Genomic DNA, 72,089 nt, shown 5'->3' with positions numbered 1-72,089 from the left:
CAAAGACCTTTTGCTGTCTGTTTTCCCTGTGGAGAACTTTATGCATAACTTCTGTCCACATGTAACAAATATATACAGGTGCAGGTATGCTCTGTGATTACCACATCGTACCCTTTCCACTTCTGAGAAATAGCTATCCAACATGAAGTCCCTTTCATTGACAGGTAGATATTTTGAAGGCAATGTAGCTTATAAATCTGAATCTAATGATAGTCGCTGTGTATCTCCATGGAGGAATAAAACCAAGGACTTCCTAGCTATCTTTTTTAAAGGGGGTTAAGGAAATTGTGGGAAAAATAAGGGTACATGATAATGGAAGATAATTGACATTTTCTTTTAGGAGCTACTAATTAAACAAGATTAAATATTCCTCTATAGTCTTTTGTCAGTCAACAGGATAAGCCTCTAGAACTGTCACTGTGGACCCAAGGGAACCTGTAAAATTATCCCAGAGTAGCTCATTGAAGCCAGTTTGAAAGGTTTTCTATGCACTAACCAACAGCGTTCTAAGAATTCACTTCTATAAAATGCTCAACTGTTAATAACCTGCCATAGATACCAGGTAGATGCATTCACTCAACATTCTAGAGTGACTTTTGTCTTTCAGTTTTATTTATTTTTTTATTTTTAATAGGTAAAACCCTGTCTCTGGTCTATAAATATAAATATATACGAACATAATAATAAAACAAGCATCACAATATATAAGTATGTTAAATATAATTCAAAAATGATACTTAAGAAACTGCAGCATTTTACTTTAATGAAAATAATAATGACACCATACCACATACTCCATAAATATTTTAGGTAAGGGAAGGAACCTTTTGGAAAATATAATATGTAACATATCTATGTAGAGAAATTATAGTATTTATAAAATTTCCAATAAATTTCAAAGGAAAAAGTTAGCCTACACTCTACCATATTAAACTTCTGAAAAGAAAATGTTGAAGTAGAAAATGGAAGGCAGACATTTTTCAGAAAACATTGAATTATTAAAGTCTATACCCTATAAAGATCCCTCTCTTTTAAGGAAAGGTAGAAATAACATAATGATAAAAGCTAATGAGGAAAACACCACAGGGTGTTAAGAAACCCAGGGACAAGGGAACAACAAGTGATTCAAATCGGTGGTGAGGAGGCTGTAGGAGACCTGGTAGGGCATGATCAAGGTTTATGTAGCCAAGAGGAATTATTGAAACCCAAATGAAGACTGAGCATAATAGTTGAGACAAGAGGAAAGTCAAAGGAAATAGAGGAAAGAGCTAGGAGGTAAAGGGCATTTATAGAGGTCTAAATAAAGGCATGCCCATAAGCAATTATATTTATATATGAGGATGGGGAACTAGATCTATGTGTATATATTTATAGGTTTAGTATTAAGGAAGCAGAAGACATTGGGCCTCCACTCAAGTACTCCCTCAATGCGAGAATACTTGCTTCTATTAAATTGGCGTTATATGATGCTCACCTTTCCGACACAACCGCTGAGGACAAAGTGGGTGAATAAGCAAATGTGGTGAAGAAAGCTGATGGTGCCAGGCTATCAAAAGATATAGCCTCTGGGGCCTTAAAGGTTTGAAGGTAAACAAGCTGCCATCTAGCTAAGAAGCAACAAAGCCCACATGGAAGAAGCACACCAGCCTGTGCGATCATGGGGTGTCAAGGGATCAGGTATCAGGCATCATCAGAAAAAAAAAACGTATCACAGTGAATAAGGGGGGCGGGTGCGGAGTGGAGACCCAAAGCCCATTTGTGGGCTACTGGACATCCCCTTACAGAAGGATCTCAGGGAGGAGACAAGCCAGTCAGGATGCAATGCAGCAACAATGAAAAATACTTTCCTCTAGCTCTTAAATGCTTCCTCCTCCCCCACTATCACAATTCCAGTTCTAACTTACAAATCTGGCTAGACCAGAGGATGTACACTGGTACAAATAGGAACTAGAAACACAGGGAATCCAGGGTGGATGATCCATTCAGGACCAGTGGTGTGAGTGGCAACATTGAGAAGATAGAGGGAGGGTGGGTTGGAAAGGGGGAAACGATTACAAGGATCTATAGGTGACCTCTTCCCTGGGGGAGGGACAACAGAAAAGTGGGTGAAGGGTGACATTGGACAGGGCAAGATATGATAAAACAATAATTTATAAATTATCAAGGGTGCATGAGGGAATGGTGAGCGGGGAAGGAAGGGAAAAATGAGGTGCTGATGCCAGGGGCTTAGGTGGAGAGCAAATGTTTTGAGAATGATGAGGGCAATGAATGTACAAACAATTGATATGCATGGATTGTGATAAGAGTTTTATGAGCCCCTCATAAAATGATTTTTAAAAAAAGAAAGAAAAACACCACAGAAAGAATTCCAATGAAGTCATTGTACTTGATGATCCTGACATCTCACACAGAAATCTACAGGAAACGAAAGTATTGGCTCACACTAATGAAAGGGTGAGAAATAAAGAAAGGTAATAACTACATCCCAGGAAGGCCATCTTACACCTGGCATACTCACAAATCCTTGCTGACGAAGTGATACAACCCTTTAGCTTGATCAGGTGTTAAATCGGGCAGTTCTCAAATATTATTGAAATCTTTTGATAAGGAAATTCTATGCCCAGAAATTCCCTGCTCCCTTACCCCCTCAAATAAAAATGATATTGATATAAATATATAAATATAAACATATTTTCTTTAGGATAATTTTTAGTAAAATGAAGAGATGGAAGTATTTTATATATCTATCAAGAAGATATTGATTAAGCACATTTAAGCACATATAACCAACTAAAAGAGTATTTATGAAGAATAAATTACTACATGGAGAAATGCTTATGATTTAATGTTAACTCAAATACATAGTAGTGTAAAAATATGATTCATTTTGTAACAAAATATTGTGGGAGTGGGAAGGTTCTTCGAATGGTAGTATTCTGTATCAACCACCAAGTGCCTCATGGTCCTAATGAATCAAAACTCCAAACTCATTGCCATCAAACCCCATTCCGATTCATAACCACCCCATAGGACAGGGTAGAGCTGTCCCTGTGGATTTCTGTGGAGGATACAACTTCAAGGTAGTAGAATGTCTGTCTTTCTCCCTCAGCGTAGCCGGTGGTTTCCAACTGCTGACCTTGCGATTTTCAGACCAACCCATAACCGCCAGTGTTCTTTCATGACACCATAATGGGAGTCAAATGATGGAAGGCACGTAGACTTCAGAGTCACAGAGACTAGTGCTGCCTCTTCTTGTCAGTGACTGGCTGTGTACACCAATGAAAAGCAACCTCTCAGAAACGATTTCCTTACTTGTAAATGGAGAGTGAAAACGTCTTAACATAGCAATAAAACCATATCTGGTTTTTACTTGCCATCCTGCCTGCCTAAGCTGTGACTCATGGCATCCCCACGTACACCAGAAGGATGCATGAGTGGGTCCTGTACTCCATTTAAGATCACTGGTATGCTCCAGTTCACTGTTGATGCCACTGAGCTCAAAGAGCTCATCTTCCAACACCGTATAGCAAACAGTATTCTGTTCTGAGCCATGGGTTTTGCATTGATTAATCTTTGGGTGTAGATTGTTGGGATTGCCTTTCTAGTTTATCTTAGACTGGAAGCTCTGGGTGACCTGGCTGTTATTCGTCACACACTCGCATAGCTTCTAAAATCTTAACCACACACACGCCGCAGCACTATGACACACTGAGAGACTGCTGACTGATTGCTCGTGCTGGTTGCCAACTAGTCAAGTCTTACCCATAATGGCCTAAGAACATGACTCCTTAGAGTTTGGCTGTTTGTTGTTGTGGTGGTGGTGGGTGATTTTTGAGGGGCCGGGCTGTATTATTCATGGAATCAGGTTAACCTGGGTGACTTTGTACAGTCCACCTTTAGATGAGAAGCTTAGTGTGTAAATGAGACATAGTCTAGGATCTGGCACATCCCTCATCCTCCTCTCGCTGCCTTTGAGTAGATGCTGACACATCGCGACCCTACAGGACAGGGTAGAAGTGCCCCTGTGAGTTTCTGCGACGGTAATTCTGTATGGGAATTGAAAGTTAGTGGTTTTGAGCTGCTCACCTTATGCTTAGCAGCCCCACTCACAACCACTAGGGGGCCCAGGCTCCTCTCTGACCCGTGGTAGTTGTTAAAGAGAAGAGGAAGCTGTGGCTCTTGAGTGGATTCCAACTTATTGTGACTTGTGACCTTAGAAGTCAGAATCGGACTACTCGAGAGGGCATCTAAACCTATCAATCTTTACAGAAGTGGACTAGCTCATCTTTTTTTCTTGGACTGTTTAGTGAGTTTGAGCTAATGTCCTTGTAGTTAGTAACCCACTGCTTAACCCACTGCACCAGCAGGTCTCTTTCTAATGTAGAGAATGGCAAAGGGAATTCGTCTGAGCTGTTTAAAGAGCTGTGTCTTTATCCCTTAGCACTAAACTCACAGGAAGCCCCTGTCAAGTAGATCCTGGCTGCTCATGACCTTGTCTGACAGAGGAGAACTGAGTCCTTTGGGCTTCCAAGACTCCTCTTCTATCGAATAACTGGTGGATTTGAACTGCTAACCTTGCAGTTCACAGCCCAATGGCACCAGGGCTCCATGTAACTAGTTACGGTCTTAATAAATGCTCCACAAATGAGTGCGCTCAATTTTGTTAATGTTTAACTGAAAACTAGAAAGACAAGTGAACGCATGCATCTGTTTCCCACATATTTATGAAGACCCTCACTTTTTATGAGCCTAATGCTTGGGCATAGAAGAATAACTCTGAACAGTATAAACAAACAACGTGTCTATTTTTCTACATTATAATGCCTTCCTTACATTTCATCTAGCATAAGGTAAGGTGGTAAAACTTACAAAGCATTTTTGAGATCAAAGCAGGAAGCACATAGTTATGCACAACTTTACTAGCATCGATAAAAAAATTGTGCTCAAACTGGGATAGCACTAATAGCTCAATGACAACTACTGGATAATGAGGCAAATCATTTATTGAGACTGTGAATGTCAACATAGGCATAATCTCCTGATGAGTTAATTGTTGATGGACATTTGCTGGTTCAGATAAATTCACCTGGTCACCTATGCAAATGTCATTTGTTTTAGCTTGCAAATTTCCATATAGGCGTAGGTTATTTCTAAACCAGACTACACAGCCTAATTAATAAATATTCATGGCCATAAGATTGCTGCCAATTATGACAAATGCTGTACATTACTAAGAATATTCCAAAGGCCATAAGCATTTTAATTTTATAAAGCAAGGACATCCTAACAGAGATCTGTAAATACCATTATACATATATATACTTTAAATAAAGTTAGGAAAATGAATATTATCCTTTCATTAAAAATCCCAATGAATTGTTAAAAATTCACTTGCATAAATGTATTATGTTTCCATATTTATATATATGGTGAAATTCAGCAAAAAAGATGACAACAAACACTGAATAAGATGTATTGACACTGTGCTACCACTCATGGGCTTAAATAGAGAATATTTGTGCTGATGGTGCAGATCCTAGCAGTGTTTTGTTCTTTTGCACACAGAGTTGCTGTGGCATCTCTCTAGTCTCTCTCTCTCTCTCTCTCTCTCTCACACACACACACACACACACACACGAGAACATAAAAACATCCGTGGAAAAAATAGAATGAAAGGATAGCAAGATATTTCTAAAATCTTTTTGAAGTTTCCTCTGTGCATGCATGTGTATGCATGACATGTACATATATATAACATGCACTTATGTACGCATATGTGTATAAGTTTCAAACAATAGATGAAAAATCCAATTATCTTTCAATTCCACTTGTCTACAAAATTTAGCAGCCTCTTACAACAGTGGATGTGAGCTGAAGTCAATCCAACTGTTCTCTCTCTCTCTCTCTCTCTCTCTCTCTCTCTCTCTCTCTCTCTCTTTCTCTTTCCCTCTCTCTCTTTCCCCCTCTCTCTCTCTCAATTATTATTTCCATTGAAAGCTTTTTTACTTGTCTTCAGCTGTAGTGGGCACTGGAGTTTTGGTTTCCACTGAGCAGAAAGTTTTCTCAACTTAATTTTTAAAACTCAGAACTATGCAAGCTGAACCAATTTGGTTGTTCTTTTTTTGTAATCATTTTATTGGGGGCTCGTATAATTCTTATCACAATCCATCCATCCATCCATTGTGTCATGAGCACATGTACATTTGTTGTCATCATCATTCTCAAAACATTTGCCTTCTACTTGAGCCTTTAATATCTGCTGCTCATTTTCCCCCTCCCTCCCCACTCCCCCCACCTCATGAGCCCTTCATCATTCATATGTTATTATTATTATTTTGTCATATATCACACTGTCTGACGTCTCCCTCCTCCCTCTTCTCTGCTGTCCCTCCCCCAGGGAGGAGGCTATATGTAGATTACTGTAATCAGTTCCTTCTTTCTACCCTACATTCTCTCCACCCTCTAGGCTTCGCCACTCTCATCACTGGTCCTGGAGGAGTCATCTCTCCTGGCTTTCCTGTGTTTCCAGTTGCTATCTGTAATTTAGCTGTTCTTTTCTGATATTAATAGTCAAACCTCATCACTTAGGACATGGAAAAGATAAATTTGTCTTTTGGAGATGAATGTGGATGGTCTGCCACTCTGGACTTCATGTTCAACATCATCGTGTCCCTTCTTAAAATGAATGATCCATTTGAAAACTTCTGATTTCTCAGGTGTGGTTTCCCCTTAAATTTTCATGAGGGATCCCTTATGCTACCATTCTTCTACCTAAATTTCACCATAAATTGTGTATTTGTTCTCGCTTCCATTTTAGGAGGATTCATATTTCTTTGATAGGGGATCTTTTCAAACTGTTATCTTTCTTAGTACCTCAAATTGGACCCTGCTTAGACATCTTATGAAAAGTTAGCACAAGTTTTTTTGGTGTAATTCATTTGAAATTTCTACCTTTTTAGTAAATTACATTTCAAAGAATGTTTTGAGGATACAGACACACACACGCAGGTTTCAAATTTTTTGTGGGCAAAAAGATACTCTTTTTCATTCCATTTTCCATGAATATATAATATATATATATCACAAACACCCATAAAAACCTACAGGAAAATTAGTCAAATGGGGTTTCAATTCATTCTTGCCTTTTCTTTCCTAATGAAATATGATTCATGGAGTCCTGTACTCAGTGGACGACTCAGGCAGCATCCTTCAGTACAAAACTTTTCCCTTTCTTAATAAGGTGCCTTCAAAAAATGCCCCTGGAGAGTGTGATTTCTGAAAGGATCTGTTAAATTCAAGGCAGAGAGGTCAGTTCAGATGAATATGATCAGAAGCTATACGATTATCACAGGCACTTATTACGAAGAATTTAAATAAAATAAAAAACTCCACTGGTGAGGAAAATGCCTAAACAGATTATGTCAGAAAATGTTCTCTCCGTCAGAACCGTATCCCTGGTCCTTCAGGTTTACCTGGTCAGACTCTTTTTGTTCTCAAAGCTCAAAGAATGTTGAAGAGGAAAATGATTTTAATTCCCTAGAGAATGCCAAAATTGGCACTTTGACATAGTGTAAATTGAAGAGCACAAGATAATTTGGGGAAGGGTTAGAACAATCGAAGTTCTGCCTGGAGAGTTATGGAGACCTAGATGTAGAATATATGTAGAGGGGAAATAGCTTTGATATATTTATTTAACAGAGAGTTCTGATTTGGTTTGTAGAAATATGTTTTGACTTACTATATTATATACATGTATTAGGGACTTTATAAAGTTCATGGGATAAAAAGAAATTAAATAATAAAGGATTTTCCCCTAAACTCTTTGAAGGCCACATATATATAATACTTGCCATATGAAATATTTAAAATATTTATTTTACAGTCCTTGAACCAGAAACAATTCTAGTATTATCCCTAGTGAATATTTGCTTTATTTTATATGTTAATTAGCTATCTACAAACCATATATATCAATAAATAAGATCAATAGATTCTGTTTAAGCACATGCAGCTGCTAATTATTTTACAGAATGATTAGATTCAATCTGAATTATATTCTACTTTAGACTGTGTGAAAGATTCTTTTAGAGTATTCTCATACCAAGTTGGATTTATCCAATTCAAAAGTATTGTATGCAAATTTTGTGATTATTAACGTGTTTGTGACATATAGGTGATGGAAAAATTGAAGAATTCTATGAATTCTTTAATCAGAAACTCATCAAAGAATCAATTAAGATGGATTGATATTTATTGGTGAAACGACTGGTTAATTTGAAGACAAAGAAGATGGAACAATAGTTAGAAAATATAGCCTTGGTGATGGAAAGGAAGTTGCAGATCACATGATCGAATTTCATAAATACGTATTTTCCACAACCTGAATGGTGATTACACATGTGGAATTTTCTACATGGAATACAGAAGCATCTAATTGACTATATCTCTGGGCAAGAAATAATTGAGAAGCTTGATCTCATCTGCCCAAATGTGGCAGGGCTGACTGTAACACTATCCACAAGTAAATTCAGGTCAAAACTGAATAAAATTAAAAGAATCTAGGAAGTCCAAAATGCAATTTTGGTCTATCACACCTGAAATTAGAGACTATCTTAAGGAGCGATGTGATGCACTGATCACTAACTTGTGCAGACCTGATGATCTACAGTGTGACATTAAGACTATCACACCCAGAGAAAGCCAGAGGTCATTCGAAAGGCAGGGAAAAAGATCAGACTAGACACAAGAAGAGATGGAAAATTCATCTTGAACACAGATTAGTTGAAGCAGATAGAAGAATGATGAAGTGAAAGAACTAAACAAAATTGCAAAGGGCAATTCAAGAAGACAAAGTAGAATACTATCATGAAATGTGTTAAGACCCGATGTTAGAAAGCTAAAAAGAAAAGGAAAAAAAAACATGCTCAGAGTACCCGCAGCATAAAAAACAGAAGGAAAATGCACGTCTTGCGTTGCACTACTGAAGATTCCGGGGGACGTATTTAATGATGCAGGGAGTGTGCAAACTGCAGGAAAGGCAAAACCCACACACTGCTTGTACCACGAGGAATTGGTTGCTACACAAACATTCCGAAAAAGAAGATATGCTCAAGGACCAAGTGCAGGCTGCACTGACGACATCTGTAAAACACTGGACTTCAGGATTGAAGGAACCTTAATGGAAGTGTTTCCACAAGAAGATGAAGCACCCGAAGCGCTCATTCATTGATGCCAGGAAATTTGGAAGACAACAACGGGTGCTGATTGGAGGGGATACATGTTTGTACATATGACAAAGAAAAATAACCCAACAGAATATGGAAATCAGGGTATAATATCATTAATATCACATGTAAGCAACATTTTCCTAAAGATAATCCAAAACTGTTGCAGCAGTTGCAGGGAGCAACTGTTGCAGGGAGCTGCTTGAAATTAAATCCAGATTCAGAAGAGGGATATCATTGCTGACATAAGATTGATCTTGACTAAAAGCAGAAAGTAACAGAAAGATATGTACTTGTAAATTATTGACAGTGCAAAATCATTTGACTGTATGGATCATAATAAACTAGGCTAACATTGAGAGGAGTGGGAATTCCAGAACATTTCTTTGTGTTAAAGCAGAACCTGTATATAAATCAAAAGGCAGAAGTTTGAGCAGAATAAGGGGATATTCTAAACACTAAACTCACTGTCGTGGAATCAATTATGACCCATGGCAACCCTACAGGGCAGGGTAGAACTGTCCCAGTGGGTTTCAGAAACTATAATGTGTTTCAGGAATAGAAAGCCTCATCCTCCACTGAGAGATAAGTGGTTTTGAACTGCTAACTTGCAGTCAGAAGCAATGCTTAACCACGACATCACCAGGGTTCCTAAGGGAACATGGTTAAAAATAAATAATGGGGTGCATCCTCTCCTCATAGTTTTTCATTGTGTGTGCTGAACAAGTGATGTGAAAAGAAGACATATGAAGAGGAACAAGCATCACGATTGGAGGAAGGCGAATTAATAGCTTGTAATATGTAGATGACAAAACCTTGCTTGCAGAAAATAACAATGAGGCGTTGAAGCCCTTACTGAGGAAAATCAAATTGCAGTCTGCAGTATAGATTGCAACTCACAGGGAAAAAAAGCAAAAATCCTTACAACTGGACCAGAAGAAAACATCACAATAAGTGGAGAAAAGACCAAAGCCCTCAAGAAGAACGCTTTGTCTGTATCCGTAATCAGTGACCGTGCAAGCAGCTGCCATAACCATCAAAAGCCATGTTGTGTTGAGTGAGCCAGCATCACAGGTCTCCTTAAAGGGCTGACGAACAAGGATGTTCCTTTGAGGACTAAGACGTGCCTGACCCAGCCATGATCTTGACCACTGCCTGATATGCACTACACATTTGGACTATGAGTAAGAAAGACTCCAGGGGAAATGATGCTGGTTCGGGCAAAGAATAGCAAAAGGACCATGGCCTGATGAAAGAACAAACAAATCTACCTTGGAAATCCAGTCAGAATGCTTCTTAGAAGCAAATACGGTGAGCTTTTTGGCTTGTATTTTGGACATGTTTATCGAGAGAGATCAGTTCCTGGAAAAGGTACCACATTTATCGAGAGAGATCAGTTCCTGGAAAAGGTACCATGTTTATCGAGAGAGATCAGTTCCTGGAAAAGGTACCATGCTTCCTAACGCAGAGGGTCAACAAAAGAGAACCAGCGATTCAGCGAGAGGGGATGACACAGTGGCTGCAGCAATTGAGAGGAGGGGCAGGGCTGAGCAGTATTTTGTTTTGTTGTCAGTAAGGTTGCTAGGCGTCCACACAGATTTGATGGCACCTAACAATAGAGGAGCCCTGGTGGTATAGTGAGTTATGAGTTTGTCTGCTACCTACAAGGTTAGCAGTTCAAATCCACTAGCCACTCCATGGAAGAAGCACAAGGTTTTCTCCTCGCCTAAACAGAAGTTCTACCCTGTTCTATAGCATCCCTGATAGTCCGAATTGACGTGATGCATGGAAACAGAAGACCCCCTCACAAATAATCAACCTTTAATTTGGGGAAAGTCCTTATCACAAATCTTATCGAAGTGTTTGAAAGGATGGACTGTGAAGATGCTAATTTTTGCAATGAGGTTTGTAATTATGCATACTATTCCTCATGAAGGTAAGGAGAAAGGGCAAGTTAAAGGAAGGGTGTCTGAGTTACTTGAGTGACAAGACATAACACAGCAAACCCACGACTATTGAGTTGATGGATAGGCCTACTTATTGCAGCTCCAGAATACAAATCAAACTTTTTTTGTTTAATAGTTTTATTGGCATCTCATTCACACATCATGCAACTCAATAGCTCTCACTTACACTAGGAAGCATTGTACAATCATCACCACAATCAATTTCAGAACATCTCTTCTTCCTGTTCTCCCTCGACCCAGAGTTATTAGTGCTCCATTATTCCCCAGTCTCTTGCCTTGCCCCCAGACAATCATCAATCCCATTACAATTTCTATAGATACACCCATCCTGAATTCCATTACAGAAAAGAATACAAAACAAAAAACCCAACAACAATGACAAACAAGTCATCAAAAATCTGTAAGGGAACAAACAGTCTCATCTTGCTGGGAGAACTTGGTGAATCTGAACCAGGCATGTTTCAGTGAACAGTTCAAGGATAAACTCTCTGACCCATCAGAGCTCTTTAGTGGCCCAGAGCAATGGCCCATTGATGTCCGGTTGATTTCAATGCATAGCAATCCTATCAGACAGAGGAGAATTGCCCCTGTGGATTTCTGAGACTAGCTCTTTATGGGAGCAGAAAGCCTCATCTTTCTCCACAGTGGCTAGTGCTTTTTAGTTTCTGACCTTGAGGTCAGTAGCCCAAGTCAAAGCCCACGACACGATACCATCCAAACTCCTTGGTGAGCCTATCAACCTCAAACCCAAACTCACTGCCATCGAGTCCATGCTAAATAGGATCAAATGAAGTTGCTCCCCGGGTTTTTGGAGACTAAATCTTTATCAAAGCAGACAGCCTCATCTTTCTCTAGTGAAATGACAGATGGGTTACCACCTTTGACCACCTGGTTAGCAGCCCAATGCATAACCCACTGCACAAGCAAGACTCTTGGTGAATAACAAGGAATTCTTGATGCAGGCATTGGGTAGTGCCTCAGAAAGTACTGGTCTGCTGGGGACATTTGTCCTTACTACTTGCTTGGGTCAAGATGGGAATGCCAGTGCTGACAGGGTGCAAGAGACGGCAGAGAGAGATGCATGGGCTCTCTGAGACCCAGGCGTCAGGGTGGTAATGGATGTGAAAGCCAAGGCAGTTTCTGTGCCTGCCTTATTACAGCAGAGCTGAAAGACATGGAGGGCATTTTTCTAAAAGACTGGTGCAATCAACCGCTTTCCAAATAGTCGTGGAATAATTTAGAAAGAGACTGAAGGGTTACAGGCTGTGTTTATATCAATTTTGTTTGTTTCACAGAATTCTTGGGCTCATTTAAAGACAGGAGATATGTTAAGGCCCTTGATTATGTGAGCTCTCATTAGATTCGCAAATAAATCAGTACTCTCGCCAGCCCAAGCGGTCTGATGCTTGTTAAGATATACTTACCCCTGGAATACTAGGTACAGAACAACAGCGCTCATTGTTTATAAGCCCAAAACAATGTGCATCGTTTTTTAAAGAGAGACAGTGTTTTAATTAAGTGTATTTAATAAATTTTAGAGTATATGCGTTCCACTCTGTTACCAACAATAAAACAAACTGCGACCTGCTTATTTTGTTAAAATAGATGTTATGGTGGGTAAAGGCTTTTTGAGACCCCTGCTGACAGGAAAGGAGAATTGCACCCCAGTGTCCTCGCTTTGTAGGAACTAGTAACGCTTAACTTTCCAAACATTAGCCTGCTACCCTTAAACATAGGCCATTTCTGAAAGGTGGAAGATATGGCACTACACAAATTATGAGTTCTTGAAAGAAGACTATTTGCTATAAAGAGAGACGTTTATTATGACTAAAGTTTATAGGTCTCTTACATGTTTTGCATACTTTAAAATGACTGCTTTCACAATTTTTTAAATCATGCAAACGTTCAGATGTCTTTATAAACATGTGTGTGTTGGAAGAACAGTGACATTTATAATTTTCAAAGAGAATGCGAGATAATAGTGATTGACATTGTAAATTTCACCTATTTTTTTAAAAGCCAAGCATTCATTTATCTTAATAATTTTAGTGACACCGCCATTTTGTGCTGTGCTATATACTATCCTTGATCCTAAAAGTAAGTTTGTTCCTTGATTTCAAAAATGCACACGCTACTGAGGGAAAAAGTCAAATCACTATGTAAGATAGCTTCCGATTGCCAAAAGCAAGAACTCCTTCTCTGGAGAGGTAACATTTGAACTGAGACCAGGAGCATGATGGGAAACATTGCCGTGCAAACATTTAAGGTAGAAAAGGTAGCAAGAAAATGCTTCAGAAAGTATGGGCCATGTGTAATGATATAAATCTAAAGAGAGTACACAATGAGAACCAGACTTAGAGAAGCCATCAATTGCCACACACATTGGGTCTTCGTGTTCTCCTCTCTTATAGGCATTGCAGTGTTGTAGAAACAGAATTGTTGTAAATAAAAGAGAAACAAAAGTTTGGAAAAGTACCAAAGAGAAACATCTGGCAAGTTTCTGATCCTCTCACCTGCATCTTTCTCACCTGGAAAATTCAGAAAAATGATACCTTCTCAAAGGGTGAGAAGCAACAAAGTCCACTTGGGAGAAGCCAACCAGCCAGTGTGATCATGAGGTGTCAGTAGGATCAGGTAACAGGCAGCAAAGAACAACAACAAAAAATCCTATCATGGTGAATGAAGGGGAGCGCAGAGTAGAGACCCAAAGCCCATCTGTAGGCAATAGAAAGGTGGAGGGGAGGAGACGAGCCAGGCTGGGTGCAGTATAGTAATTATGAAACACACAACTTCGCTCTAGTTACTAAATGCTTCCTTCCCCCTCCCCCACCCTATCATGATCCCAATTCTACCTCACAAATCTGCCTAGACCAGACAATGTACACTGGTACAGATCAGAACTGGAAACACAAGGAACCCAGCACAGATAAACCCCTCAGGACCAATAATGAGAATAACCGTGCCAGGAGGGGAAAGGGAAGATGGGGGAGAAAGGGGAAACCGATCACAGGATCTACATATAACCCCCTCCCTGGTGGATGGACAATAGATAAGTGGGTGAAGGGAAACATTGGACACTGTAAGACATGACAAAATAACAATAATTTATAACTTATCAAGAGTTCACCAAGGAGGGAAGGTGCAGGAGGGAGGGGGGGAAGGGGGGCTGATACCAAGGGCTCAAGTAGAAAGCAAATGTTTTGAAAAAGATGATGGCAACAAATGTACAAATGTCTTGACACAATGGATGTATATATGGATTGCTATAAGAGTTGTAGGAAGCCCCAATGCAATGATTTTTAAAAAATAAAATAAATAGCAAGATACCTTGCAAAAAGCTCAAGTATGGTAAGTACTTAGCCATTTTCCCTTATGTGTTTCTCTGCTTCAAAGGTTCCCTGGGTCTTACTTCACTTAATAAGCCTCATGTGAGCTGTGGGAGACAATTGGACGCAGTCAGTAATGATGACCCAGCAGCTGGGTATAAAGTTTGCTAGTGAATTCCACAGGGCAAAGATGGTCTGGCAGACACGGATTTATTGGCGGGATAACCAAATCAAGTCCCTTGTGATTTCTAGTGACCCTAGAAGACCTTATAGAATCTCTGAGGCTGGAAAGCTTTACAGAAGGCAAACTACCTCATCTTTCTCCCACAGAGTGGCTGATGAGCTCAAACCAGCGATCTTTTGGTTCGCATTCAAGGATGCTAACACTCCGCCACTCATTATGTCCTTTGCACAGGAAAGTTAAATAGATAGGGTACTTGGAAATGAATGGCTTAAGGTAATCTACATAGGAGATAATGTAGCCCTAAAATAATGTGAAGACTAGACTTGGTCATCTCCACAGTGCCTAAAGGGTCTAATGATCTTTTGAATGACGACATCCCTGTTTTGAGTTGTAGAGATAATGACATGACTGGGTCACGTACAGCACCAAATCCTGAAGAAATGACTTTTGCTAAGCATGTGAGCATTGTACACTAGGGATTTCGGCATATTGTTGTCCAATGGAAACCCCACTGAAAACTTTTCAGCATTATGGGAACTGGCAAGACTCCACCTACAGATGACTGGTCACTGTGGCTAAGGTGCATTGGCTGGGATCCCAACCAGGTGCCTTGCATGGAAGGGGAGAATTCCACTGCTGAATGCTGAAGGACCCCAGGACCCTTTATGATGAGCCTTCAAAAAGTGTGTGAAAAATGGATCTGAAAGATAGTGGGTTTTTCCCCCCATGAATTATTTGAAGTCTCCTTGTACAGCAGTGATTCTCAACCTGTGGGTTGTGACCCCTTGGGAGGGGGGTGGTAAACGATCCTTTCACAGGGATCACCTGATTCATAGCAGTAGCAAAATGACAGTGATGCAGTAGGAATGAAAATAATGTTATGGTTGGGGGCGGGGGGGCGGTGGTCACCACAGCATGAGGAACTGGATGAAAGTTTAGAACCCCTGCTATCTAGGTTTATGAGCTCAGCATTTCCCAAATGCTGGACCATGATGAAAATGGAGAATAATCTTAAAATGTATTCATGAAGGTAATAATTTTTTAAATGTACTGGGGAATGGACAGAAGGAGAGGCTTGTTGTTTCAAATCCATACATCCTGCCTATGTCTCAGACTGAGACTCTCAAGGTCAAAGTGGGGTAAGAAGAAAGAGCCCCAAGTGATCAGAGTAGAGAAAACGTGGACATACTGTCGCGAGAAGCCAGCCCCTGGGGAAGGTCAAGCTTCGTAAAGTGGAAGGGCGGTGACCAAAAGGAAGGTCCTCACTGAGATGAACTGACACAGTGCCAACCATGTCTCGGCGCAGGATTTCTCAGTTTGGGGGTCCTCTGAAGTTTCGTGTCCAAACTAAAACGACAGCGGCGCGTTTTCCAAATTCCAGAACTATCACCTGCTTCTTACGGCAAATTGACGAGGTAAATGGTAGCTCTTTAAGCCTCCTCTTCCCTCCTTAATTCTTTTCAATTACTTGCTGCACGTGTCTCCCATATAGACGTTGTCAGCAAGCACGTATCCGCCCTCATCAGATAAACTATTCCGCGTCCTGTCTGCACGCGTGTAATCAGATCGCACTGCAATAATTTTTACTCGCTGACATTGCTAAGTATTCTTAAACCGTCTTGAGGACGGTCTATTCAGTGTTGCTGTACATGCCCCAGGCGCACTGGCAGTGTAGTAGTTAAGCATTAGAGGCTAAATGCAAGCTCGGTGGTTCAAACCCACTGTCAGCTTTGCAGGAGGATGACGTGGCAGTTGATTCTGTAAGGATTTGAGCCTTTATCTTACAGGGTTGCAAAGAGTTGGAATCAATTCCACGGTGGTCCTTTGTGTGTGTGTGTGTGTGCGCGCGCGCGCGCGCACGCCAAATGCATATTGTAACAAGATGAACAGGACAGTTTGTTTTATTGTTGCTAACAGAGCGGAACACATACACTCTAAAATTTACGAAACACACTTAATTAAAACGCCGCCTCTCTTTAAAAAACGATGCACATTGTTTTGGGCTTATAAGCAATGAGCGCGGTTGTTCTGTACCTCGCATTCCAGGGGCAAGTTTATCTTAACAAGCATCAGAACACTTGGGCTGGCGATAGCACTGATTTATTTGTGAATCTAATGAGAGTTCACATAATTAAAGTTCTTATCATAGTTCCTGTCTTTAAACGAGTCCAAGAATTCTGGGAGCTCGTATGGGGCAGTGGTTTCACATTGTGCTGCGATCTACAAGGTTAGCTGTTCACAACCAACAGCCGCACCATGGAAGAAAGATGAGGCTTTCGACTCCCTTAAAGAGTTACAGTCTTAGAAAGCCTCAGGAGAAGTTCTCTCCTGTCTGATAGGCTCACCATGAGTTGGAATCAACTTGATGGCAGTTTGTTTGTTTTATTATAGTTTATTATTTCAAATATTGACGAGACGGGGTTTAGTAAGAGATCAGTAAGCATTACCCGTCATTGTTGGTGGGGATGTGGTTAAAGTGTAGAGCAATATTTCCCTAAGTGATGTTGCCTCCTGCCTGGGGATGGGGGTGGGGTGGGGGTGCTGGAGAGTTCCAGAGGGGCGTCTAAAGCAAATACCTCAATTGATTTTGGTTTCGCCACTACACTACCCATCTTCTTCTGGTCCTGCGGCCACTGAATTTTTTTTTTTCTGGAAAGAGTGCAGGAGGTCAATTTTGTTTGGGAGCCTGCAGTGTAGACACTGAAATGATATTTCCATTTCTGTATGGACATTACTTGACTTCTCTGCACCTTCTTTGAGCCACAGTCTCCATGTGTTAAGTGCTCAGAGAACGGCAGTGAATTGTGGATCTTTTCTTAAACTTTTTAAGGCTCTGCGTAATGGAGTCCAGTTATTTTTATATCACAAATCAATCTCGATTTACTCTTCTTTCCCTTTCTCTTCCCCTGTTGCTATTTCATTTTCTTTTTACTCCCTTCCTCCCCTTTTCCTCCTCCTTTTTCTTATTTTTGTTTTGTAATTTGAAATCAATGTTCAATTCCAAGACAAGGAAGTTCTTTCTCAAGAGAATAGAAGTGAAAAAATAAATGAATTTCAAAAAACTAGAACCCTGTGGCACTTTCTGGAAAAGATCAACATCTGCAGCTGTTTGGCTGGGCCTTCCTAGATTCTATCAATTAGAAAAAAATAGATATTAATAACTAAATATCTTCAGCTGAGATGGAGCAGTGTATCTGCTTTCTGCCCATGGGGAAATACTAGAATGTGCCTTTGCAGTGGTAGACTAGACTAAGTGAGCTATAAATGTGCTTAGTGGTTTATCTCAAGTAAAATTTCTATTATTTATTTTTCAATTTTATTCATTTGTTTTAATTATTAAAAGATCCTTTTATTGGGGATGCTTACAACTCTTGTAACAATCCGTCCATGGATGGTATCAGGCACGTTTTTACATATGTTGCCTTCATTCTTTTCCAGACATTTACTTAAAACTCCTATGATTGTAAGAGCTGCCATTTTGAGAATCAGTGGGCTGTCTGCTCCCATAAAGGTTTATACTTTCAGGAAGCATATGTGAGATTGCTTTGATTCCACCTTCGATTGGAATTGAATCAATGGTGGTGTGAGCTTAATATTTCAAACACTAATGCAATAAACACTTTGATGAATGTGAAATACATCACTGTAAGAAACACAATATCCTAAAAGAGCAAGCTGGGAGGCCGATGTGTGGGTGGGTGGGGTGGTGAGGAAGTGGTGGAAGGACAGGATCAGGGCAAAGCATGGGGAGCAGTTGAGGAGTTGTTTACATTGATCAATTCAAACATGATAACCTGATCTGTAAACTGCCATCCACTTCAGGACCAAGGAAGATAATGGTGATCTCATAGAGAGGAAGAATGCCCAAGGGTGGAAACTATAAAGGGGAGAATCACCCAGTTGCTATCACATCAGTTTTAATTCCTGGGAACTCCACCGGATCAAAGTCGAACGATGCTCCAATGGCAAAGTAGGTCTCCAGGTCTTTCTTCCCAGGTCCTTCTGCAGCCCAACCAGCCTCCTTTTTGGTCAGTTGCCACCCAGAATGCCACACACAAAAGAGGCACAGGTCTGAAGAAGGAGTCATCTTCTAATGGACTCATCAAAAAGAGAATGGAGTCTGTCTTGGGAATCAGGGAGGTGTTCAAACACGGGCTGGCTGATGACTAGGTCAAGAAGCCACCCATTGGCTTCACCAACACACATTTGAGTTTAAGAGACCTTGAGGTTTTCCTGAGTCTAAGTCTCTATTAGCTCAGATGCACTTGTGGAGTCAAATCATTCCGAATAAACCACGGAGCAAACAATATTCAACCAATGGAAGCAATGTTGAACTGTGGATTTTTTTTACCCTTAAGAAATCGGAGTCATTCTTTTATTTTTCATCCTTCCCTTTATACATATGGCCCGGCGCTGATATGCAAAAGTAGTTTACAATTCCAGCTTACTTAATGTGAAATTCTACAAGTCCAAGAGAGTAACCAAATTATGAAAACACTTGATTAATTGTGAAAGCCAGCGGTTAAACATTATAGTTTAAAATCTCAAGTCAAAAATATTTCTTTTCCCTTCAGGAAGAAATATGAATGTTAAAAATGCAGTGCCTCGCAGAAGCAGAGTTCTATAATTAATCTATAGAGCCATCTCTACTGTCAGCAGCAGAAAGGCCCCAAAGGAACTACTTTTCCTATAGAAAGATAACTGCATGCATGCTGACCGTGAGGATCGGAAAGATCCTGAACCATGTGTGAGAATATTTTTGAGAATCCTGCTTGAGGCCTAAATATAATAACTAATATTTTAGCACATCTTCAGAGAGTATTCTGAGGGATTTCCACAATTAGTAGCTTCAATATTCACAGTAGCCATGTAGTAAACATTGCTATATGGCCTCCTTAGTAGCTTGCCCCGGTGACGTGGTCGATCAGTAGAGAAATACATACGTGCTCACATTGACCCCCAACTATTTCTTCCTGTGTCCTAAATTGAAGGCAGAAGACACATTCTCATGTGGAAAGTAGTCATGATCCCTCTTCTGTTTTACACTCACTCATTCACTGCATTAATTAGCGTTGTCTTGGTCAAATGACATCTGAAAACACCTGGTTTAATTCTGAATGCAATCCTGAAAGAGACAGACACACTGGAAGATGTCCTGCACATTTTAGAAGTGAGTAGTCAATAAACCACTCTGATGATGAAGCGCCCCACATTGCAGTCACTTCAAATACAAGGGGGAAGTAATCGCATAAGTGTTCACACACAGTTTTGTGAGTCTCTGTGGAGGGGGCATCTTGCAAAAAAAATAAGTTGAATATATTTTGATCACTATATTCTGGAGAATAAATTAATTCCCTGTGGAATCCCTCTTTCATAGTGCTACTTCATAAACCCAAGAGCATCGGAGAATCCCCCTCTCTTCCTCCCACTTCTGAGGTCCACATATTCTCTGTGTACATCAATTCTTCCTGTGGGTACAACCATGATTCTCTCTATGCTTTTCCCACCTCTAATGTAAGAAAGGAAATCATAACGACCATACAAATGACCAATACATGTATTGCTGTTATTGGCGGACATTCAGTCAGTTTCCAGCTCACGGCAACTCCAGGCACATGAGGATCAGGCTGTTGTGCACTACAGGAGTTTCCTTGACTGCTGCTCAGAAGTCTACTGCTAGACCACTCTCCTCACTCATCTTAGTCTAGAAGCTCCACTGAAACCTGTTCAGTGTCATAACTATAAACAAGCCTTGACTGTTACTGGGTTTGATATTCATTGGCCAGGAATCAAAGTCTGGTGCTTCCCATGGCACATGAGAATGCTACCACCAAACTACCCTTGTCCCTGAGTGTATGCATGGCGGTTGTGTTTCTGTTATTGTGTACCTTTGGAAGACGACAAGGCATAGCAATCCTATAAGAAAAGGATAGAATTGCCACTACCATTTCATAAGCTATAATGTTTATGAGCAGTTACCTGGTTTTCCAGTGTGTTGTGCATTAAGCTGTTAACTGCAAGGTCAGCAGTTCAAACCTATCTGTCGCTCCATGGATGGTGGTGGGGGGAGATGAAGCTATGGCTGCCGATAAGATTTAGTGTCAGAAACTCAAAAGGGGTAGGTCCATTCTGCTCTACAGGACCACTGTGAGTCTGAATGGACTCAAAGAGAGTAGACTTTCATCTTTATGGAACACATTTCCTGGTCTTTGCTCATTAAGCTTTGAAACACCAACTTTCCTGTTCTTTCTGATTGCCTTTAGAATACATGTATACTGCTATAGAATTTTAAAAAGCAATTTTATATTTAATTATCAGTTGAAGGTTTTGTTTTGTTTTCAATCTTCGAACTATGAAACATGTACATTTATTTCACTGCCTATTTCCCTCTACCACCACTGTCGCCTTGCCTTACAAAAGCCAATTGAATTGAAAAACAATATAAGTCCAGGTTAGAACTGTCAATGCAATGTGTGCCAAGACACCTGCCAGCTCATCACGCATTCTCCTGAAAACAATCAATACAGGTAGCCCGAGGCAGACAATCTCATCATGCATGTACTTTCTGAAAGCAGATCATTATTACAAGAAACCTCATGCCTTACTTAAAAGGAGGTAAAGTACGACAGAAAGCATAGACAGGGTGGGCCCTAGGGAAAATCGTGCAGTACACTACATGCCTCCCACCTAATTATACTGTCTTCTCTCTTCTCCCTTGTGGTATATCAGCCCCTACTGCCCAAATTTCTCAAGACATTTAGGGCCCTCCTGATCTCATTCCCTATGAGGAAAATGCACTCTAAAAGTGATACTATAAACTAATTCCAATCCATGTGCTCAGGATGATCACCGGGTTTTAGGAGCATCCTTGTCTTGTGCTCAAAGCACGCAGTTTTAAGGGGACAGTCAATAACTGAAGAGCAATATAGTGAATGAAGCATAGGTAGCAAATCCATAGTCGCTATCTCAAAGTTCTCCCCTAACACATATGATCAAAAGAAAGGAGATTTGGAGGTTTTAGCAATCCTTTTCTTTGAGACTTAACATGGATATGGTGTTTTTAAGGTTTCCCTTGCTACTTAGCCCTTCGGGAATGCCATGCAACCAAGAGCAGCCGAATTGAACCCCGGAGATGCTAGAGATATACCCAAGCTATAGCTGCAGCTTTGCACAGCCTGGAATGACAGCCTTTGTAGATTGGAATGCGTGGCGCCACACTATTGTCCACTGAATGCTTGCCCTGCATAACTGAATGGCCAGCAAACACACAACCCAATGCCCATCTCTTCCAGCACATGGATCTAGGTTCTGTGTCAAAGCAGGTCTGTTAAAGAGACCCTGTGCCAAGCTGGCAACACACAACAGTAAACCGAGCTGGAAAGTTTTACATGAGACATGACTGAAATGTGCCACACCTTATCAGCCACCAGAGTAGTCAGTGGCAGGCCCTACAGGAGTTGTAGGCAATGCGTGATTGGATGGATACAGATATGGAGCTGAGAGATCTGGCTCTTCCCTTCTCTGGCTGTACCATGAAGTCTTGTGGCATATATTTTCTGAGGGCTAATTTTTTTCCAGCTGTAAAATGGCACCCATAAAGAGGTACTGCCTTTCAGTGGTTATTATGGGAGTTAAGTGATGCAATGTATGCATATCACCTGGGATGCAAAACTTCGTAGTGATAATGACAGTGATAATGATGATGTTAATGATAAAACAATATATACCACCAAGCAAGTGATGCAAAAGGTGAAGAAATTGCAAATTCTCTGTTCTCAGAAAGAAAGAAATGAACGTGAACCACTATTACAGTTACTCAATCCTGTATCCAATAGCTGTTTAGAGCACAAGTTGGGAAATCACATATTTGGGGAAATTACTTAAACTCCCTCTATGACTCAGCTTCCCATATAAACAACAAGATCAATAAAAGTACTTACTGCATACATTTTTATTGAGAATTAAATCACGTAACACATATAAAATAGATCAATTAGCACTAACAGAACAAGGACTAGATAAATGTTAGATATGATTATTATTTTTCCCTTCCTGCACCATGGCAAACAAACAAGAAAACAAAACTAGATGGATCGTTTTGAGAATGTACCAGTTTTATTTGTTTGTTTGTTTTAAGGGTGAGGAGTAGATGTTGGGAGAACATCTTCATTTTCATGTGGGACACATCTTTTCTCCATTTCTTGGTTCTATGCTCAAGTGAGAGCGACGGAAACCCATCTGATATCCCAGGCACCATAGCCTAGAAGTTTCTGCAGTAGGAAAAAGTCAACCTAACCATCTATGACTCACACGGGAATCTTTTACACTGAGCGTCCATGACTAACAATATAAGTTCTACTGAGTCTCAAGTATGTGTTTGTAAACGATACCGAGAGTCTGATAATGAACATTTTCTCTTAGTTACTTTTTCACCTTCAAGTATGTGTTTGTAAACGATACCGAGAGTCTGATAATGAACATTTTCTCTTAGGTACTTTTTCACCTTCATGTGGAAATGGTAAAGACAAAACCAAAACAATGCCGAGAAGACGTGAGAGCATTAATGTCACCAGATTCAAAGCCTCAACATCATCTTCTTCATCATCATCATCATCATCATCATCATCATCATCATCATCGCAATATCCGCTCATGTTCTCAACATTTTACACGTAGATTTGGTCCACCACATGCTGAATATAACTTCAGAAAGTAGTTATCCTTATTTACATTTTACATGTGAAAACAAACCTCAGTGAGAAGAGACTAGTGTTCTGCTCTCTCTCACAGCTCGCAAAAGGAGGAAGCTGAATTGATGATCTGCATCCCTGGATTCCTTCTCTCCCCCGCCCTCCCCCGCTATGCTGAACAAATATTGTTTATGCTAAAATCAGTGGCGCTTTAGCTGATCATTTTCCCCAAGTTTTTAGTGACCTTCTCCAACTACCTCTATAATAATCGATCTTTGTTCTTCTTCTTGTTGCTGTTTTATTTTTACCCTTCAGACAGGAGGACTTTGGCCCTTTCCATTTATGAAATGAAAAACTACACAATACACAGCAGTACATCCATCCTACATTTTCCATATATGGCACAATAGTAAATCATTAAGTGAGGCACTCAATTAACAATGAAACAAAAGAAAATGTTTAGCTTATAATCATGGATCACAGAGGGCCAATTCCAAAAGCCATTCAGGGGAAGAAGTAAGTCTTTTCTTGCAAGACCATGCCATTGTGCTTTGCAATTATTAATTTCACACATGGATATCAATGACAGGATTCAAACAGGGAGTCAGCAGCACCTTAAGAATTCTCTCCCCATCAGGTGAGCAGAGGGGCTGGCTTGATGAGCTCCATCAGCTAGGATAATTATTAGGAATAAGGAGGTGTGTCACCCCATGTTGAGGGCAGGGGTGCTGGGACCAAATTATCCACCACCTCCAGGCAAGTTGATTCTTTGGAACACTGGAGATGCCCACATTAAATGCAAATCACCAAATATGGCTGTTGCTATCTATCTAGAAAATGAAAACTAAATTTCAGAAATGGGGTGAGAAACTGAAGACCTGCTCAAGAGAAATACCAAAAGAATGGCCAAGCCCGCCCGGGCCAAAGGCCAAGAGTCAATGCCAACTTTCTAGGACCAGTCACTGTTCAAATATTTAGTAACTCCCAAGGATTCGTTTCATGATTTATCTCCCATCTTGCCAATAAAATCCACCTCCAAGCTACAAGAACTCATTATCTTCAAATCTGAAACTCTGACCTCCCATATTTGCATATTTGGATAATGCAATGGGAAAGAAGGCATGCATGTTAATATTCTAATGCCAGAATCCTCCTCAAACCGTGACCACGCTATACAGCCAGTCTATGTTTTAAGGAAGAAAGGAACAAAACAGAAATGCCTTCGGTAGAGAGAGACACAACTCAAGTGAAAAAAAAGACACATTTGAAAATGGCCAAAATTATTTTCAAATGTGCCAAGTGGGGAACAATCTCCTAGAGAAGCATGCTTTTTTCATGGAAACTGGTCTGTGGCACCGCTGGGCGGCGGCAGCAGCAACTTCCTTCCGTGGTTCTTTGAGCACAAATCCGAATTTAAATAGACTAACTCACCTTTTCAAAAAATGTTATTTTCACCATAACACAGAAGTTGCAACTAGAACTCATATAGACATATAGATATGACAGCTTGCACATCTTTGAACAGTGTTTTATTAATTGGTTACTTCTGGGTAAGGACTCACGGATCCATCAGAAGTGCGGAAAGATGTTACTTTGTGTCATATTCAGTGGGGACAGCCACCGGCTCTGTTGCACAGATCGGTCTCACTTACCTAAGGAGGGAAAAAAGAAGAAAAGATACAAGTTTAAGTATTTCATATAAAAAACCCCTCATGTTTCACCGTTACTCCTCATTTTCTACTTCTGTGTTTTGGTGTTTCTCTTCATTTCTCAGGGAAAACCCTTCTGTGTTGGAATTGCTGTCGCAGATTGCGCAAAGGCAGGGCCAGAGAGGCTCTCCGTTCCTTGCAAAGCATAACAAGGCCACCCCCTTTATAAATCCTGCTCAGGGAGGAGAAGGGAGAGAATGCCTGAGCTATTGCAGAAAGAAAAGTCCTGGGGCGCTCTTATTCTAGTTAAAGTGGTACGTACTCACTGGGAGATTACGTCTGCTTTTGCTTTTCCTTGCTTCCGAGTCTTTGTGCACGATGTCTTTCCTTCAGATCCACTCGTCCCATCTTACTGCTTGACCATTTCATTCTGGGGTATCCTTTTGGCTACCTGATATTTAGATATGTCTTTAGAAATAACCTATTAGATATTTCTGATATCTAAAGAACCTGATATTTAGAAATGTCTTTAGAAATAACCTCCTTTAGAAATGTGTTTATGCACTCTCAAACCCAAATGATATTCTTTCTATATGCCTATAAGTCCCGGGTACCATTGAGCCCAGTCTGGTTCCTCGTTAGCTCACATGCACAAAGTTGACATTTCCAATAGTGGCTTCCTGGCTGTGAACTTTACTAGGCTTTCCTTCTGAATAGCCTCTGGGTGGTTAGAACCATGAACCTTATAATTAGTTCTAGAGCACGTAAACATTGGCACAAATCCCAGGGCCTGTGTGATTACAACAACTCAACAAGCACACATCAACAAAGAATACCTTATCATTCAATCAATTCTGGTATATATCAACCCAATAGGGAAGACCGGTCTGTCTCCTTGATAAAACAGTAGGTGGTGCACTGTCCTACACTTAAGTATTCCTTTGTGGACCGTGCCACAAGAATACAGCGTCCTGCAAGCGGAATCTGCTTCTTATTCCTCTGTCTGTCCTTGGAGTTTCCAGGACATGATCTGGGATATTTCGATAAATATTCACAAATGAACAAATGAAAGGAAAACTTATGCAACCCAAGTCCAAATCAGATTGTGAGGGTTAGATTTATGTCAACTTGAATTTGTATGAAAGTGTAGGGATGGGGTTCAACTGTGATAGGGGTCCAATCAGATCACAGTCTGATGACCCCTTCATCAGGGGTGGCCTTTTCTACAAGAGGGACAATAAAAGTGTCTCCTTCCTCCCTTGTTCTTCTTTTTCAGCCTTGCTGGAACTCTATGTCTGCCTCCTGTGGTGGCACAGATTGGCTGCTGACCCTGGGGGGCATCCTCTTAGCTGTCTGCATCCTGCCTTATTTCCACATGATGCTGCACCCACCAGCTTGTGATCTCCCTTCTCTCCCTTCACCTTTCTGCATCACTGGCCTGCAGCTACTTGAGTCTGAAGACTCACTGAGATGGGATGCTTTCTTGACTTTCTATTACTTTTTGATATAAAGTTCTATCGTGTATATATACATGAAGTTCACTGGATTCCTTTCTCTAGACTTCCCAGAATAACGCAGAAACTGAAGACATATCAGGATCAGACAACATAGGATGATTCTAGGGCAGCGGTTCTCAACCTGTGGGTCGCAACCCATTGGGGGTTGAACGACCCTTTCATAGGGGTTGCCTGATTAATCACAGTAGAAAAATTACAGTGATGAAGTAGCAACGAAAATAAGTTTATGGTTGAGGGAGTCACCGCATCATGAGGAAGTGTATGAAAGGGCCGTGGCATGAGGAAAGTCGAGAACCACTGGGCTAGCATGTAGACTTAAGAGAAGAGTCACAAAGGCATTGCCCCTGCTTCTCTTTCACTGATTTTCTACGGTCAGGAAAACTAACGAGAACAGAAAGCAAAGAGGAGCTGTCCTGGCGTAGAGCTTGGAGGTTATCCTGTGTGAAACATGGGTACCTGGGGGCAGACCCACGTGAAACCCCAGGAGAAAAAGATAACTCTGAGGGGCTTCCCTCCAAACGCTCAGGTCATGTGTCTCTTGATGTCTATTTGGGTGGCCCTGGGCAAATGATGTCATTCGAGGGGCCTTGAGTTCTTTACATGGAAAAGGGAATGGCCAGAGATGGTCCGACTACAGTACCACTCTTAAAACTTAAAAACATGCGAAAATAGGACTGTTACTTGGGAAGTTTCAAAATGAGTACGCAGAACTCCGTGTATTCTTCACTCAGCTTCTCTCAATGATAGTGGAATCATCTGTAACTAGGAGACAATTTGGGATAAGCTTGAGAGAAAAATAAGCTTGTCATGGGCCCTAGTGGAGTTCATATATCATGGTAAAACACAGAAACAAGAGATAATTAAAATGGTGTGTAGGAAGTCCAGTTTGAACCAAAATCACAAAGCAGGGCTATACAATTAAAACTAGTCAGACAGGGGTTTTCAAGACAAATTTAGTCAAGAATGAAATCTGAATGATTCAGTAGATGATGTGCACGGGAGGAGCCAGTGAAAATATATCCAGGTGAAAGGAAGTGTATGGGTGAAGATAAAAATAATTTTTACAACGTGAGAGCCAAATTGAATTGTGACAAGTTGTCTTATTTGTTGTTCAAACTGGTCAAGTAGCAGCAATAGTACATTGCCCAGTCTAATAATTCTGCACAACTGTCTATGAATCATGAGTATGCAAAAAAAAAAGACAGAGATGGAGACAAAAATGGGTCTGTCCGTCTGGATCCAGTCAGTCTTATAGGTCTTTTTTAAGGAGATTAGAATTTATTTGAAGAGCAATCAGAAGCCAGCAATATATTTAAATGAGATTAACAATTAAGGAACCGGACTCTGGCTGGATGTATAAAACGGTGTATGAGGGGGGAAGTGTGGAGATACAGACATGCAAAATAAAATGGCGCTGTCACCTTAAACCACCTTAAACAAGAAAATGGCTAAGGGGATGGAGAGAAGTGGGCATATTGGAGAGATGTCGGATGACAGACAGCTTTACCTTTGAGATCGTCTGTATTATAGGGGTAAAAGATGCTATGATTAACAGCTTGAGCAACACATATTGGTACAATTTTCAAGGGACGTACTATGAGTGAAGGGGATACTTTTTAAAAATATTTTTGTTAGGGGCTCATACAACTCTTATCACAATCCATACATACATCAATTATGTAAAGCAAATTTGTACATTCATTGCCCTCATCATTCTCAAAACATTTGCTCTCCACCTAAGCCCCTGGCATCAGGTTTTCATTTTTACCTTCCCTCCCCACTTTCCCCTCCCTCATGAACCCTTGATAAAATTAATTTATAAATTATTATTTTGTCATATCTTGCCCAGATCTACATGTGACCGCCTCCCTGGGGGACGAACAACAGAAAAGTGGGTGAAGGGAGATGTCAGACAGGGAAGGGGATACTTTATAGACTATAAAGTGCTCATACAATTACAGATATGTGCATTCGTGGGGAATATACATAATGTGTACCTACATCATTCTCAAATGGATTAGATAAAGGAGTGGCCTACCTTTCAACAGCAATGTCAATGCATGGGTACTACACAGCAAAGCATACTTGGCTTGTGGGGCTATTTAGTGATGCCAAGACATTTCATTGAGAGAATCAAAAACAAGCAGGTATTTGGTCTATTTATAAATGTCCTCACGTGCACATATTCACACACAGTAGTAAACCCCGGGCCAAATTAAATTTGCTGAATCACCCCAAGAATCTATTGTGAAAAACAAACAAACAAACAAACAAAAACCCCTGGAGTAGAAAAGCCATTTATTTTCTTTCAAGAATATGAACTCATTCAAAATCCAAAGGAGAAAAGAGAAAGAAGATTGATGATTCAGTCAGTCAGCAAACTTATTACTTCTCTGCATATAATTTTTAAAATAAATAACATCAACCAATACCCCCATGCATTGAGCTTATCAATCGTCAAGTCAGCAATTCACACCCACCAGCTGATCCTTAGGAGGAAGACGCTGCTGTCTGGTTCACAAGGATTTACCGTCTCAGAAACACCAGGAAGCAGTTCTTCTGCTCCATCCGGCCACTATGAGTTGGAATGATCTCAATGGCAATGGATTTGGTTTGGTTTGGTTACCATTCATTGGTGATTTAAATGAAACCAATGATGCCACAAACCTCAACGTGCCTGGGATCTAATAGACTGTTGGTTTCATTATGATGATTTGTCATATTTGCACTGCCAGTTCCTACCTACTACATTATAGGTTATTTGAAACCTGAGACCATATCTCACTTATCCTGGGAGTTCAAGTATAATGCCTTGCACTTCACAGGTAATTTACCTGCTGAATTCCAGGATATTAATTGAAATTGAAATGCACTGAGTTATACAAAATTATTTGTTTCTCACTCAATTATATCCAAAGCGATTACTTGAGAGGGGTAGGTGTGATAAGATATTTTGTGACCTCTTCAGAGAACCAAACAATTACAGCAAAAGAAACCTCCTTTTACCTTAATACAACAAAAAGAAAACTAATCAGCAGAAATAGGAATAAAAAGGAGTTAGCTTGAAAAAATTTTGAAAATCATTTTTTTGAGGTGAACGTGCATTTTATTTTACTAATTGATAAAACATATTAGCACAAAATCCTGAAAACCTTAGCACGACTGGGTGATGTTTTTGAAGTTTTTCATCTTTCTTGCCACTTATCTGTCTGTCAACCTGCAGCACATTTCGAATGCGGGGATGTCGTTTTAAGAATGCGTGGAGGAAACCAGTCAGTAGTGCCACATTGCTATCGCTAGTTTGTAATGATGTGGGTGTGGATGTCACCATTCTACTTCTCCCTGATGTCAGAGACGGGTCCTCAAGTTCACTCTGCTGGGGCCAATGTGACTCCCAAAGACCATTGAGTAAAATGTCTTCCTTTCTGTGACAAGCTAGCAGTTCAAGCGACTTTAACTTAGGAAACAACGTGGAGTTGATGCCACCTGTGGTTTGTTCCAACCTCTCTCCATAGCTCACCAGTTCTCTGAACAGGCTTTCTCAATCTGACTGCAGGGGGCAGGGGGCGGCGGGGAATAGGCGTGGGGGTAGGGGAAGCAGGGCAGGGGATTAATGCGAAGAATGATGTGACTGTCTTTAAAGGGGATACATGTGGAGACCATCTGGAGAAGCTCAAGTCTGTCCTGCAGGCTTTCTAGGAGTTCAAAAACCACTCAATGGCAACCTTTTTCTTTTTGTTTTCCTTTGCTCCATGTCCTCCGGTTTATAAACAAATTACAGCCTGTTAATGGTGCACAGTGTGGTAATTGCCACTAAACTTTTTATTCTTTTTCAAGGGAAGACCAGTCCGGTGCTCATTGTCTGTTTCTTCAGACCAAAAGTCCAGGAGCCCTGGCCCAGAAAGGCCTTTCCAATGTTGGTGGAAACATTGAGCTAGTCTTGTTAGCTAGGTTTACTGAATCTCTACACAATCTCTGCATTAAAAATTTGGCCAACAAATACAACTAAAGTGCAGAAATTGGAACCAGCGATCACTCTTACAGTTCCTGAGAATGGCTATACTCCCAAGGGTTAACTTGGCATACAGGCTTCAGTGGTGATGACAACGGAAGCAGAACTAAGAGGAGATTGCTAAAATGTCACTAGCTGGAGAAAAGGTAAGCTTAAAACAGAGAACGTTAAAAAAAAAACTATATATATATATATATATATATATATATATAAAACAATGAAAGTGGCACAGTCATAAAAATGGGAAACTCTTGTTTCTTAACATAGGATCCACCTAGTGTCCACTCCTATGGAGGCGATCTTTACATCTCTGCAACCCTTCCTCAAGGAATTCTTCACTCTTTGACTTATACCTTCTATCAGGATAGTTATTTATTTATTTGTTTGCATCCTGAAGGGACACAAATAGTATTCTTTTTTACGTGTTCTTTGACTTTAGGAGACAAACAGAAGCCTCAGGCAGTCAGCCCAGGACTGAGTGGTAGATGGGGAAATTTTCCTAAGAAAATCTTTGCTAGGTTCAAAGAAGGAACAGGGCATTTCGGTGATGGAAAAATAAACCATGGGCACAACTGTCTTAGCCCTTTCTCATCAATGCAGTCTTCCATTCTCTTATGTTTTCATAAATCCCTGCGATCATGCTGTGGCCTTTGAGAAAATCTATCATGATTATCACTTGAGATTCCTCTGCCCCAAACAATCTCCATATCCTCTGAGCTGACCTCAAATTTAACTAGCCCCTCGGATGCCCTCTCAAGCCACTCATGTGATTGGACCATTTTGGAAGGCATTCTAGGGACACTAAAAAAAGGACATCACTGAACAAACTTGTCTGAAGCCCTTCTTTATCACAGAGACATATTTAAACATGCTTTGTTTGGAATAAACCTGTTTGGAGACACGGCAACCATAGTAGTGATACTTTCTGGCTTGTCTACAGATGAACTTTTACAAAAACTTATTGCATTGAATTATTATTCTGTTGCCTGCTCATGGTGGTCGGCATTTCAGGATGAGCACAACCTTGCCAAAATGTACAAGCAACTCCTAGAATCTGTGAGACCATTGCATCACCTAATTCCCTGGTCTCCTGAGGAGGGTTATGACTCATTACGCTTAGTGATTAGGGTATTGTCCTAAGTCTAGGGACCACTGAAATCTGTGTTAGTCCAAGGTTTTTAGAGGAACTTCCATGACAAAAATAGCCCAAAGCAAGACACATTCGTCTTACCTATTTTATTTGACACTTCATTTTTTTTTTTAATTTGACTAACCAAAATAGCCAGCAAGATTTCATGGCAGAAAAGTTTAGGCTAGTTGTCGCCTTTTAAGAAGGGGGAGGAATGCAGCTGCAGTGGAATAAATTCTAGGTCATTGTTGATTTTTTTCTGATGGTAAGAAAAGAAAATGTCTTTGTTAATTTTGTGCTGAGACTTTAATAACTAGCTTAATGCTCTAGAAGACAAAAAAGTTAGTTACATTATAGGAGAAAAGCAAAAAGAAACCATCCTCACTTAATGTTAAATATCTTATTAATGACTATTGCCCCACCTGACTTATGAATAGTTTGTGATGGTAGCAACAACAAAAAAATCAACTGATCCAAAGAAGTGCCTTGGGGGGGGAGGCGTCAAATGACTAATTATTTCATTTTGATAAGTCAACTGAGGGGGTTCAATAAGACACTAGTCTTTTTCTTGAAAGATGCATTATATATCATCCTGAGTTCAGATGGGAACAAAAAGCTAGTGAGGTGGAAAGACCTATCCAAAGAATTCAATACTGTCAATAACTCTGTAATATATGCATTAGTGATCTAAAGCCATGGCTATGGGAGAGCCCCTAGGAGATTTTAGGAACTATGTGAATTAAACAAAAGAAAACCAAGTTTGTTCAGCCAAATAGACCTGGACTTTGGACTGGACATATACAGTCACAGAAACAGTCGCTAGACTATGTTTTTGCTGAAATGAAATACAACTTTGAGTAAACACAACTTATCATAACAAGGAGGAGCATTGGCTGTAACGCTGTGAGAGAAGTTAAGTGTACGAAAGAGTAGGAGCATGAAGCATAGGCATATCAAAGATGTCTTTGTTTCAGACACAAAGGGATCACAAATGCAGTTCAAATATGAATATACTGTAAACTAGCCCCATTTGATTGTCATCATAAAGAATTTCAGCAGATTGATTTAAGGTTGATGATGGATATGGGATCGTCAAACTTCCTGTTTATCATTAAGTTCTACCAACAGAACCCCCAAACCAAACTCATGGCTCAAAGTCAATTCTGACTCATAGCATCCCAATATAAGGTTTCTGATTCTATAAATCTTTACAGGAGGAGATAGCCTCATATTTCTCCCACGGCATAGCTCACCTTGCCATTAGCAGCGGCCCAACCCTTACCCAGCATCCCCTCGGGGGCTCCTTGCATGGAAAAACTCCTCCACATTAGCTTTTCCTTTCTAGCTCTTTACAAGCTGCATTTTGGAAACAACTACCAGCCAACACGTGATTTTCTAATTGTATGATTGGCTGAATTAATAATTTAATGAAAAGGAGAGTTTAATGGACATACAAAGCCATTTGGAAATGAGATAAAACTTCACAGGCACTGCCTGCTTGGATATAGAGCTAAGGCTCTTTGTCAGCTGGATTATTGACATGAATGTGCTCTAGGTGACTCCCAATTTGTACAGTGAATATCCCCTAAGTACATAGCATGTCTTTCAAGGTTATCTGCTCTTCATTGCAATTTTTAAAGAACCTCAAGAATATTTCTTTACTTCTGGTTAATTCTGCACATGAATTATTATTTCAGCAGCATCTCTCATGAGTGCTTCATAAATATCTTGCTTCCTGAGTACTCTCCACCTTTTTATTTTGCACTTAAATCGAAAAGGAACCTGAAATGTGTTTTTTCCCCCAACAAATATGTTCTTTACAGAGGCTGGTCAAGTCATATTCTATTGACACTGTAATTCTTTTGACTTCATTTCTTATTACACTTATGTCTTTATTATATATATCTCTAACTCCCCAGTTACAAACCAGTACAAGATATTTTCCCTAGCTCTTACTTCTATTTGGATCTGTCTTCCTCCATATATTTGCATGACAAAATGCCTTCATTTCTATGTCTTTGCTAAAATATCAACTTCTCAAAGAGATTTACCCTAACCTCCCTGTTTAATACTGCTAGCTGACCCCGCTACCACCTTTGAATTTTCAGTGTCTTCATAATCCCTACTAGTGTTACCCATACACTTTTTACCCACTAACACATCAGTTCCTTTGCTTACATATGTTGACAATTACATCTCCCCTGACAATGGTGTGTGTGTGTGTGTGTGTATGTGTATATATATATATATATATATATATATATATATATATATATAGAGAGAGAGAGAGAGAGAGAGAGAGAGTAATGAACATGTAGTAATGTAATATGTATAATGTAATGAATGTGTAATAATGTAATATATATAATGTAATGAACACACATATATGTTGCTCTTGACCATTGTCTATTCAGTTTCATCTCACAGTGACCTAATCTAGTTGTACAATCAGATGAGACACGGAAGCATCTCACCAACCTTTCTATGCTTGAGCTCATTGTGCCCCCCATGGTCTCAATCCGTATCATTTAGGCCTTTTTTTCGTCTTCACTGACTCTCTGCACGGTATCTTTCTCCACACTGGTCTCTTCAGATAACATGGCTGAGTGCCATAAGATGAAGTCCTGCCATCTTCGCCACTCAAAAGCATCTGGCTGTCCTTCTTTCAACACAAGTTTCCTTGTTCTTTAGGCAGTTCATGGTATATTCAGTATTATTTGCAAACACCGTCATTCAATAGCATGAATCATTCATTAGTTATTCTTCTGCATTGCCATGTTTTCACATATATGTGAGGTGACAAGAATACCGTGACCTGGGTCAGATGTATCACAGTCTTCAAAGAGAAGCCTCTGCTTTTTAGTCGTTTAAAGAGGTGTTGCAGTCACTCTGACTATGGGTTACCCAACCCAAACCCAAACAAAATACAAAAGAAACCAAAAGCCCACCACTATTGAACTGACTCTTAATCATATGACCCTCTATAGAGTTTCTGAGGCTTTTCAAATCATTATGCAGGAAGACAGCCTCCTCTTTCTCTTCCAAGTACCTGTTGAGCCTGAACCACTGACCTTGGGGTTGGGAGCCCCTTGCTTATCCTGCAGCACCACATTGGTTGAGCTCTTAACTCCTGCTCCCTAGCATATTGAGTGCAAATCCAAGTTAATGAAATCCTTGGCAATATCAATCTTTCCTCTGGTTATAATGATAATGCTTATTGTCACAGTTGTGGCAATTTTTTAAAATTTAATTTGAGATATAAGCTATACTGAAGGCTATAGTCTTCATGTCTTCTTTACTTTCAGCAAGCAAAGTTGTGTCCCCTATCAAAGGTTGTGAATGAGTCTTCCTCTAATTCTCATGCCATGTGCTTAAGACTTCATATAGTCCAGTTTATCGGTCTTCTTTCTATATGTGTGGATAATACCTTATTATTGACAGCAGCGAACTTCAGACTAGATGTAGAAATATTCAGATGATGCCTATATCATCAGATGACTACAAAATACATGTTCAATTTGTGTTTCCTGGCATAGAAAAGTGACCCCCACCAGACAATTTTAGTTCACTCATACCAAGCATATCAATCAATGAATGTTGTTTCATTTTTTATAACTTCAATTTTTCCTAAATTCATACATTTTGAATTCTAAGTTTCAATCACTGTGAACATTTTCAGTGATTTCTTCTCAGTTTTAGTTGCGTTACATCCGTCATTTACAGCATTACGGTCAGTTCTACTCTGAAGGAGAATTCTTCCCTGATTGTATTCTGACTGCTTTCCAACTCAAGGATTTCACTCCCCAGTGTTTTCAAAATAATGGATTCTTGGGTCCTTCTTCCTAGGCTGGTCAATTTGCTGGAACCTATGCACTGTGGGTGACCCTGTTGGAATTTGAAATATGGATGCCATGGGTTCCAGCATCTCACAACACACAAGCCACCACAATAAAAGAAACTGACCAATGAGTGGTAGACACAGACACCAATAAATACTACAGAAAGAAAGGAAATGTGGGTCCATGTATATGTGCTTATATCCCTTAGAAAGATTTGCTCATACATATGTGTCCATTCACTCACTCACTGCCATTGAGCCATTCCAACTCAGAGCCAACCTGTAGGACTGAGTAGACCTGAGCCTATGGGTATCTGAGACTGTAAATATTTATAGGAGTAGACAGCCTCATTTTTCTGACTTGGAGTGGCCAGTGATTTCCAACTACTGACCTCAATGTTAGCAGCCAACACAAGTGCTCCAAAACATGTGTTAGATGACTGAATGAAATGGTGGAACATGTGGTGAATCTATTGTTTCATGAGACTTGTTTCAACTCTTCCGTGAGACTTGCTGTTTCCTTCCTAAATAATACATATTCACCTGCCCTCTACCACTCCTAGAGATTGTTTGCCCCTTCTGGCAACCAGGTCCTGTCTTATGTTCTGACCTTGACATTTCTTGTCTCTCAGCATTGTTAGCACTGCTTTCCTTCCTTATGATTAATCAAGTCATCAAATCTCATTGTCTATGAGAATAGCAAGAGGGATGCATCACCGACAGAAAACAAGATTAAGTCTTGAATGTGTAGAATTGAAGGAAATGCAGGTACTAGCCTTTCTGATCTCATTACTCATCAACCAATCAATGGGAATCTCTTCTCACTGACCTGAAATTCTAACATACAGTGACTTGAGCTGGAAAAAACATCAAAGAGCAATCCTCCCTCATGAATGCAAACCATGTAATTTAGTAATAGCCACTCAACCACAATTGACCTGCTAATTAATCCATGGATTTTTGTTGTAGCTGTTGTGTCTTTAATCATTTCCCCTGATATCTGAATCACTGGAGAAATACTCATTCTCTGTCCAGACTCACCAACTACACGCTACTGGAGTTCCGAAGTAATAAAACACTGAAATATATTGACTCCCTGCCAACTTGTTCTCTTTCTCTTCCTCTCTTTTCTGTGTGTCAACTGCTGCGAGGATGCAGAAAGAATACAGAGAGGGGACATGCATCCAATAAATGAGCAGTCTATCCCAGAGGCGAGGGTGAAAGCGGAGGAATCACCCAGGGCCAGGGACAAGGCCTTCCTGCTCATTTTGATATAAGGTTTTTCTTTTTCCATCAAAAATGCTGAACAAACTGGAAAAGAACAGGTTAGTATTTTTTCACAGAAGACTGTTTTTTGCGGGAACATGGTTCCCTGCTTTCACCACCAGCTAACATATGTTTTCAGTGAGGACTCCAGTGACATATGACGATACACACAGTGGGAAATATTATGAATGCTGTGACCCTACATGAATTCTACCTATTAAATGTTCCGCCGAATCCACTGCCGGAGTGAAGGCTTAAGTGTTGATTTCTTTAGTTGTTTGCCACTTACTTGCTGGGTTCCCTTGCATATGTCGGTTCACCTCTGTGTACCTCAGCAGCGTGTATGGGAAGAACCTGCTACATACACATGGATGTCGCCAACTTTTAGTTCAGTCCCTTCAAGGGACAATTCACAGACACCACTGATTATGCTTTCCTCTGAAATTTCATGTAAGCCTCAATGTCTGTGTATTGGAATGTTGATGGGAAAGGACTGAGAGGTTAAATGACAGTCAACGCAGGACTCTAGTGATTGCTATCAGAACGTGTCCGTGATTCCATCAGTGTGCATTGATGTGGCATTAACAAGAGACAAGAGCAAAGGGTGTTTACTGCGTGGTGGCATGGTGGCCGCCACTCAGCTGCTAGCTGGCGAGGTAGCAGTTTGAACCCAGCGGGGCTCCGCAGAAGAAAGATGTGGCAATCTGCTGCGATAAAGATTACACGGAGGGCTTCTCTGTGGGGAGTTCTACTCCGATCTGTAGGGTCGTTGGAAATGGGGATCGAGGCTCTATCAATGGCTGTTGTTTGGTTGGTTGTGTGATCTTTGAAGAACTTGATTCCCACTCATTTATATTTCCCATCAAGTCATTGATACCACCTGATAGTGAATCCAGGACTTCTAGTCTCACGTGCAAGGAACATCTATGTGTAGGAAACTCCTGTCCACTCGGAGGTCAACTGGGAGATCTTTCCATGATGAGAAAAGAAGCTACATAAATATTAACAAAGGAACATATTGTCATATGACCAACAATCAACTTGTTGCCATTAAATCAATCCTTACCCATGGCAACCCCATGTGTGTCCGATTAGAACGGTAATCCATATTGCTGCCAGTGTTGAGAGTTCTGGAAAGTTGACTGTCCTGTCTTTCTTAGAAAGTACTTTTGAATGGACTGAAGCTACACCCTTCTATTAGCCGCTGAGAGCACCAACAGTGAATATGATTTATTTTCTAATAACAGGCAAATCGCTCAATATTTTTTATTTACGTCTATGAGATGTTCTTTTTATTTCAAATAGTATCTTTCCTGGTTTTAGAATATATTTTAGAAATGCATCTTCGAATTTCATTTTATCACCTTTGACTATATGGAAGATAAATAAACGTACACAAGATTATGAACATTATTCTGAAAATGTGAAATGTGACTGCAGAGTTAGAAGAGTCGTATGACCTCTTATACTTGGGGGCTTCAAAAAGTTCATAGAAAAATGGAATTAAAATATAATGGAAATTTGGGGTGAACTTTTTGAAGCCCTTTGGCAGTTTTCACCTCGTGAGGCCCTAAATGGTAAGGACCCAGCTTTGGCTTTGCAGCCAGGCTCCAGGTTGAAAGGTCTCTGTGGGGACTTCCTAGCTCCGCCAGCTTGAGTCAGCTACTTAGCCTCTCTGGACGTGAGATTGATGATGTTTAAAATGAAGATATAGAACCCAATTTCTAAGGTTGTGAGAACAGAAAATGATTTTATCTGAGTTAAAAATTAGACTACAATCTGAAATGAGCGACACTACGGGAGTGTGCTCCATGTTTACGTGACGAATTTTACTGCTAGATGCCTTGGTGGCATGTTGGTTATGTGGTGTTGGGCTGCTAAGCTTCAAGGTCAGCAATTCAAAACCACCAACAGCTCTGTGAGAGGAAGATGAGGCTTTCTACTCCTATAGAGAGTAATAGTCTTGGAAACCCACCGGGACAGTGTTATCCTGGTTCCACAATGTCACCAGGAATCAGAAATGACATGGTGGCAATTAGTTTGGTTTTATTCCTACTGCTATAAGTTCAAAGACCACCCCCTCCCCCAAATGCCCAATGAGCGAGGAAGGTGAAGAGACCTATGACCGGCAGTTGTTTCTGGACGTTATCCACCGTGGCCACCTTGTGTGGACTCGCATACCCAAGGACCTGGAGAAAAGCACAGGATGGAGACTGCGATGGTCACAGTGCACAAGGCATTCCGCGGGTGACACCCTGGTCTTTTCTAGAAACCACTCTGCTCCCAACAAGTGCTTCCATCTCTAAAGGAGCTTAAGGTAGCGACAGACATGCCTATGAACTTACAGTTGGGGCATTACAACTATCAGGACGCAGTGTTTTATTATTAATATGAAATGCTTTCAACAGCAGAAGTGTAACAAACAATCTCCTGCTCTTGCCTTCCAGCCTCAAACGATCTGTGAAAACAGAAGCAGGTCCCTATGTAGCAATCCCACACCTTGTGTTGAAGAGAATAAGCCCAGGTCAAGCAAATACATTATCAGATCAACATGGCCAGTCTCCACTTGATAAAAATTGGGAGTCAAAATGATGTACTTGTAATTTATCTTCCCTATGAAATTCAAGCCAATGGTCCCCAGAGTTACTTAACAATAGATGAAAATATACTAATTTAGATAGGCAAGAAGGGCGGAACTTTTCACTATTTTTAAATATTAGACTGACATCTACAACTGCCCCACATTAATATTTCTGTTTGCCATCCGCCAGTGGAAACTTTGCCACTAAGTGCTATTAGCAAACAACTGATCTACATGGTTGTTTGCCATCCTCCAAGTAGTAAGGTTAGATTCGTTTGGGCTGGATACTCAGTTTCCTTTTTTATAAAAAGAGCCTGTTTATCTTCTCACCACATCCAGCGGTTTCCTCTCCTCCTCTTCAAATGCGCTCACACATTTCTGATCAGCCTCTTCCTTTGGTTTATGCATTAGTGCACTAACCTGGTTCCCTCGGTTCAGAGATTTTTCTTTCTGTTTCTTTCAGTATCTCCCGTGGTTTTTCATCTAACAGTGACCTTTCTCTGGGATATAATCACTGACTTTCTGCACCCCTTTCCTGATTTCTCTGGAATATGATCCCTGAGTGTCTGCACCCCTTTCCTGATTTCTCTGGAAGATTTCATGAGGTTTCTTAGCTCATATTTTATCCCTAAGCAAATGACCTTCAAATCGTTCCCTTCAGCATTGACTTCTCCTCAGGCCCCTGAATGCTACTAAGTAGTTCTTCCTGGGTCATCTAACATCACTTCAATCTCATGAAACTTAAAAACCACATTCTGCACCGCAGCTACTTGCTTCCAAATGCAGCTCCGTTCGCCCTCATAAGATTCCCCTGCCTCCAGTCCACGAGCGCTGAAATTTAAGGACTAGTGCTTGTGACTTCTCCCCCTTTTCCAGTATCCACATAGTCTCTAGCTTCTTTCTTTATATTGTCTCTAATCATCTCTCCCTGGCATGATCAAATTACATGGCCTTTTACACGTGTGACCACTACAGTTGCCTATCATTTGCCTTGTAGCCACCTTACCCATGACTATATACTGGATTTCTACTTCGCATGATCCCACAGGGTTGAGCAAAGCTGTCCTATAGGTTTGTAAACACTATGATCTTTATGGAAGCGAATGGCCACCTCTTCCTTTAAAGAGATGGAGTTCAAATCACTGACCTCTTGGTGAGCGGCCCAGTGTTTCCCCCATCTTGTCACCAGGCTCCTTAGCTTTCCTAGAACTGCACGGCAGAGCCCCGGTCTGCTTTAAGGATTATGCTTTGACCTCCGAGTTGTCTTGGAAGAAACCATCTCCAGCACTTCATGTGATTCAATGCAAGGTCCTCCTTCTGGCCAGTTTAAGGCCCCCTTCGGCTTGTCAACAACAGTAGGCTTTTGCAGATCTGTGTCTCAACGCACAAAGAGAACCGTCATTTTCTCGGTCAGTTACCCATATGTCTGACTCCTCCTTGGGCATGATCTTGGCCCAGGCCGTCCCCTCCTTCCCAGAAGGCCCTTCACCCTATTCTCCACCAAACAAAACCCTTTATTGTTTTTAAGGTCCAGGGAACGGGTCACTGCCAGGAACTGGCCTCAACGCTATCAAATTCAAACAGACTTTTCTATTTCAAGAAACTCAGATCAATTTTTTTATTTAATAAATCATTTTATTGGGGCTCATACAACTCGTATCACAATCCATACATACATCATTTGAGCAAAGCACCCCTATACATTCGTTGCCCTCGTCATTCTCAAAATTTGCTTTCTACTTCAGTTCCTGGAATCAGATCATTTGCCTTTTGAAACTCAGTTCATTTTTATTAGGAGTACCTTAGGGGCTAATACTTGTAAATTTGCTTTAGTTTTATGGATCTTTTTCTTGATTTTATAGCAATTTTTCATTCGGGAATAGGGTTAAATCTTCTTGTTTTCCATTATCTACGGTACCTAACTTTGAGCCTGGTTTCTAAAGGAGAAATCCCAAGTCCACATATTATTAGATTACTACCTACACACATTTTTTAATCCAATTAGTAGGGCTTATAGTGATCTTTTCCACTTGAATACAGAGAAAGCTAGGTGATAAGTGAATGACTGATGCTTCTCAACTCTAACTCATTTATTAAGTGTGAGAGGTTTCTGTCAAATTGACTGGGCCAGGATCCTCAGCTGTAGGACACAATCTCTCACTCAGGTCACAGCAGGAAGACATTCCCTTGATATCCAGACACAGACATTACAAGGAACACTCTCCCTCTTCCTTGATTCCTGCTAGCCTGGCGCCTGGCTGCACTCTTGGGGGGTGGGCCCATAGCCCACACTACTGTGTGCTGGTGCTGCATGGTATCCCCAGCGGCCCTTGGCATCTGTTGTGATGATCTGTCTCTGCATCAACTGGACGTGTTCACCCTGCTTGTCTGCCTGCTTTGTCCTCCTGCCTCCTGGCCTCCGAGTGTGCGGCCCCAGCGGCCGTCTGCTGGAGGGTCAGGAGAAGTCTTCTGCCCTTGACCTGATAGACTTGACGAAACTATATAGACTAAATTAGACTTAAAGGAAACCAGACTTCAATACTTTTATGTTTGCCACATTTCTTGATATAAACTTCTCTCTTTATATTCATAGATAAGCACCACTGATTTGTTTGTTTTTTTAAAGAACCCAGACAAATACATCAATTGATTTTATTCTTTAGCATTTTAGAAGGGCACTACACAATTATCTCAAACAATTATGCTTTTAAACTGTGAAATGATTGTGTACAGTAACATTGCCCCTCTACCAATTGCTCTAAACATAGAATTTGCTCACTAAATTTGGACTTTTTAAATGAATGCAAGTCTTCAGATAGGGAAATTTACACCCCAAATCCTATGTAAAATTGCTTATATATCTAATCTTTATTCTCGACATTATACATAGAAAAATCATACCAATCAGAAAGAGGTAGTTAACAGAACACACTGTCAGGGAAACGGCCCAGATGTCAAGATGTTAATAGAATTGGTTTCCTGAAAACTCAAGCCCAAAACATAAATAATTTCTGACCGGGGTGTGAGGGGCGATACTGGGAGGGTAGAGCGTTAGTGGGTTGGAAAGGGAACCAATTACAAGGATCTACAGATGACCTCCTCCCTGGGGGATGGACAACAGACAAGGGGGTGAAGGGAGACGCCGGATAGGGCAAGGTATGACAAAATAATAATTTATAAATTATCAAGGGCTCATGATGAAGGGGGAGCAGGGAAGGAGGGGAAAAAGGAGGACTTCATGCCAAGGGCTTAAGTGGAGAGCAAATGCTTTGAAAATGATTAGGGAAAAGAATGTACAGATGTGCTTTATACAATTGATGTATGTATGGATTGTGATGAGTTGTATGAGTCCCTAATAAAATGTTAATAAAATAAAATGGTTAAAAAAGTAATGAATACATATTGTGCATTTGACTATTAATTAGATCAACAGTACTTTAAAAGTATTTCTGCGTGTTGATGGATACATGTATGATGGTGAATGTGAATCAGGTTATCTACTTTGATGCAATTTATTGTAAGGAACACAGCTGGAGGTGTAGGAATAAAAAGTGGCAGCAAGCCACAGACTGCAATCGGTAACTCAATAAAATCAAATCTCAGAAATAGGACTCATGTATAATATACTCGGGTGATGCCACAAATTGTCCCTTTTGCTACTGATTTCAGCAGAGGCCTTGACTGTGTCTCCTATCACATCCTGAAAAACAAGATCTTGAAAGGTGGCCTTTGGCTGCATTTTCCTGTTGCACACACAATAACCCGTCAGACTTGCAGGTGACGCGACGATGACAGCAATACTCCCTATGGCAGAAGAGCGAAGCTAGACTTAAAATGATCTTGACCAGTCTGAATACTGGGCTGAAACCATCAAGATGGACTACAAGAAAAGCAAATGAAAACTATTGAAAACTAGACAAATGCATCTTAAATAGGACACATAAAATGTTATTCTAAGTTTGAGATAATCCAAATTAGTCACTGTCTTCATTAAGAAAATGAGTGGATCTCTGTAAGAAAACGATTGGACCAAGCAGAGACAGTGAGAAATGATCCACATAACACATATTTGTTACAGTAATGGTAACCACAATGCATGAAGAACACCTATAACCAGTCTCTAAAGGGAGCCAAAGGCAGATTAAAAACAATAACAACAACAACAACATAGATCCAGGAATTAGTTTGGGGATTATACTAAATTCTATTTCCAATTTAAGAACAATTAGTTCTTATATAATGGCCCTTCTTGATACTCACCCCCAGGAAGGGAACACGGAAGATATGGGTGCTATAGAAAAATATGCTGAAAGAATTAGATGTTGCCTTGCTATCAGATAAAATAGCTTCTGGGGCCTTAAAGGCTTGTTTTCAAACAAGCAGCCCTCTAAGCAAGATGCCTACCAAGTCCTCAAGGAAGAAGCACACCATCATCGGTGACCAAAGGATTGTAAATCATATCATCTGAAGCTGAAGGAAGCATATCTGAGCCTAAATTGTGAGAGTGTGGTTTGCATAAGGCTATGGACAAAAGTGAAAGCCCAAGATACATTTGTGAGATCTACACAGGAAATAACCCTTGGTGATTCCCCTCTATCACTGGTGGAAGAATAGGGATAGACTGCTTACCAGACAGAGTGCATTGGAGAGATGAGGCTGGGAGATCAAAATCATAAACTGGAATTGAACAGTTAAACCTTGTCAGTTGATTCCCTCTCTGACTGACACTGGTCTTCATATGGGTTTCAACATTTTCTGTAAGTTTTTTTTTTCATATTGGGGTTAACTCTGATATAATTTGTCACCTGGGGTAGCCCTGGTGAATTTTTGTTATATGTTTTTCTGCTTTTCAGTGTATGAGACCCAGGATTGATGAACCTATAGAGAAGGCAAAAAGAATAAGGGGCCCTGAGGGGCCCAGTGGGGGAGGTGGGTAAAGGGTCTCGATAGCCAGGTGTTCAAGAAGGAAGAGGATGATTTGAAACTGATTGTGGCAACAATTACACAATATTTCCTGCTGTGATTGATCTATGGAGCGGCATGCTATCTGTATCAGCTCCCAATCAGATGGTTTTGAAAAAATAAATGAAACAATACCTGCACCTAAATAGCAGCATTGCAATTTACTTGGGAATTTAGCTGAATGTCGCAGAAAATGTCTAAAAATTGATACTTGCGCAGAGATAAGAACAGAAATGATAAAGCAGTTTTGGAAACAATGTTCATTATATGATCTAGGTCATTGGTATTCACTGAAGAGTTTTAACTTTTCTGTACAGTTGAAATTATATGAAACCATTTTTTAAAAAAGGCAACAATTAGGAACACTGCTCAGTAAAATATTCAAACTGTTTAATAAAATGTTAAATATATAAAAATAGCAAGTTTCAAGGTATAGGTAAATCCATTGGTGGGTATTCATGTATGTGCATCCATATGTGTGTATATCATATCATTGTAATGAGAAGCATGCAACAATAAATTAGTAGTACTTTGTTTTAGGGGGTGGGCAGGGAGAGGGTAGGAAGAGATAGAGAAAGAAGCAATTACAACATCTTTTCTTTCTTTATTTATTTTTCATAGTTGTATTGTGGGTTGCTCCAAAGTGAATAGACTTTGTATATATCAAAATAATTAGTTTGACTAGAATTCATATGTCGATTATTTTACATAAGAGACTATGGAGCGTGATAGCAGGAAGGAGGTACAGGCACATGCAAACATAAGGAATACTGTGTGACTTTGTTCGCTGGCGATGGGATACTCTGAGAGGAAGGTGTCACAAATGAGCACAAAGAATTATGGTACTGTGAGTGGAAAGGAAAATCTATGACAGAAAATGACACGGTGTTGCCAATTTTACCACTTCCATGTTCTTATCCTTGTCCAATCGCATGGCCTTCCTTTGACTTCATTGAACATAACAGACTCTGTCCGATTTAGGCCTTGGTACAGATTCTTCTTCTGGATCAAACGAAGCATGCTCCCCTCCTCCACTGTTTTTACATCCAAATCACACTTTAGGAATCCCTTTACCACAGACACGTTTCACAACTTTCCGAACTAATAAACTAATTTGGAGCTTCCTGTCACACTTTCTTATGGCATTTACATGTTAGTAGAATTTATAGCAATCAAGTACCGAACACCTATTTATTGTAGGATCATATGTTCATTACCAATCCTTCCTACTAGACCATAAGCTGGAAGAAGAAGTAACTGTTTTGCTCATCACTGTGGTGGGAAATAGTCTCAGGGACATTAGGAGCACTTAGCAAATCTTATGGACTAAAGATACCAACCTATTGTTGCTATTGTTTGCTGATGTCTCCCCCACTCTGACTCCACGGAGACCCTATGCTCACCGGGAGCAGACTAGGGTTACCCACAGAGTTTACATAGGCAAATTTGGGGAAGTGAATTGCCAGCATCCCTTCCTGGCTGCCTTAACCTGGAAACACCTCTGGAACTTGTTCAGTATCACAGCCACACAGGATCTCCGCTAACAGATGAGCCATGGTTCTGCCGGAGGGGCCTTGGCTGGGATTCACACTCGGGTTGCTTCCTTGGAAATTCTACCACTGAACTGTCACTGAGTTTACCCTTGAACGTGTTAGTGTGGTACAATAAGAGAAGAATTCAGAGAAGGTAATGTTCAGTCAGCATTTTAAAGCCAGCACCTAGACTTAACAGGTACAAGAAGACAAGATGTAATCTTTTTAAAATAATTTTATTGAGGGCTCTTACATCTCTTATCTCAATCCATACATTCATCCATTGTGTCAAGCACATTTGTACATATGCTGCCATCATCAATTTCAAAGCATCTTCTTTCTACTTGAGCCCTTGATATCAGCTCCTCATTTCCCCCCTCCCTCCCTTGCCCTCCTACTCTCATGAATCTTTGATAAGTTATAGATTATTATTGTCATATCTTACATTGCCCTCTGTTGCCCTTCACCCACTTTTCTGTTATTTATCCCCCGGGGAGGGGGTTGTATGTTGATCCTTGTCATCAATTCCCTCTTTTCGCCCCCACCTTCCCCTCATCCTCCTGGTATCTCTATTCTCATTGTTTGCCCTGAGGTGTTTATCCATGCTGGACTCCCTGTGTTGCAGGCTCTTATCTGTAGCAGTGTGTATGCTGTGGTCTGATCCGATTAGTAAGGCAGAATTGAGGTCATGATAGTGGGGGAAAGGAAGCACAAAAGAAATAGAGGAAAGTTGGGTGTTTCATCAGTGCTATACTGCACCCTGACTGGCTCATCTCTTCCTTGTGACCCTTCTGTGAGGGGATGTCCAATTGTTTACCGATGGGCTTTGGGGCTCTACTCCACACCCCTTCCCCCTTCACATAGGGTATGACTTTATTCTGGGTCTTAGATGCCTGTTACTGATCCCATCGGCACCTCCTGAACACGCAAGCTGGTGTGCTTCTTCCATGTGGGCTCTGATGCTTCTCAGCTAGATGGCCACTTGTTTATCTTCAAGCCTAGGGTCTTATAGAAGTCAAGTTGTAAGAAGCATTAATAAAAAGACATTTGTTGACTTGCAGATGAAAGAGTCCCACCAAAGAAAAAGGTAGAGAAAATATTGTAAAGGATGGAGAATCGAGCTTATCTATTGATATCTTTACAATTTCCCTTTGATCTCTTTTTATCTTATTGCTTACATAGTCTCCTCTTGTTGTCATTTGTACTGGAAACAGGATAATGACCTAACTAGCGCCAAATTAACTGAAGCCTTAACCATGTGAAGTGATGATAGATCCAGGACAAAGTTGTTCTTTCTATTGATGGGAGCTTAAACTTGGCTGCTAGCCTGTCTACTTTTCTTCATGGCTGGGGAAGACGGACAGCAAATGGAAGGGCATATCCTTGCATAGTAGTGTTCCCATCCCAAAGGTGTGCCAAGAATGCACCTGGACACCTTTCTTCACAATGAAACTATTGCTTTATTTGATTTTTTTTAACCAATGGATAATCAATTTATTAACATAGTTGAAAAGCATCTGCAATGATCACTTCAACCTATGCTCCAGGCTCAATCCTTTATTTAATATATGTGTGGGATAACCATTGGACTTCTAACTGCAAGACTGGAAATTCAAAACCCACTAGGAGGTCTATGGAAGAAGGAAGCTTATCTGCTACTCTAGAGATTTACAGTCTCAGAGAGCCTATAGAGGGTCACTATGCCCCAGGACAGACCAGATGAGCATGGGTTTGGTTTGGTATGGTTGGGTATATACCAACAAAGAAGCTTTCATAATGCCCAACAGTCCACAGTCTGTCACTGGCCGGTTTCTGCAGTTCCTAATTCTCAGATAATGTCATTGGTGCTTCTAGACGTTCTACAGTAACATCATCAACAATGAGAATCTGATCCTCCTCCGATGAGGATGGAACAAGTTTGGGCAGAGTTTGTTCTATGTGCACAGGGTTGCCTTGAGGTGGGGCGGATTCAAGAGGCCTCAACAGCACTAATAACGTGTACCAGACAGACACCCGGCTTAACAATGACTGTCTCTGCCCTGATGGAGCCATGGTGTCCCGGAACAGGACAAAAAATCATGTACACAAATATACACTGTTATCATTTAAGATGCCATAAAAGTGTGTATGCGTGTGTAAGGAGAGGCAACAAAACAAGAGGAAAATTGGTCAGGTTGTTTCATTTGGAGTGAGTATATTTAAGCAGAACTCTTAAAATGTGAAATAGCATCAGCTGGTGAACAGAAATAGATACTTTAAGGCAGAGGATGAAACATATGCAGAGGATTGCGACAGACATTTATTAAAGATGTTCACAGACCAAACAGCCGGTTAGGGAAACTGCAGCAGAGAGGAAGAATGAAGTCAATTGGTAACTTGTTTTGTAATGAAGACTGAGGTCTGATCATGCAAAAATCTCCTTTCGTCCTTTGGGCAGGAATTTGGAGATCAGAGGAAGTTCAATAGGAAACCATTGATGGGATGAAGAACAGGAAGGTTGTATCTCAGAGAGCAATATCCGCAATATCTAATTCTAGACTTCCAAGTGAGTGGTCCCTAGTCTGTTGGTTGGATGGTGCTTGCTTTCAGATTTCTGAGTATCTTCATCCTCTTTCAGCTTCTCTCTCACATATACATAAAGTAGCCTCTACAGTACCAGGTAAAGAATGAAACCAACAATGTTTTTAAAGGAAAAAGCTTAAAAGAATTTGACCTCTGTAGAAATAATATATTTTGTAAATGGAACAATATGTAAGCATTTAAAGGCTATTTTACTTTTGTTTATTTTAATGAGTTGTTTTAAATAAAATGAACTGTTATTCATGTTTCACTGATGGCCAGAGGAAATAGAACAGATTTAATAATGGGGAAAAAGAGGAAAAGGTATTACCTTGGTTTTGACATATTTCTAACAGAAGATTGTTCAATATGAGAATGAGTTCCCTAGAGCTGCTTCCTTAGGCCATTAGAAATGAGATACTCATTTGTCTAGAATAATTCTTAGGTTGCTGTGTCTAAAGTAAAAAAGATATACAATGTTTTATTTCAAGTTTCCCCTGAGATGAAAAGTCCAAATTTCCCAAGAATCTCTGTTAAGGAAGAAGTTGTACAGTAAAAATTGAAAAATCACCATGACCACTACCACCCAATACTCCCAAGTTGATTCTGGCACAGAGCACCCTTAGAAGGTAGAGCAGAATTGCTCCCTAGTGTTTCTGGCATACATATCTTTATAGGAACAGACTGCCTCACCTTCCTCCCGTGGAATAAACATTGGGTTCACACTCAACACCACCCTACTCTAACACAGCTACACTACATTAACCCACTCCACTGACAGAACTCTCTAAAGAGATATGAGATATCCACAATTAGCATGCACTCAACTAGTGGATTAATTGATTGAAGAAGATAAATATAATATTGCTGAGGAGAAGCATAATATCTGTAAATATTTCAACAGCAAGAATCAGATTTTTTTCCCCAACTAACATCAGGGATAGGAACATTCCAGGTAAGACTGAAATGTTATAAGTCAGTCAACGAAGTCAATGTAATTCTAAAATTGCATCACACATGAACAAGGTGGAGAGCGGGAGTTAGCACAGGGGGCAGCCAGCAGAGCAGGCCAGTGAGAGCATGGAAGCAATTGAAGGCTGGGCTAGGTCTTGCCAAGAACGATGGCACGCTCCATGAAACAAAAGGAAACAGGGAAAGGCAGTGGATGTGGAAAATGGAAACCAAGGTGGAATTAGCTGCCTTGACATGAGCCATCAATTGCCAGTGAAGCAGGGGAGTATCTCAGTGGAATGCATCTCAATCAGGTCAGGCCAACCTACTGGCAGTGAGGCAAGCCTCTTACTGGAGTCGTCACGGCAGAGGCAAGAGCAGAATGAGAACATCCAGAGGAAGATGAAATGTGAGATCTCCAAACTGCAGATTTAACTGCAACCCAGTAACTGGAGGACAATGAATTTGAGCAAAATAGAGATTGAATCTGATGCAAAATGATCCTGTGTACACCAGGAAGAAGCTGCCTAGTCCTGCACCCCCATCACGATTTTTTTTATATTCGACTCCATTCATAAAGCCAATGTGTCAATTCGTCTCACTGAAGGTCATTCTCATTTTCAATGACCCTCTGTGTTCCCCAACGTGATGTCCTTCTCCAGGAACTAGCTCTTCCTGATAGCGTGCTCACAGCATGTAAGATGAAGTCTTTTCTCCCTCCTTCCCTCTCAGGAGGAGTCTGGTGGCACTTCTACCAGGTCAGAAATTTGTTCTCCAGGAAGTTCATTGTATAATCAAATTCTTCACCAGCATCATCATCCAAAGGCATCGATTCTGTTGTCTTTCGTGTTCCCTGTCCAGCTTTTTCATGCCCATTAAATTCCAATGGAAAATATCGTGGTGCACCTTATTCCTTGTGTGTTTGCCACTTTAAAGAATCTTTGGAAGCAGATTTTCCCAATATAGTATGCTGTTTGCATTCTTGACTGCTGGGATTTTTGGTGGGTCTATGTAAAATGAAATCTTTAACAACTTTAGCCTTTGGTATATTATCATGTTGTTGTTGGTGGTGGTGGGAACCGTTGCATTGGTGCTGACACCCAGTAATACCATAACCAACAGAATAAGTCCTGCCTGGTCTTCTGGCATCCTCACAACTGTTCTTAGGTGTGGTTGCATTGTCGCAGTCACTGTGTCAACCCATCTTGTGGAGAGCCTGTCTCTTTCCACTGCCTCTCTACGCACAAGCATGATGTCCTTCTCCAGGGACGGATCTCTCTTGACAACCATTAGCCTGGCATTGCTCAGTTGGGAGGTCCCTGTCTCCCTGACATTGAGGTGTAACCCACACTAAACCCTGTAGTTTTTTATCTTCAGTCAAAGCTCTTCATGTCTGTTTTCGGCAAGCAAAGCTGTATCAAGTATTTTTATTGAGTCTTCCTCCAAGACTGGTGTCTCATTTTCTTCATGTAACAGATAATCTCAAAGCATTTGCCCATCAAACATAGTGTAGAAGTATGCTGAAAACATACAACACTGAAATCCACTTTTTCCTGATTTTAAACCACTGGGTATATGCTCTGTTCTTTTGACTATCTCTTGGTCCATGTGTAAGTTTCACACGAGCACAGCTAAGTGTTCTGGAAATCCCATTCTTTCCCACTTTTTAAAATAATTTGTTAGGGCTACATATTGTTGAATGCCTTTGCATAGGCAATAGAATACAGATAAGCCCCTTTCTGGTATTCTCTGATTTGAGAGTTGTTTGATATCCGCAATGAAATCCCTTATTCCATGTCCTCTTCTGAATCTAGTTTTGATTGTTGGCAGTTCCCTGTGGATGTACTCCTGCAACTGATTTTGAATTATCTTCAGCAAAGTTTAAATGGCCAGTGATATCAGTGGCAGAGTTTGCTAATGCCTGAATTCTGTCAGATCATGTTTCTTGGAACAGGCATGCACATGGATTCCTTGCAGTAGGTTGGCCAGGTAGCTCTCTTTCACAGTTATTGGCACAGAGGAGTGAGTCCTCCCTGCAGTGTATCCAGTTGTGAAGACATCTTTGACCAGTGTGCAAAAGCCAAGAGATGTGAGTTGAGCTGTGCCAATGAATGGAATGGTCTCTGAGGAAATGGCAACTTCCTACCAACTAAGAGGGCTCTGGCAGGAGGAGACCTACATATACACACAGCCAAGTGTGGTAGGATAAGGGCCATGGCAGCAGATACCCAGAATACACCGAGGAAACAGCTAAGCTGGGCAGTGTGGAAGCCAACAGGGCCCACTGCCACCTACTGCCCAATCACCAAGCACATAATGCCTGAGAGATTGGAAAACACACTGAGTGAGGAGTCAGGGGATGAGAGCTCAAACTCTATCTGTGCCACGAATTCTAATACCTTGGACTGAAAATTCTGCTTTCCTCTTGAGAACTGCATCCTTCTTGTTACACAGGAATTGTAGCTCGTCCTCCTCAAGGTGAATTCCAGCACTGATCAGAGGCAGGTGCTGGTCCAAATTCTTATAGGCTTCCTGAACACCTTCATCCCATTCTGAGGTTGCTAGTTCCCGAAACATCTAAGGAATTTCTGGGTTTGCCTTACTCTGTGGACATAAGGAGAACTCCAAAGTTGGAATGAAGAGAAAGTGGCCAAATGTATAAATAGATCTCTAATGCGATGTATGAAACCAATGTAAAATTGATCTAAACCAATGAGGATGGTCTCAATGTAATATAAAGTGGTGTATATGAAGATTTCAGTCCTGTGGCATAAATCAGACCAAGTGATTGGGTGGCCTTATGCAAACGGAGCATGTGCAACCCTAATAGAAGGGAATGGTCAGTTTTTGTGACACCCCTAACCCCACCCCCCTGGCTCTAAGGATGAGCCATCTTTGAAGAGAAGAGAGAAACCCTCACAGGCTTGGAAGAGCATGTTGAAGACTCTGTCTGAAGTGGTCATGACCATTGAGACCAGATGCCACTGCAGAATGGTACAGAGATTCAGGGGAACAGCACAGAGACCATGAAGTACCACCTTCTCATCTGGCCAGAGACTATGGAACTTGGGGACAGAGTGACAGGAGGGCTGGCTTCCTGGCCCCTGGAGGCAAAGGCCAAGGGGCCATGTGCTTGAGAGACAGATAGAGAAAGAGACTTTTCTGCTGGACTGTATCCAGCAGACTGTATCCTTACTGTTTTCTCGTCCTTAAATTACTAACTTCCACAACAAACCTCTTTAATTGTGAGCACTCTTGGTGAGTTCTAGGTAGCCACTGCAGAACAATGCTGAACCCACCGGCACGGGTATAGAGCAGTGTGGGTGGAGCGGCTGTCTGAATCCTGCCTCATGTCACTAGGGAAGCCGAGGAGGCTGGATATGTTCATCTCCATTCAAGTTATTGCACACCTGCTGTAAAACTTAAATGCGCATGATACAGGCATGAATGTGTCCACTTATTTTGTTCTTAAGACAGCATTCTCTTTTAAATTATTTCATCCTTCCAAAATGAATAAAATCATAATTAAAAACTTTGGGTGTTGAATCTGGTGAAGGTTTATAGAGCAGTTCTGTTTTGTACTCAACATCCCATGCACATTTTCTATATCATTGATTATATTCCCCACAATGTACCATTATGTATCCCACTTCCCACCCGTGTTTCCTGTGACTGTTTTTCCTTCTTTCCTAGCCCTTCTGAATATCCTCCTTGGGTTGATACTGCACTTTCGATATCAACAGGCAGATCCAAGTTATACATGTTCCTCTGGTGTTATTGCACCCCTCGTGTTGTTTGGATGAAAGCTGAATCCACGGGGTGAATTCACTTGCAGACATGAAAAGTTACCAAGGGCCACAGTCTTGGGGGTTCTCCCAGTCTCTACCCAACCAGAAACCATATGTGTGTGTATATATATATATATATATATATATTTGAAGTTTGTTCTACATCACTCCCTGGATACAACTGTATCCAGGAGTCTCCAGTGTGATGCCTTTGGGAGATGTTATCCTAGTCTCCAAGCTCCAGAGTCCTTGGTCTCAGGGTCATGGAGGCAGATGATGGCACAGACCATTAGCCCATTGGATGATCACCTTCCTTACATAACTATTTTCTTCACTTTTACATCCTCTGGACAGGGAGAAACCAAGAGTTGTCCTTTAGATGGCTGCTCACAAACTTGTAAGATCCCACTCATGCTTTCCCAAGTAGGATGTAGAATATTACTTTTGGGTTTTTTAAGTCATTTTATGTAAAATTATTATCACAATCCATCCATCCAACCATTGTGTCAAGCACATTTGTACATTTGTTGCCATCATCATTCTCAAAACATTTGCTTTCTACTTGAGCCCTTAATATCAGCTCATTTTCCCCTCCCTACCTGCTCTTCCCTCCCTCATGAACCCTTGATAATTTATAAATTATTATTTTTTTGTCATAATGATATCAGATCCAATTGATCTTGCTGTCCCTTGAGAGTGTGATCTTGAGTCCCCAGTCCTGGTGAAAGTCAAAACTCTGTAATACAAATTATCTGAGCTTGTATTCCAAGATCTAGACTCAGTTTACTTCCCCCGGCTAATAATTTACTGCACTTCCTCCACGTATGGCCCTCTATCACACACATTGATCTAGAAAGCCATATTAATTTTCTTTTAGTTTCACAAGTATACCACTAGGATTTTTTTCCCTTGGCGATTTACCCCCAAAGTTTCTCCTATTGTTAACTACCTTCTACTCTTGCCTCTATGGATCTAGTTCAGTAGCAGAATTTTCTCCTTCCATATTGGAGGCCCAGGTTAGGAACCTGACCACTGCGCTTCAATCCAGTCACAACAAGTGTGCCAAAGGCATCGTGACAGCTTGTAAGATTTTAGTGGAACTTCTGAACGAAAATGGCATAGGTGGAAATTCCTGGTGTTCTACTTCCAAAAAATCAGAAGCACAACCTTGCCATCCACCATCAATCCTGGGAATGATGCAGGACCAGGCCACAGCTCCTTCTGCTGCACATGGAAGCACCATGCACTGGGGCTGAGTCAACACTCATGACTCATACGTGTAGGCCCTGTTTAGAGGTAAATCCCTGATCTTCTTGTGCGTTAGTCCAGGTTGACTACAGAACCAAATTCATAGACATGCATATATGTATAAGGAAGACCTTTATAACGCATTACCAACTAAGAGGACAGTCCCCCAACCCCCTCTTCCCCCCCCCCCACACACACCAAGAAGAATTCACTTCAGAGGACATTGAAGCTACAGCTCAAAGAGAGGGACATGTCTGATCAGAGCACACAGGAGTCAATGAGGGGGTAGGAAAAAAGACTAAAGCACATCCTGGCCCACGAAGCCCTGAGGATAATATTTCTGCTCAGAGCAGCAATGCACAGAGAGGATCATAGGGCCTGCCCAACCATGAGATATGACGTTCCTCACTGACCCATAGCCCCTCGGGGCACAACACTGGAAACACACACACGGTGGGAATTGTGCCTTCCCTGGGCCCACCACAGGAGGCAAGACACTGGGGGCGCGCAACACAGCAGCAAGGGGAGAGAGCAATGAAGTCCCCCTGGGCCACCAAAAATAAACTGTGGGGCCAGGGCATGGCTCCCCATCAGGCTTTACTGGAAAACACCCATAAAGGACAACAAATAGACCTTGAACTACTTATAGGCTTTTCTTTTCTTGTGTGTGTGTGTGTGTGTGTGTGTGTATGTATGTTCACCTTTTTGTTGTTGTAGGTATTGTTTTATTCTCTATTTTTGCTCTGTACTGCTTGGCCTTGTGTTTGTGCATATTGTTGTCACTGCGTGTCTATCTGGGTGGGATAGGTGGGATAAACAAGTCAGGAGAGAGAACAACTGGACCACAGTTCCAGGGGACCATGGGAGAGGGGGAGGCAGGGGAAAGGAAGTGGTGTTAACAAACCCAGGGTCAAGGGAACCACAAGTGGTCAAAAATCAATGGCAAGGAGGATGTAGGAGGTCTGGAAGGGTTGAATCAAGGACAATGTAAGCAGGAGGAATTCCTGAAACCCAAATGGAAGCTGAACATGATAGTGGGACAAGAGGAAAGTAAAAGGAAATAGAGAAAATAACTAGAAAGCAAAGGGCATTTATAAATATCTAAATAAAGGCACGTACATATGTAAATATATTTATATATGACAATGGGGAAATAGATCTATGTGCCTATACTTATAGGTTTAGTATTAAGGAAGCAGATGGACATTTGGCCTCTACCAAAGTAATCCCTTAACACAAGAACACTTTGTTCTAGTAACCCGGCACTCTGAGACGCTCACTTTCCCGACACAATCACTAAAGACAAAGCAGGTGAACAAGAAAATATGGTGAAGAAAGCTGATGGTGCCCAGCTATCAAAAGATATAATGTCTGGGGTCTTAAAGGCTTGAAGATAAACAAAACTGAGAAACAAAGCCCACATGGAGGAAGCACACCAGCCTGTGTGATCAGGAGGTGTCAATGAGATCAGATATCAAAGACCCAGAGCAAAAAATCATAATGTGAATGAGTCGGGGAGTGTGGAGTGGAGACCCAAAGCCAATTTGTAAGGAATTGGGCATCCCCTTACAGAAGGGTTGTGGGGAGGAGATGGGCCAGTCAGGTGCAGTGTGACACTGATGAAACATACAGCATTCCTCTGATTCTTTAATGCTGCCTCCCCCCACCACTGTCATGACCCTAATTCTACCTTACAAATCTAGCTAGGCCAGAGCATGTAGGTAGGTACAGATAAGAGCTAGAAACACAGGGAATATAGGACAGATAAACCCCTCAGGACCAATATCGAGAGTAGCCATACCAGGAGGGTATGGGGTAGGTGGGCAGAGGAAGGGGGAACTGATCACAATGACCTACCTATAACCCCCTCCCAGGGGGATGGACAACAGACAAGGTGGTTGAGGGAGTTTTCAGACAGTGCAAGACGTGAAAAAAAAATAATTTGTAAATTATCAAGGGTTCATGAGGGTGGGGCATGAGGGGAAAATGAGAAGCTGATACCAAGGGTGCAAATAGAAAGAAAATTCTTTGAAAACGATGATGGCAACATATGCACAAATGTGCTTGACACAATGGATGCATGGATCATTATAAGAGCTGTAAGAGCCCCCCCAAAATGATTTGTTGAAAAAAATAAAAGAGAAAGAGCTTTATATAAAAGAGCAACTGTATATTGAGAAAATATCCCAGCCCAGTTCAAATGAAGTCCATAAGTCTGATATTAACCCATATCTCCAATACCAGTCTATAAAGCCCTCTTCAGACTCACGCAACACATGCAACGATGCTGAATGCAAGGGATCAGTGGGTGTTAAGTCTTTTGGATCCAGTGGCAGTGGAAGTATCTCAGCACTGGTATGGGTCTCCATGTGGCTTCTCCAGCTCCAGGGCTCTGACTCCAACAGGGTAGCTCCATTTGGCTTGTCAACAAGATTGTCTTGCAGAGAGAGAGTGTATCTGGCCTCCAGTGAGCTCTTTTTCTCCATAGCCCCTCCAAATGAGGTTAGACTCTACCCCTTCCTCATGTTGACAGATTCTGTAACTGCCACGCCTTATAAATTGCTTAAATTATTTTATTTTCTATCTGCTGTTTACTTCCATAGTGCTTCTCACAACAGCACTGAGATTAATTGCTAGGTTAAGTACTGACCTTCTCTGAAGTATAAACTCTGTGTAAATAGTGGAAACATGCTGGTTCTTTTGGCCTCTGTGTAAGACACGGTTCTCTAGAGAAAAAAACCCTGAATGCTAATAATTTTATATATATTTATACAGATAGATGAGATAGATGTATAACATAAGAAATAAACAGTTAATTAAATTATAAAGCAGTACAAATGGCTCAGTGTAACTCACTCCTGTGAGACAGTTGTGAGACACTGGCAGTCCTTCAAGTCTTGAGGGCTGCCAGGTAGTCCTCTGTAGAGCAATTCAGGTTATCCGGGCACAGGCAGCAAACAGCAAGGCAGATCATCAACAGTCAGCCAGATGACAGGGTCCGACAGTCCCCAGCTCAAGAGATGTAAATTCCAATGATGTGGTGAAGCAGGTCTTGAAGGAACCTCAAATTACAGCAACACAGTCCATGGGTTAGGTGTCCCACAGGTAGTGTAGCTTGCAAATTGAGGCAAAGAACAAGCAAGGCAGCCACACACTGCTCTGATGATCAAAGAGAGCAAGAGCCAATAAAGGCGAGCTGACCAAGTCATTTATCTCTCAGCTCTTCAGTTAATCCCACATGTGTTGATCAGCCAGGTTGACACAATAAACTAACTACCTCAGTCTCTGTGCTGGCCCGTTATGTTACAATGTTTTTATTACAGAATAAAATGAGTCCTCCCCTCAGTGCCTCAAATACTTCAATGTAATTGTAATTTGCGAACAGCAGAAGAAAGTAAGAGAGAAAGAAAGAAAAAAAGAAAGAAAAAAGGAAGGAAGGGAGGAAGGAAGAAAGGAGGTTGGAAAAGCGGAAGCTGGGTTATTGCGACTATTGGAGCAGCCAACAATTTGTGTCCAGGGCATCTGCTGTGGAAAAGCTATTTTTTGGTCCATCTCCCCAAAGATCAGAGTAGGGTATTGCTTTTGTTCAGACTTTTTAAACAAAAGGAAAAAGTCCATAGAGTTCTGAGAAACTAGTTAGAATAATCTGGTTATTATTTAATCTTATCTTCAATAGAGACTGAAACACGTTTTATGGTTAAAAATACCCATGTGATTGAATTCAGAGCCCGTGCAGTTCTGAATGTTTGTTCACAGTGACTAAAATGAACTAATTAATGAATTGTAATGAAGAAAGAGGAATGAGTATTCCCCATTCGAGTTAATTACGGAAAACATCCTAGACCATAAAAAGGTACTTGGCACGTAATAGATATTCAGTAACTATTGATTGATAGACTTCATGCTGAAATGCTGGTGAAAAGTATGTGCCATATAGGGACAAAGCTATCAATAAAGTTAACATACTTTATCTTTTCTTCTTGCTTTATGACTAATGCCACAGAAAGAACACAGAGAAGTCTGTTAATACGTTGCTTCTCAACATGGTTTCACTTTAAGATTCATATGACTTTCCATCTCACAGCCAGCTGCGACCAACCGTTTACCTCTTGACTCACTGCTACTCCCAAATTCCAAAGAAGCATTTGATACATTAGGAGCCAATAAGTGAAACTAATATGATTGATGATGCTGTTAATTACCTCCAGGAATTATAATGGGGAAATGATAAAGACGTGATTGTGTTTAACAGACATTAGGTTTAAACTAAATCCATACAGCAAAACAAAAACAAAATCGCCAAAAAATTGCCTCACGATCAAGACGGACACACACACACAACAGGTAGGAACAAAAGTGACTTTGACCTTAGTCTCACTCCCAGAAGTGTCTTTGTTTACATTTCACAATCTGCATATTTAGATCTACAAAAATGCATATTCCTTCATAGAGATCCATAGAGATCACTGACACCAAGGACATAGCCCTACATGGAGACACTTCTCATGAAGTTCACCATCCTATTCCAGTAGATTTCTGACTCAGAGTAACCCTATCGGACAGGGCAGAACTGTTCATGTGTGTTTCCTTAACTGTAACTCTTTCCTGGGGTAGAGAGCCCTGGCTTTTTCCCACAGGGTGGCTGGTAATTTCAAACAGCTGACTTTGGAGTGAGCAGTCTGAGATGGGGTGGCATTGAATCTGTCAATCCAGTCACAGCCTAATGGTGCTTCCTTGTGGGCGTGGCCTCATAAGGGCAGCCCTGGGACCCCCCCTCCTCTCTCCGCATTTACCTGCCTGCTGGCTGACTCTGGTCATTGTTGGACCCTGGGATGCTTCCACCGCCATTAGATCCACATGACTTTGCACACACCAGCTCGTGATATGCCTGCGCTCTGTGTCATTGCTTGTGACTGTGTAAGTCTTAAGAGGGGCTTATGGACAATCATTGGACTTATGGACTTGAGTTGGACTGAACTAGCATGTTTTATTGATATTTAATTACTTCTTTGTATACAACTCTTTCTTACACATAGATGAGTGTCAATGGATTTGCATCTCTAGTCCACCCGGCCTAACCCACAGCCCACTTCGTAACAACCATGCCTTTAGGACTCCTTGCACTTCCCCACAGGATTCAAAAATTCCCAAGATGTCCCACCCCCAGGATGTATCAATTTTCCTGACACTGTCCAAGTCCCCACTTTGCATTCTAGAACCTACCTGAGACATATTTTCCCTGACATCCTCAAACACTGGCCAGCCCTGGGTTCTCACTTTCCAGACTGGGAAATGTTAGAGTGAATTATCTCTCTCTTTATTGTGACGAGTCTCTCTGGTTTATATGTGCCTCCTACAGTTGTCCTTTCCCCGGCAGCAGATTTATAGGCTGAGGGAAACCTTGGGCTTCGACTATCACTATGCTTGGTACCTTTACTGTCACGAATGCTGCTGTCCTGTGACATTGGATGTTCCACCCTGCAAGACCCTGGACCTGTCTGTGACAATTCGCATTATTTATAAAATGCCATTATGACATCAAAAACCGAGCACCCACTGGAGCTGGTGGGTATTGCTACCTTCTGCTTCTCGTCTCCCGGGAGGATTGCAGCCAAACCAGTCTCTTCGGCCCCCACAACCTAAAACAGATTTCTTGCAGCTTCTGCTGGAGGAAATGAAAGCTGCTTAGAGCAGTGTGTAAATTCATGGCAAGAAGCAATAAAGGTGAGTTTTATACATTCCCATTATTGCTTCTACGTCTTTGCAATAATGTTTATTGACATGTTTGAACGGAGCGCAAGCTGCAGTTCAGTTCAACTGCCTGTGAAAATGGGACATTTGTCAAGAAACAAACCTTGCAGTTTTTAGTGGCTCTGACAGTGGGTATTAGAAAGGATATTGATGGGGGGAAAGAGAGAGTCGGCAGGCCTAGAGGGAGAGAGTTAAGGAATATACTCAGCACAGATGCCTACAGCGGAGAAAGAGGGGATGGCTGAGGATGTAAAATTGAATACGAACACATTTAGCAACTACCGGTTGCCTTGAAGCATATGCACTTAAATAGGGAGCACCCACAAGGCCTCCTTTGTCTCCAGAATAAGACCGCCACAGAGAGGTCTTCATCAGGGATTTAAATCTTACTTTCTTTTTATCCCCGCTCTCCCTCCCCACAGTGTATCTCCCACAGCAATCTACTTCTTCGAGTGTGTGTAGTCGCACTGTTCTTGCAGGGTCTCACGAACTAAAATGTGACCACGGCAACTCCTTAGCATGGAACCTGCCTCTACCCATTCAGCCAGCCAGTCAGTCATACAGAGAACACCTCTGTTGTGAGTGGGAGGCCCTGAATTAGGTACCAGGGCCGTGTACCGACAGCTCCCGCGGGAGTTTTGCAGTCTAGCAGCGAGACATGTTAGATTCATTAATGAAATCAAGCAGCTCAGGCACAGAGAAACAAACATGACCTTCTGGAATTGTTTTTAAGATTAGGAAAATACCAGGAACAAGAAAGGCATTTAATTGAGACCTACCCCCATTTTCAAGAAGCCCTGGTGGTATAGTGGGGTACAGGTGGGCCTGCTAACCGTGAAGCATGCCATTAGGGAGAAAGAAGAGGTTTTCGCCTTCCTAAAGAGCCCCAGGCTCAGAAACTCAAAGCGACAGTTGTGTCCTCTAGTTTGCAGTTCATGTGACGGCAGTGGGTTGGGGGACTCAGGCACCAAATTGAAATCCCTTTACAATGGTCCAGGGGATCAAAGAATTTTTTCACAGCACATTGCGATCCACGGGGTTTTCACAGGCCAAATGGGGGAAGTTTTTTGCCAGCCCTTTCTTACTGTTCTATCAGTCTGGAAACTTTGCCAAAAAAAAAAAAAAAAAGGGGGGGGGCCACTATCGCTGCAGCACCCAAGCCTCTGCAGATCAACCGGGTGGTAGCTGTGCGTGAGGTGCATTGGCAGGGTATCAGCTCCAGGTGTTCTGCATGAAGGGCAAGGATTTTGCCACTGATGTGTCACAGTGCCCGGCCTTTGCCTTCACCGTGGTTACATTCATACTCAGGGTTCTCAATCAAATGGCCCCATTTTCAACGCAGGTTTTCACCATATGTTCTCTAGCCCTGGGATGGAACTCTATTAAGAGGTCAGCCTCAGGTCAGATGACTTTGATCCATGCAAACGATCCAAAGGAAAGTTCACTTTGCCAACATAAAAGATCAGAAAGCACCAACAAGACTAATGAATGCCAATTTATTCTCGTCAAAGGAATCTTTTATGCATTGATGTCAGAGACCAGGGATGAGATTGCTCCACCTTGGAAATATCATCTGAAGATACCAACATAGACAACAAATGGCAAAAGGGCCAGCTGGACCCACTGGGGACTGACGTTGCGAGGAGTCTCGGGTACAAGGTGACACTCAGTTCTGCCTTTCTATGGGAAGAACATTCCAGAGTAATAACATCACTTACATCCCTCTGTGAGCTACTTGCCAACCTAGATTTCTGTCCACTCTCTCTCTCTTCTGACTCTCAAAACCATAGCCTAGCATTTCATTTGAGACCCTGGGATTCTTTGACATTCGTTCTTTCCCAGACCCCTTTGTAAGTAAATCAAAGCTTTCTCCATTACCCCGTGGCCTCCACTTAGCAGGCCAGCACACAGCACGCAAGACCAGAGCTGCTCTTGGGCAGGGTGTCACTTGTGTAGTTTACAGATGGATGATGACATCCAGGATCTAATGTCAACCTTTTTTCTCAGGGTCTGCATGAATGTGCTAGAGCTAATAAAATTCTAGATTTGTTTAATTACTCCAGTGCCACTGAGATTTGCTTCCTTTACTTAGTAATCAACTCCTCCTTATAATGGGTGCTGTAACCTTGCCCTACCCTGATGCATTTAAATTCAATCTCCAAATTGGCTTAGCCAAAACAAATGGCTTCTTTATTAATATATTGATGTCTCAAAAATGCTTACTTTGGAAAGAGTATGCATGTGTGAGTGGGTGTCTGTATGTGTTTATGTGTATTGATGAGAGTGAGAGCGAGCAAACGAGCAAGTGAGTAAGTATAGTGGGGGAAGGGAACAAGGGAGAGAGAGAGAGAGAGAGAGAGAGAGAGAGAGAGAGAGAGAGAGAGAGAGAGAGAGAGAGAGAGAATGAACATGTTGATCAGAAATTACCTGGCTCAGAAAAAAGTAATTTACTGCTAAATGATTATCCATTTAGAGGTAACCAGTGTCAGCAAAAGCTGCCTTAAATTAATCTATCTGCCGATCCTTTCAAATCTCTTATGCAAGATGGTAGAAAGCAAGACACTCAGGCATGTCACAGAGTCTCTTATAAACAGTAATAAATTGCCATAGATTTCATTTCACATCTCAGCAATTCTGGCCCGAAAGTGATGAGCAGAGCAAGGTGGGAGTTGAGAGTCAACCCTGAAGAGGAACAAGACAGAAATGTGCCTGCCCGCACCCAGAGGTGGGCCTTTCTCTAAGAGCTCGCACACCAGGCAGCCAAGATTCATACAGGCAAATTTGTCACAGCTGAGTGACCTGGAGCGAACTCAGGAGCTGTGATCCTGAACTCGGCTCACTGGGGCAAGTCACCTAGCTGCCCTGAGATGGGCACACGTATCTCCTTCAACCAAAGCAATCATGGCGACCTATAACTTGGCTGGAAAAGGAGATGAGAGCCTGCGGGTATGTGTAGATTGAGGGGTGAAGCATGCTACACAAACAACTGCCAACCATTTGCCAGACAATCGACAATTGCAAGAATTCTCAAGGGGCACGTGATCTAACGCGCCTGTGAGGGAAACATACCTTTGCAAAACACTCTGCTTCCTGCCAGAGGAGAAGCAAGTACCAGGAAACAGAGAGAACACAGTTTCTGACAGATTTGCATCATGATTACTGCGGCTCTCAGACACATCATTAGGATGGCAATATCCCTCAGGAATCTGTCAAATGACTTGAAGCTCAACACTGAAAAACATGTTCGCCTCTTGGCTCCCTCTTGGCTCCCTCATTGAAAATATAGCAGTACCTGAAGTTAATAAGAACAGTAAGTACCGAAGTAGTTTTAATGGTTGGAGTTACTGCATCTTTTGACATGCTACTGTTCTAATAACTTGGTGTGAATATCTAATTGCTATTTGGCACTTACATGAATTCTCCTTCAGGGAACTGCTTTTAAAATGTTGACTAAAAATTGAAAGAACTTGTTCTTTGATTAAGTAAGTAGATTACAGGAAGATGGGGGAAGAAGGTGGGCATTAACTTCTTCACATGATTTTATATAAATATTTAAAAATGATATATATCTGCTAATTATATATAACATATGTACATACATTATATATATGTGTGTGTGTGCGTGTTAGACTATGTTTTCCTGTTGAGTCCCTCTCTACTGAAGTGCCAAGGTGATTGACTGCTCACTGAACACTGGCTGGAGTCCACCCAGAAGAATTTCCCCCCAAAATTCTGAAAAGGCCGCCTTTGAAAGCGACGTGACCTAATTCAGAGTTTGTCTCTCTAGCGAAGTTCACCTCTTTCTATTTCAGTTTCTGGTAGCTGGCAAGCCCCTGAAGCTTCGTGCCTTGTAGATTTTTCTGCCTGCCCCATCATCACGCACTGGCAGCCTTCCTGTGAGCTTGCAGGTCTCTGTGTGCGTGGTTCATGATGGCACTGATGATGATGATTAGGCTGTATTCCACACGGGTAGGTCCTCTGTTACCTAACAATCCTGCTGTTTCCAAATTGGATTACATCTACAGAGGTAGGGGTCTGAACTACTTGTTCTTGAACAGAGTGAAATGCATAAAGACCACCGCTCTTGTTTTCTTAGAAGATAAAGGCAACCCTACAGCATCTAGCTGACATTGATAGAGATGCACAGCCGCTGACATTGATAGAGATGCACAGCCGCATCTGGAAGGAGCACCTGGCTCTTCATGAAAAATGCAGACATTTCATTCTGCTCCATCTTCAGACTTCTCGTGGTTGGATCTGTGGTCACAGCTTCCTCCTGTGCCAATGACTCCATACTGCACACTGTCATTCATACTGCAATGTCTGCCAGGATTGATGGGACCAGGCTGTTCCCTCATTGCTAAGAACAGATGGCTGGGCCGAGGGACAGCAGACTGCTTAAGGGCAGAGACAAGGGTGTGGTGAAGGGAGAATGTGGTAACCACCGGGACACTCTTCATTCTTGAATGCACCTTGGAAAGATGTCTGTCAGGAACTCCTCTCTTCCCTAGAGGCTTTTATCCGGTCAGCCACGGTCCGTCGGGATCTTCTGGAAGTTTGGGAGACGACTTCGCATGTAAATCCAGAATGATGACATGAAATTAACTACAGAATGATCAGGCATATCCACTGATTCCTTTGATTGAGGGACATGCTATTATTCCATAGATTTATTCAGACTAATACCTATCCATGTCACTATACACTTCGAAAAATATTTCAAAGCATTTTAAATTCTTTCAGTTAGCAGAGCCAGATAGTTTGTGGTGCTGATTCCAGGAAAAAAGGGAGCAGCTAAGTGTAATTCAAAGGCCCAGTGAAGGAAATTCTCAAGTAGCCATTTGCAAATTACAACAAGAACACGCATTGGCTGTCTCTTCTTCATACACAGTTCTGAGGATCCTTTATATTAAAAAAAAAACAAATAGAACACCCTGTCATTGAGGATTTCCAGCTCATACTGACCCCACAAAGTTGTACAGAATTGCTCGTGTGGGTTCCAAGACCGTAGCTCTTTACAGGAGTAGAGAACCTCACCTTGCTCCCAAAGAACTGCTGGTGGAATCAAACTGCTGGCCTCGTGTTTTGTAGCCCACGTGGAAACCACTATGCCACCAGTCCCTTGAGGGGTTCTTTATATTGGGGTAGAAAAAAAAGAAATTACCAACTCTATATTTCCCACCTAAAACTATGTCAATTGAGGAGAGAAATATTAGGGGAAGAATGATAAAATAAAAGAAGGCATTCCCAAATGAAGGTATGTTGTTGCATTGCCCATGGAGTCCGTTTCCACTTCCAGGGACCCTATGTGCACTCGAAAGACACTCTGCCTATTTCTGCTCCACCTTCACAATGGTTGTGCTCCATCGTGGCAGCCATGGCATCAATCCATCTAGTCCAAGATCTTACTCTCTTTTAATGCCCCTCCATGTCACCAAGCATGGAAGACCTTCTTCAGCGACTGGTCTCTCCTGATACCAAGGCCAAAAAAAGAGGAGCCAGGCTTTAGAAAATATAAAGCCCACTTTTCCACATGGCACCTTGTGTAGCTAGCTTCTCCTGACTCCAGCATAAAACGATTCTTGGTGCTATCAAAATGCTTATGTTCCAACTCTATGATGTCACCTGTCAGCCACAAATGATCTTATTTGCCCATGTTTATCCTGAGACTGTTAGTTCCATGGAGGTATCCATTTTTATCCTAATCTCATTTTTTAAAAAAAACTCTAGGTGCCTGATATACAACAGGCTTAATAAATCTGGCTAAAATCAGAAAGACAGTAAGAGAAGTAGGACAAGAGGTATGACAATGCTCATTTTTCACACAGACGTAACTTCAGATTCAGGCCATGCGATCGTGTTCTCCATACCTATGATGGGATCTTGCAAAGGAAAGGAAGGGAGAAGCAAAATTATGGCCAATTTATATTAGCATCTTGGGATTCATTAATGCTTTTTTTATACCATTCTATCTCTCTGGGTTTCCACCAATCCACCTACAGGTTGTACCTTTCGAATTTTCGCATCAATAGATTTCATATGTTGGGAACCCCTAAAGTCTAGCCCCATGGTTTATCACAGGAGCAAACAGAAGCTCTGTGAAGGGAAGTGGCATCTCTAAGATGATCCAATTAGTTGGTGGCAGAGCACAGAACGGCAGTCTCAGTTTCATCATTCAATCATATCAAAGCTGCTCCAATCTTTTAATCTCCATCCCAACAAGCAACGAAATAAACATCAAGGATAATGATACCACTGATATAGTCAAGCCTTTGGAAACATTCTAAACGGTGTCAGTTAATTGCACAAATCTCTCTGGTTCTACATCTTCCCACTGGAGTTTAGAGGTTTGAACACTTCCAGGAATAGACTAAATCCAGGATATTAAAGACGTGGAAGCAAAACAAACACTGTGCTTAGGGGGTTAGGAAAGCAGCTTGAACACAGTAAAGGGTACACCGAAGACAATGTGTAATTGGTAAATCAGTCTGACAAGGCTGGCGTTCCTCCCCATCTGTGCCTGTTGGCATGGCTCCCCACACTGCCTCTCTGAACTGCCTGAGAAGGGCCACGATGTGCTTGAGAAAATGCTTCATGAGGCTGTGCACCTATAAATGCAAACCCCATATACGGTCCATCCCAGGGGGAGAACTGTACCAGCACCAGCAGCATCTTAGAAGCATGGAAGCGCTGTTTAATGGCTCAGTCATTCCAACTCCAGTTCCACTGGTGTTTTCATCAAGAGCTGTCAGTGGATGGACAAGTGCAGGGCCTTGTTGATGACCACAGTGACTGGAGACTTTGACATTTAAGGACAAGATATGCCAGGTTCCCTGCAAAGGAAGATGCAGATCTGTGCACCAAGAAGTCGCATACCTGTAAACCAGGAGTACACTCCCCTTGGCAATATCTCAAGTAGTCTGTATTTCTACACCCCGAAACCGCTCAGGCATTGTGGGGAAAACACATTTGTAAGCCCATGGAAAGCCTCAAAGGTGGGAGGGCTCCCTGCCAGAGGTTACCTTCCACTCAAATGCAGATGAATTCTTGAGATATTAAAAATGTCAGAGAGTCTTTTTTTGGTGCTTTTAAAAGTATTAACAACTGCCAGTTTAAGATGATTACATCCCTCCTCATAAACAAGCTAACACAAAGGAGCAACACAAATCATCAGCTGAGTGGGATGCCGAGTCCTGGAGACCTCATGATTGTTGCAGCAGAATCATGCTACATACAGTTTTCAGTAGCTGGGTTTGTAGAAAAGAGAACGCAGACCTTTCTTCTAAGGAAATACCAGGTAAACTCAAGGCTGCAGCCTTTGAGTTACCAGCCAAGCCCCTTAACCATTTGTATCACCCTGTACACACCAAATGACTGTCAGAAGCACAAAGCTGTCTCTGTCATACTCGAGAATATACTATGAGAATATAACAGACACAAAGAGTAAGATTTTCTGAAATGGCTTAGGAAGACTTGGGCTCGGGTTTGACAAATTCCAACTAGACTTAGAAGAGTACAGAAGCTGGAAGCAGAGTATTTCATGTAGAAATCACAGTGAGTTAGAGGAACCTTGAAAAATGTATGTGTGTCCTCTTCCTCATTATCTATCCCCTGCATTCTGTTCATAAATCCCCTACTTCCAGAAACCTGCACATTCAAAGACTCTAGACTTCTGAGGACCTGCTTTACTTGAGGCAGGAAAACCGAGTTCAGGACTTAATTAGATGTGTCCTGATCCATGCTGTCATTTCACTATGCACCTAGCTCTGGCCTCCTGGGACGTATTGATAATCAACCTGACTGCATCTGTCTCTATTTTGCCAAGTTTTCTTAGAGCTCTGAACTGAATGGGGCATGCCTCAGACACATGCTACCTGGCAGCTTTTGGCTGAATAGAGGAAACATGAGAAATTAGGGACAAAGATAGAGCAGACTGATATTGCAGTGCGGATTTTCAAGTCCTTGCAGCTTACCCATCTCTTCACTAAGTAGGCACTAAATAAATAGCTATTGAAGTTAATTGACAAGAAATTTTGTATTTCCATGGCAATTTCCAGGAAGCCAGATTGCTTTTGGGAAATATGTCATTTGTAAGGGAGCGATATGTAATTTTCTGCTCAAAGTTAGGCTCTCTAATAATGGAGGCCACAAGACCTCCATTATCTTGCCCTAAATTGACCCCTTTTAATGCCACGACAAAGGATTAATCAGGGTCGTCCTTTGTGGGCCACTCTTGATTGGTAAGAAAGAGTGTAACTTTATTTCTCCTTTAAGACTTTTAAAGTAGCTAACATGGTCTGCCTTCTTCTCCGGGTACCATTTCCAACTGAGGCCAGGATGTGGCTCTGTTCACTTCTAATTCGCCCAATTTTGTCTGTGGCTTCTTAAGCTTCTCTGTCCTCCTATGTCAGGTTTTCTTCGCCTCATCCCAGTTAAAACCTGTTTGATCAGTAGTCTTATTTTTATTTTCTAAGTTAAGTGCCCAATGTAGAAGTAGGCATAGCATAAATACTCAGTAAATGTTTGTTGAATGAGTAAATGAGATGCCTCTTTATGATTTATTTTATAAATCTCCGTCTTTATCATTTATTTGCCAATTATTTCCTCCTGGTGCAGCCTCTGTGGCGTCTTCATCTTTCCGCAGCCTCTTCTACACAGCAGCGCCAATCTTAAAATAGTTGGCCTTGGACTTTTTTTTTTAAGAATCTATATTTCAAATCTTATTCACTGTGTGCATCGCCAAACCTATATGTTTTCTCCTTTACCTGGTGTCAATAAAGTGAGAGATTTTCTTATAAATGAGGTTTAACTCTGGTTTTACGTCAGTAATATTTTAAGGCAAAATTTGAAAACTGGAGGAGAGAGCATGCTTTAGATTTGTTTTCCTGTTCAGTTTTATGAATGGTGGTCAAAAGGCTGGAACCTTGGACTGCCAGCTGAAAGGCCCGAGGTTCAGGGTCCCCACACACACCCCACACGAGGGCCCCAAACAAAACAGAAAACAAACCCTCGCTGCCTTCGAGTTGATTGCGACTCCATGTAGTCTGCTTCCCTGCGGAGCCCAGTTGTTCCCGATGGGAGTGGTGACCAGGGACAGAACTGACTCATCAGCCACGCTCATTTTTATTTGAATGAAGTAGATGTGTCTATGAATCTCCGGTGGTGCAGTGGTTACATAAGCTCCACCATTTGAAAGCGCTAGTCTCTCCAAGGGAGAAATACTGGTATTTCTATTCCCTTGAAGAGTTACAGTCCCGGGACCCACACGAGCAGTTCTTCCCTGTCCTGTAGGGAGGGACCCTGTGAATTTGTACCAACTCAGTGGCAGTGAGTTTGGTTCAGTTTGGGATAGGGGAAGAGATCACAGGATATTTAAATGAGCAAAGTTTACATCCTGCTTCTGTCAGTTTGAGCCTATTGGGGGCGTCTCACAGATGATGAGTAAGAAATCAGGTTAGGATCTTTGCTCTATCAAAGTGTTAAAAGATAAATGCTATTTGCAAAGTGTGTTAGTCTGGGTTGACTAGAGAGACAAATTCATAGACACTCATTTGTGTACAAGAGCCTTATATAAAGAGTAATTGCATATTAAAAAAGCACGTCAACCCAGTCTAGATCAACTCCATAAGTCTGATATTAGTCCATATGTTTGACACCAGTCTATCAATTCCTCTTCAGACTCATGCAACACATTCAGTGATGCCGAATGCAGGAAGATCACAGTCCCATGGGTGGAAAGTCTTGTGGATCCAGTGGTGGTTTAAGCAGCTCAGTGCTGGCGTGGGTCCCCGCGTGGCTCCTCCAACTCCAGGGCTCTAGCTCCATCAGTGTAACTGCATGTGGCTTGGCAACAGGAATGTCAAGCAGAGTATGTGTGCCTGCCTCCAGGGAGGAAGACAGCAGTTCTCAGAATCCTCAAGATAAGGCCAAGTCCATACAGAGGCCCCATTGACCTGATGGAGCCTTTTACCTAATTGAAAGGCTAGACTCCAGCCCTTCATTCAAGTTGACGGGAGATTATGTAACTGCCACGCTCTTTCTCCTCTCTAACTACCCTTGTGAAGACCAAGTCACTGTGGGTCAGGAGAGAAGTCTCGAACATACACTTGAGCAAGCAGTAATTGTGCCCACCAGAAATCTGTTAAGCGGACACAGGTACATGTGAATAGTTGAAAAGCATCTTTGAAAATATTGAAGCAACACATAATCTAAGTCCGAGAAAGAGGTCCTAGTGTTTCACTATCTCCCTTACCTCCTTATGGAGAGAAATCCCAGAGGAATCTCCAGACAGCAGAGGCGGTAGGAAAGAGAATACTAGTCTCACCCACAATGGCAAAACAAAAACGTCTGTAGAAAACTGGCCACCAGGAATTGCCGGGCTCTGGCTTTGCTGGCTTCTCACTAGTGTGGAAGTGGCATGGGATGGGAACGGGGGACACTGTGGAGTCTGAAGGTGGGGAGTTTGGTGCTGGGGGTGGCTTGTTTCCCTCGGGTTTCTTCAACTGATAGCTGTGGATGGAAGGGATTTAAAAGTGTAGTTCAGATTAGTGATCCAAAGCACGGCTGTTTCTCACAACCTCATCCAGCCCAGCCATGTCGGCACAATTTTGTGGGGACTTTCAGGAAGATCAGCTCCCAAGGGAGACTCCCAGCCCCACTGCCAGAGAACAGCACAGAAGCCAGCCAGCCAGAAGAAATTCCAGCCTCTAGGAAGCATTGCCTCACTCAGTGTAGAATCTCAACACACCGAGGGGTGTAAAACACAAAGGAAGGGGTGTGTGGGGTGGGGACAAGGCCAGGTTGGCACTGGGGTAGTTGTGAGACCTGCTTTGAGCTAAGAAACAGTGGGCAGACTTGACTTCACAGGGAATTTGTGGGATGGCTTCTTCAGATCTATAGAGTGCCAGGGGTCAAAGCATCTGAAAATCCCAGAATCAGGGGAGCCGGGCTCTGGGCAGTGCCCAGACAGTGCCCCAGCAGCCCCGTGATTTGGAATGCAGGTTTATGTGTTGCTTCTGCAAGAGCCTGTGAGCACAGCTGAGAGGAGCCCCCTCCCTTGGCGTCCAGCATCTGCATACATCACTGTCCCGTGCATTCATTCCCAGTGACAGATTAATTCCTTTCTCAGGTTTTGCTTAAGAGTGTACCGCAGAATACTAATAGTGAGAAGAGGGGGCAGGCTGGAGTGACTCAGATCTCCCTTTGAGAGCAGTGAAAAACCGGGTGGCAGTGCATTAAGCGAAGAGGAGCTTCTACGTTTCCTTAGCAGAGGAAGCGCCTGTGGAAATGGCATCGCAGGGTGTAGCGTGTGGGGGAAATCAGAGCCACTCATTATGGGTCTCTGCACGCCGAACACTATAGGATGTGGGATGGCACAGTTAGCTATTCTGGGCGCTCAATATTGGTCCATTCTCAGCCTCTCCTTTTCAGCAGGGCAAGAGTATGGTCCATCAGTGGAAAATGAAACATCGGATTTGATGTCACTCAATTGCGCAATGTAAAGAAAAATATTCCCCGAAAGGATTGCCTTGCAAACAGCTCCGAGGAGCATGCCAAGTTCACAGAACTGTAAGACGGGAAGGAAGCCCAAGCGGCAGGGGGTGTGAGTTACCTCCCAGGACTAGTTTCAGAGCTTGCACCTGAAAAAATGACTGTGATGGTCTTTGCAGTTTATCAAGTCTTCCGGGCCAGGTGTCAGGCACAGAGAACTCACTTGTCACTCCAACATTATCTGGCATTTGCTAACCACCACGAGGAATGGAGGGCAAAGGGATTACAGAATTAGCGGCACTGGTACAGCAGCCGGCAAGGGGCTGAAATTTAGCTGTCACTTTGAAGAAAACTCCATTTCATTTTGTAATTTGGGAAGAGTGAGTGTTAAAGTAGGGGGGGCTGGGTCGGGCGACAGCTTCTAT

This window comes from Tenrec ecaudatus, chromosome 2, assembly GCF_050624435.1.
Source record: "Tenrec ecaudatus isolate mTenEca1 chromosome 2, mTenEca1.hap1, whole genome shotgun sequence".
Classification (NCBI taxonomy): Eukaryota; Metazoa; Chordata; class Mammalia; order Afrosoricida; family Tenrecidae; genus Tenrec; species Tenrec ecaudatus.
The sequence above is the reverse complement of the archived record's forward strand: the minus strand, read 5'-3'. Positions refer to the sequence as shown.